Genomic DNA, 68,020 nt, shown 5'->3' with positions numbered 1-68,020 from the left:
GGCCGATGACACAGATCCCCAACATGACTGCAAAGAGGCCAACCAGCAGGGCAGCCATGGTCCCAATGGGAGAGAGGACCAGGTCTTTGCTCTCCTGTGGTAGCCGCCTATGTCTGCGCTGCCCTTGGGCTGGGCGTCACAGCTGGGGACCAGGGCACCTGCCTTCCCCAGAAGCCTGGCTGTGCTGCTGCTTCTCAAGGCTCCAGCAGTGACTCAATGCCTCTGACCCTCCAACTAGGAGTGGCCTGTAACCCCACCACTCAGGAGGCTGAGGCGGGAGGATACTGGAGAGTTCGAGGCCAGCCTGGGGTATATAGTGAGACCCTGTCTCAAAAAACTCCAAAATAGGGGCTGGGGACTTAGCTCAGTGGCACAGCACCTGCCTGGCAAGTGCAAGGTCGTGAGTTTGATTCCTGGTACCAGAAGAAAAACAAAAAACAAACAAACAAAAAAACCCCAAAATAAATAGGCAAAAAAAGGAATATCTTGGAGGCCCATTTGCTCCTCTGTAAAATGGGGCCAGAGGTGGGCCCACCTTTGTTTTCAGGGCTGCATTAAGGTCACAGGTAGAATGGCACGCAGAATCCCAGCACTTGGGAGGCCAAGGCAGGAGGGTCACCGAAAAAAAAAAAAAAGAAAAGAAAAGAAACTGCACTTACTGCTAAGGTAGTGAGGTTTGGTTAGAAGACCCATGCTAGATTTCAAAGGCTTAGTACAAGAAAAAGAATGTAAACAGTCACATTCGTATTTTTCACAAACATCTGTTTTTTTCTGGTGCTGGGGGTGGAGCCAGAGCTTGCAGTGATCTTCCTGCCTCAGTCTCTCGAGTGCTGGGAAGATAGGCATGTGCCATACACCAGGCCTATTATTTCTAATATTGATGAAATATTTAAAGAATAATATTTAAGGTCCATTGGATGGAATCACATTAATTATTCCAATAACTTCATCTCTCTCTCTCTCTCTCTCTCTATATATATATATTTTTTTTTTTCTTGAGACAGGGTCTCACTATGTAGTCCAGGCTAGTCTCAAACTACCATGGACCCTCCTGCCTCAGCTTCCTACACTGATGGAACTACAGGCATGACCCAGCTGAGCCGAAGCTCTAGAGAAGACCACCATGCGGAAGTTTGAACTTGGCCCAACAAGTGATGTCCACAGTCACGTCCCGCATTCCTTTTGAGAAAGCATTGTCCCAAGCGGCTGGGTTTTCTAGAACATTCCTTCACTCCACTGCTGTGTCAGCCCAGGGGCATTTTCCTGCGGGGGACCCTGAAATGTCCGCCTCATTGTTTCCTCCTTTGAAAGAAAACATGGTGAATTAGTGACCTGGAAGGTCTGGACAAAAACACTGTGGAGAACCGATTGTTCTGAGGCTCTTTCGGCCTCGGTTAACTCCCTCCGCCTGTCCGGTTTCATTTAGGCTAGAGGCGGTGAGAGCGAGGACCTGGGACTCCGAGAAGCCCGGTCTGCAGGAAATCTCTGGCAAATTAACTCCCTGAATGGGGCCTTTTGTGGCCTTCATTCCCAGGGTGCGGTGAGGCCCCAGAGCCCTTGAGGTGGGGGCGGGCGTGGGGGTTGGGTGTATGGAACCTGTCCCCTCCCCTGGGCAACTGGGGACAGCTGGCCTGGGCTAAATAAGTCTTCCTCTGTCAATTCCAAGGGGTCTGGAAATCTTCAGAGTTCAGCACAGAATGACCTGTGATCCAGTAACTCACTCCTAGGTCTGTCCTCAAGAGTCGAAGCTATAATCCTGGCACTCTGGGAGGCTGAGGCAGGAGGATGGGAAGTTTGAGCTCAGCCTGGGCAACTAGGGAGATCCTGTCTCAGTAAAAAATAAGCCGGATGTGGTGGCACACGCATGTGATCCCAGCACTTGGGAGGCTGAGGCAGGAGGATCGGTGCGAGTTCAAGACCAGCCTGGGCTACAAAGTGAGCTCAAGACCAGCCTGAACTGCATAGTGAGACCCTGTCTCAAAAAGACCACGCCCCCCCAACAAAGCAACAACAACAATAACAAAAAATCAAAATAAAAAATAAAGAGGGAGGGGTGTAGCTCTCAGTGTGAAGGTCCTGAGTTCAGCTCCCAGTACTAGCAAAAGAAATCCTGAAACCAGAATACCTGTACTCAGTAAACACGGATACACAGTTTTCCATAAGAACACTACTGTCAGCAGCGACAAGATGGAAATTTCCCGATGTGTACCAGCAGAGGAGCGCGCGAATCAAAGCGTGGCACACACTCGCTTTTCTTGGAGCCGGAGCCTGTTGTGTTGTCCAAGCCGGTCTCCAGCTCCCAGGCTGAAGGAATCCCCCGGCCTCAGTCTCCGAGTAGCTGGAGCTGCGGGTGTGCTTTATCATGCCCTTCAGCGCTCTAAAAGAGAAGCCACACGAGGCCGCTGTTTCCCACTGAACTTCTGTAGTGGGCCCCGGCCAACCGGGCAAAACAAAAGTCAAAACGGAATCCCTCGGGCTAACGTCCCAGGTTCCCAAGCTGAAACTGGACTGTTTAACTTAGTCAAGAAATCAGGATCCCCACTGCCCAAACAGGTCAGTTTCAATTTTTCTGTTATTCTGTGTCCCCGGCCCTAAGTTACAGGGAAAGTAACTTGGACATGACTAACCTGCTTTCTGTTTTTTGTTTCTGATTACTTTTTTTTTTGAGCAGGGTCTTGTTATGTAGCCCAGGCTGGCCTCAAACTCATGGTGATTCTCCTGCCTCAGCCTCCCGAGAGTGTTGGGATTTCAGGAGCGTGGTGGCACTGGGCTGTTTCTGATTTCTTCACCCTCCCCTTTTAGTCTATAAAATCAACCCCTTCTACTTGGCTCCCCAGAATATTTTATTTACTTCATTCCATGGAGTGGAGCAGCGCCCAATTCTTAGATGAATAGAAAGTCGGTTAAGAACTTTCAAGTTGTTGTCATTTCGGCCTTGGACGATACGTCCCGCAGCGGATTAACCAGCCAGAAAACCGAATCAACCACTGCCATGTCCCATGGGGGGGGTGCACCTTGAAAACCCTGTGCTCCGAGAAAGCGGCCAGACAGGGCCGTGGGGACTGTCCGCAGTGGCTGTGCTGTGTCCTGAGGCAGCGAGCTTGCTGGCCTCGCCCCCCGCAGGGCCAGCTTCCCCCCTCTCTTCGCTTTTGCCACTGCTTAAAAAAAAAAAGAAAAGGGAAAAAAAGAAAGAAGCCAGACAGAAAGGTCACCAAGGGTGTTGGAAACACACAGGAAAACTGTAAATCTTTTGCCCATGGGAGAGAAGGAGAAGGGGAAGGAGAGAATTGCGTGTGTTCTGTCCACGCACCGCTCCCCGCCAGGGATGCGGTCATTGTGTGCTGCAAACCTGTGCGAAGAAAAAGAAAAATCACCCGCCCGGCTCTGTGGCACACGCCTGTCATCCCAGCACCTGGGAGGCCGCGGCGGCAGGATCGCCCTGAGTTCGAAGCCAGCCTGGGCTCCATAGTGAGTTCAAGACCAGAATGAACTACGTAGCTAGAACCTGTCTCCAAAAGACAAAAATTAACAAATAAATAATAAATGAAGGGCTGGGGTGTAGCTCAGGGCGAAGGCCCTTTGGTGCAATCCCCAGTACCAGCACCAAAACAGAACAAAACAAAACTAGCTGGGTGTGGTGGCATATGCCTGTAATCCCAGCACTTGGGAGGCTGAGGCAGGAGGATCTTGTGAGTTCAAGACCAGCCTGAGCTACACAGTGAGCTCAAGGCCAGCCTGAACTGCATAGCGAGACCCTGCCTCAAAAAGAAAAACAAAAAACAAAAAACAAAAAACAAAAAACCAAAACCAAAAACCAAACCAAAGCCCGTTAACGTTCTGCTGTGCTAATTTCACCCCAGCAAAGCTTTGGTGGTGTGGAGAGTAGGACCCCGGCTAGACCCCAGTCGTGCTGCACCAGTGCTGCCTCCTCCCTTGCCCTAGTGGGGCGATTTTTCCTGCTTTCTCTGTGAACCAGTGCTTTTCGGGGTGAGCCTAGGGCTTCTCATAAATCTCAACACCCTCCCGGGCACCCCCCCCCACCCTGCCCAAGTACTGTCAGCTCGCTGCACCCCCATCACATGTTGCTGGCACAGGAGTTGGGGGTACTGGGAGTTGAACGAACCCAGAGCCTTTGCGCTGAGCTGATCTCCAGCCCTTTCTTACGTTTTAGTCTGAGATAAGGTTTCCCTAAACTGCCCAGGCTGGGCTCACATTTGCGGTCTTCCTGCCTCAGCCTTCTGGGTCACAGACATTCCTGGCTACACCGTGGGTTTTGCGGGAAACGAAAACTCCAACCTGGTCAGCATCGACCTGCACTCCCTCTTCTGACCACTGGGTGTCAGGCGCGCGCCACGCAGCTGCCGGGCGCAGGCGAGAGGCAAGGAGGGCCGGGGGTTTGGAGCCGGCGTTGAGGAGCCGGCGGGGGACAAGAGGAGCAGACACGCAGCCCTGGGCTCGGCGCGCTTCCCGGGATGCTTCAGAGGAGCCGCGGACGACTTAAGGCGGCGCACACTGTGGTCCATGCACGCCGGGAGGCTGAGGCAGGAGGATAGCAAGTCTGAGCCCAGCCTGGGCAATTTAGCAATTTAGCGAGACCTTGTCTCAAAATAAAAAAATAAAAAGTGGCTGGGGATATAGTTCAGCACGAAGGCTCTGAGTTCAATCCCCAGTACAATAAAAACAAAACGAAACAAAACACAAAACACAAGGCAGGGGAACCTGGCTGTGAACTCATCAACAATCACAATGTTGATAGAGTTTATTTTGTTTTACTTTTATTTGTTTATCAATTTTTGAGGTGGGATCTTGCTGTGCTGCCCAGGATGGTCTTGAACTTCTGGGCTCAAGTGATAGTCCTGCCTCAGCCTCCTGAGTAGCTACTAAGTAGTAAGAACTTATTATTTTTTATTAGGAAGGAAAATCGATGAGTTAAGTAGGTTCACTTTAACACTTCTGAGGACGCCAGGGTCTCTTACACCCACAGATGAGTCTGTCTGCCAGTTTTAAGTGTTTTTTTTTTTTTTTTCTTTCTTTTTTCAGGTTTTTTGAGACAGGATCTTGCTATTTGTTCAGGCTGGCCTCAGACTCACGGTGATTCTCCTGCCTCAGCCTCCCAAGCACTGCAATTATAGGTGTGTGACACCTTGTCCAGCTGTCCCAGAAATTTTGGAAATTGCTGCTGGTGTGTACTCCTGGCTGGGTGTGGCAGCCCTGAGGTTCCGGTGACCACCCTGCAGGGAGGGCTCGGCCCTCGGCACCTCCTGGCTCCTTCTCATCAGCCCTTGGCTCTGTGTCACTGTGGAGAGGCCACCGCCGGCAGCCCGCGTGACAGCTCGCCAGCCTGCCCCACTGCTGTGCTTCGCTTTCTTAAAATATTTGGCGTTCTCCGAAGTCATCATCTCCTCTTATTGCGGCAGGGATGAAATCCAGGGCCGAGCCACACCCCCAGCCCCTTTTATATTTTGAGATGGTCCTGCAGAGTTGCTAGGTGCCCAGGCTAGGCTTGACTTTGAGATCCTCTTGCCTCAGCCTCCCGAGTGGGAGGGTCACAGGCGTGTGCCACCATGGCTGGTGGAGGCTACTGCTGTTTTGCTTGTATATTTGTTTCCTCTTGAGTGAGCTGAGCGCAACCACTGCTTAGAGCTGGTGTGGTGGCGCACACCTGTGATCCCAGCACTTGGGAGGCTGAGGCAGGAGGATCCTTGGGAGTTTGAAGCCAGCCTGAACTGCATAGTAAGACCCTGTCTCAAAAAGAGAAAAAAAAAAAGTGCTTAGAAATGTGACTGGAACGTTGTCTACTTGTTGATGTATCCCTGAGGGCCACTTCCAGATGCCACCAGGTAGTCTCAAGGTGGTGGCCAGCGTCATATCAACTGCTCTGTGAAGACTCTGAGCACCTGAACTCTTGCATTCTGTTCTGTCATCCTTAGCATAGTGGCCCTTTCATGGTCACAAGATAGCTGCATGGCTCTGGGCATCACATCCGATTTTAGAGAGGAATGATGTTGCTAAGCTTTCTTGATCTCTGCCTGTATGTTTTTCTAAGAAAGAAAACAACAAAATAAAAACCCTGAAGCTAAAATTGGGTGACATGGCTTCTCTTGGCTTAAAGAGCAAAGTGGGACAATTTAGGCAGCTTTGGTTCCTGTCCCAGGTGAGCATGAGTTGGGAAGATTGATCACTGACAAAGATGACATTAGCTTAGCATGGTGGTGCACGCCTGTGAACCCAGCTACTGCGGAGGCTGAGGCAGGAGGATCTCAAATTCAAGATCAACCTGTGCAACTTATTGAGACCCTGCCCCCCCCAAAAAAAAATTTAAAATGGGTGTATATGTAGCTCAGTGGTAGAAAGAAAGAAGGAGAAAGAAGGAAAGAAAGAAAGAAGGAAAAAAAGAAAGAAAGAGAGAGAGAAAAAAAGAAAATGGTGACATTCATGTAAAGGACTAAAAATGTCTAAAAGATATCAGCTATAAAGAAAGAGCATTATTTCATGTATTTTACATGAATGGTGACATTCATGTAAAGGACTAAAAATGTCTAAAAGATATCAGCTATAAAGAAAGAGCATTATTTCATGTATTTATTCACTCTTGTTTTCCTTAGAATTTTTACTGTTTAAACTCACTAGAGGGGGCTGGGGATTTAGCTCAGCGGCAAAAGCGCCTGCCTGGCAAGCGCAAGGTCGTGAGTTCGGTTCCCGGTACCGGAGAAAAACCAAAAAAAATAAAAAAATAAACTCACTAGAGGTATTGATTTACAATTTTTATTTTTCCTGCCATCCTTGTTAGATTTTGGTCTCAAAGATACGGCAGCCAGCTGGACAGGGTTGCACACACCTGTGATCCCAGCCCTTGGGAGGCTGAGGCAGGAGGATTTCCACAAGTGCGGGGCCAGCCTGAGCTACCTAGAGAGATTGTGTCTCAGTAAGAAGAATAACAGATGCAGTCTCCTCAGAGAGGGAGCCGGGAGCGTGTGTTTTGGCAGTCGTGCCCGCGGGGTGATGGTAAACACGAGTCTCTGGCACCTGTGGGCGCGCTGTGACTGCCGGGCGCCCAGACGCTGCGTAGAGAGCACGTCCACAGCCTGTGGTTTGCCTGCCCTGTCTGGGCTGTGTTTTTAACAGTTTTTTAAAGTTTAGAATTATTTGTTTTTCCAGTGTGGGGGAAACGTGACGGTCTGACGTCATGGGCTGTGGTGGATCCTGTGTGTCCTTGGCCAGGGCCTCCGTGCCCTTCCAGGCGGAGCCCCGGCCCGGCGCTCTTCCAGGCCTCCCACAGGTGAGTGGGGCTGTGGACATTGGATTAAGTTCTCAAACAAATGCACAGAGTTTTTCATGATTAATCCTCTCTGTTGTGGCAATTTAGACACAGTGTGAAATTCACATTCAGAGCCATTCTTTTCTGTTTGTTTGTTTTTTGAGACAGGGTCTCCCTAGGTAGCCCATGCTGACCTTGAACTTGCAGCAATCCTCCTGCCTCAGCCTCCCACGACAGCGGGGATGGCAGGCGTGTGCCACCACACCCGGTCGGTTGGAGTTTATGTAGGACGGGGCCGAGCACAGAACTCACCTGTCAGAATGAGTCATCAGTGAGAGAGCCGGACGCCCAGGCGAAACGCAGCAGCAGCCATCCGCTCAGCCGGAACAGCCCTCCCACTGTCCCTCTGTCCCTGCTGTCCCCTCTGTCCCCGCTGCTCTCGTTGTCCTGTGTTTCGGCTGGCCTGTGTGACGCGTGTCACTGCGTCCCTGGGCTGAGTCTGACTTCCCGGTGTGAGCCTTGCCCTGGGCTGGCAGGGAGTGGGGGGAATGGGCACCCCCTCCTCCCCCCGCACGGGGCGGCAGTGCCACCTTGTTGCTGTCTCCCACCGGGGCCAGGACAAGGCCTGGTGTGGGCCTGGGCTGCGGAGGCGGGAGACTGTGTGTGCAGAGCCACACACACGCGCACACACACACGTGCACACACGCGCGCAAGCACGCACAGCGGGAACAAACGCACCTCACAGGGAGGAGGAAGGAGCTGGTGGAAAATTTTAAGGTCAAAGGAGACAATGAATCAGATGTTAGGCCACCAGCTTGACGTCCTTGGTCCTGCACCGGTCACGTCACCGGAAGGAAGCCACCCCGGGGCAGGAGCCCTGGCTTCGGTAACTTGTCCTCATCCCCAGGTGTCAGTCCCCATCCCAGCTGAGCTGCTCCTTTAGTAACTTTTTTTTTTTTAGACAGGATCTCACTATGTAGCCCAGGCTGGCCTCAAACTTGCAGCCATCCTCCTGCCTCAGCTTCCTGCATGCTGGGATAACAGGCGTGCGCCACCTTGCCTGAGGTCCTTATTAATTGAAATGACCCCTCAGAGCTGGCCGAGTGGGTTTTGCGCAACCTGGGTGCAGCCTCTGCTGAATGGCCAGGCAGCAGGGCGTCTGCTGGGGACCCGAAACACCAGCCCCAGACAGCAGAAGCCCTTGAGAGCCCTGAGGGGAGCGCTGGGCTTGGGGGACCCTTGTTCTGCCTGCTCCTGCCTTAGAGCAACTGCTCCTGGCTCCCCACCGCCGACACCGGGTGCCCAGCTCGGCCCCGGCGCCCTGCTCTGTCACCCCGAGACCTTTCCGCTTTGTTCCCTCTGCAGCGCCTGCCTCAGTTTCCCCAAGGAGATTCCCTGGGAAAACATCCAGCGTCCCGTTTGCTGCCTGGCTTGTCTGACTGTCCACGGTGAGGCAGGACCGTGGGGTCCACACCGCCGTCCCTCCTGCAGGGCCCCCTGTGGGTCCCGGATCTCCGCCCACATGGAAAGTTCCCCAAGCTCCGCGACCATTTGTACCTGTCCCCTTGGTGGCGAAGCCGTCACTCCCTTGTCGGCACAGCGAGCGGCTCTCCTGCTGAGCCCCGGGGGGTGGCGGGGAAGGACGGACCGAGGCACATGGCGATGGGACAACCAGCTGGGCAGAGCCACGTCAGGAGCACGCTTCTGCTTCAGCTCCCTTGCTCTTGACCTCAACGCCTTTGAGACTGTTTCAGCCTGTGAACTACATGGGCCTAAGTACCCCTACCCAGGCTGGCCTTGAACTTGCAGAGATCCTCCTGCCTCATCCTCCTGAGCGCTAGGGTTACAGGTGTACGTCACCATGCTGGGCTTTCGGGCGGATCTTTGCCGCAGCAGCTGCCCCTGGTACCCCTTGTGACAGGGACAGGGAGTCCCTGAAACACCGCGAGTGCCCTTGCCCTTGCCCTTCCTGCCCGGCTCTGTTTGCCAGCGCAGGCCAGGCCCGGGCCTCGCAGTGGTGTGGTGAGTGCCCGGGGGAACTCTGCCTGCCCTTTGCCCTGCAGGAAGGGCACGGCTGAGGCTGCCCTCTGTGTGAGTGCCCATGCTCCCCTCAGTGGCCGGGCGGACACACAGGATCGGGCGGCCCAGCAGCAGGTGGCCAGGTGGCAGACCGGTCAGAACGAAGCCGGGGACCTCCTCCCCCACCCACGCCGTGGCCTTGGCCAGGGGCGTCTCCTGCCCGGGGCTCTGAGGTCAGCCCGCGTCCTCCTCCGGCTGGGACCCCATTGTCCTGGCCAGACGTGGTGCCAGCCCATTTTTCCAGGTGCTGGCCGTGGCTCCGAGACAGGCAGGAAATGCCAGCGGGGATTCGGCGGGGCGTGCAGCCCGTGATGCCCCACGCGGCCTGGCAGAAAGGGCAGAGGAAGCGTGTGGCCCGGGAGCCCTGCTTCCTGCCGCCGCCGCCCCTTCCCCCGGGTCCCCTCCACAATGGCCCTCTGTGTGGCCTCGGGCCCCCGTGAGGTCCCAGGAGGGCCCTGACAGCAGACACCACTAATTGGACGGGGCACGCCTGGCACACGGCACGCACTGAGAGGGCCATTGTGGGGAGGTATTATTGTTCCGTGGGTGCGGGGCAGGGCGGCTCAGCCAGCTGGACGGGGTGTAAATTGTTATTTACAGTTTCTGAGCTTTTAAAAGCAGAGCTGTCCTGGTGCCTGTACTGCTCCAGACCTGCAGCACCATGGCGACCCTGGCGACTCTGGTGTCCCTGCTCCTCCTGGGGGTCCAGACCCAGGTCAGGTCCGAATGGACCTACTCAGGTAAGCAGCACCCCATGGGGCTCCTAGGTGCCCACGTCTGTGTGGCGCCTCAGCTGGGGCTGGCTGTGGGTTCAGATGCTAGCTCTTCTCCGTTTTTAATGTTTAAATTTGCACAGCATTCTGGAGGCTGAGGCAGGAGGATTGCAATGAGTTGGAACCCAGCCTGTGCGACATAGCGAGTTCAAAACAGACAAAAATTGCAGTCACGGGGATGGAACCCAGGGCCTCCACACCGAGCTCCATCACCAGCCTTTTTAATTTTCTTCAGACACAGGATCTCGCTAAGACCCTAGGGTGCCCAGGCTGGGCTCAAACTTATAATCCTCCTGCCTCAGCCTCCCAGAGCACTGGGATGACAGGAGTATGCCCTGTGTCCGGGCAGATGCTACCTTTTCCATCTCTCTGAATGAATGAAGAATGAACTGAGCTCAAACTCCCATGCAGGAGAAGAGGACGTCGCTCCCGCTTCCCAAGCCCCAGATTCACGCAGGCTCCGCGCTTTAAACCTTTTCCACCCGCAGTGTTGGCGGCTTTTGAGCCAAAAACCATTTGCTTTCTTGGTCTGTGTAAGGAGAAAGTGCAATTCTTAGAGGGGACCCCTTGTCCTCCCAATGGGTGTTATAAGATTCCCCCTGGAGGGGCTGGGGATTTAGCTCAGCGGCACGGCGCCTGCCTGGCAAGTGCAAGGTCCTGAGTTCGATTCCCGGTACCAGAGAAAAACAAAAAACAAAACAAAAAGAAGATTCCTTCCTGGAGATGCCCCCAAGCACAGTTTATGCAGAGCCTCTTTTATTTCCTATTTTTTGTTTTGTGAGACAGGATCTCCCTAGGTAGCTCAGGCTGACCTCAAGCTCAAAGTGATCCTCCTGCCTCAGCCTCCTGAGTGCTGGGAGTATAGGCGTGTGCCACCACACCCTGCTTTGCCCGGAGCTCCTGGACTTGACAGGAGCCCATTTGCCTTCAGATGGCCCCCGGCCGCCAAGCAGAGTTCTGCAATGTGACCGTTAAAGTCCTGGCATTTGGCTCGGGCTCTGGCTCCAGGGTGAGCTGAAGACAGGACACTGGGTGTTGCCGCATGTGGTCACAGGGGCATCCGCTGCCCCATCTCTGTTCTGCACTGGGCCATGGGACGGGCAGTGCAGTCGCAGGGGACTGAGCCCACCCTGCATGGCCCCGGCTCAGGCACCTGGGGACACCCGCCCCAGGTGGGCACAGTGGGTCCCGCCGAGACAAGGGCAGTAGAGTCAGGGACATCCAGGGGGCTTTGGGTCCAGCGTCACAGCGTCCCCCATGAGCCCCGTTGTGCCACGGGACAGGAGTGCCACTAGCTGCCAGGGACGTCCAGGGCGCTGGCTCCATCTGGCTGATGCCCTGTGGTGGCTCCAGGCTGCAGGGAGAGGGAGGGTCCCGGGGACGAAGGACCCATCCTCCCCGCATGGCCCAGCTCCGAGGACAGGGGCGCAGGGACCGGGCGGGTGTTCTTCCAGGGCCTTCCAGGAGCACCGGGCAGCTACCCCTGTGAATGGGCCCTGGGCCACGGTGTCAGACCCCGGGGAGGAGGGAAGTTTAAAGCCGGGTTGGGGTATTAAGTGAGAAGAGACAGGCAGCGAAATAGAGAACCGAGGTTTCCACTGATTGAAAAGGAGCTGTGCAAGGCCAACGTGGAAACTCCATTCAAAACAGCGCCCCCAGAAGGCTTGGTGGGGATTCGCAATTGCATACGCAGGAAGCCACAGCTTGTCGGCTCTCCCCGGGGCTGAATTATCCGTGAGGGCAGCTGGCCTCATTACTCTGGCCCCTGGGATCATGAACCCTGTCCAAAAAGATAAACTTCCTTACTCAGATATTTTTACTTGACCTCTTCTTTTCTTTTTGAGACTAGATCTCATTTCTGGGCTCAAGGGATCCTCCTGCCTCAGCCTCCAGAGTAGCTGGGACTATTGGTGTACTGACTGTACCCAGATTTTCAATTTAAAAAGAGTCATTCCTGATGCCCCTTCAGTGGCCCTGACCCCGTGGCTGTAGCCCTGTGGTCTTCGCCACCCAGGGGCCCTGACAAAGGGGCTGCAAGAGAGAAGGTGCGAGCCGGGTTCCTGCAGCGTGGAGGTGGGGTGCTGCCGGGGGCTGGGAAGGAGCACAGTGTCCTCCGTCCCTGGAGGACAGGAGGAAAAGCCCTCCACCCAGCCCACAGCACCCAGCCGCTGTTCCCAAGCACCAGTACGTGGTCCCAGGGTGCTGGGAAGGTTCCAAGTCAGCACCAAAGCCCCTGAAACGCGGCCCTCGGAGCTGGCTCGGGTTTCCCGGCCCTCCCGGGGATCCTGGGACCCCTCTGTGTGGGCGCTGGCCTGGGGGGGCCCCTGACCTGTGCCCGCCGACTCCGTCGCAGAGGGGGACCTGGATGAGGAGCACTGGCCGCTGGAGTACCCGGCGTGCGGGGGCAGGCGACAGTCACCCATCAACCTGCAGCGGCAGAAGGTGCGCTTCAACCCGGCGCTGACGGCGCTCCACCTCACGGGCTACGGGGACGACCAGGCCGGCCAGTTCTCCATGACCAACAACGGCCACACGGGTAAGGGTGCCCGCGGAGGCAGGTGACTCGCACGGGATGGGAGCACAGAGACCCGAGGAGCAGTGTGCCCGCTGGCCTTCTAGGGCGGGGCAGCGACCTCTGGAGATGAAGGCCTGCCAGCTCCCCCAGCCCGGGCATCCTCTCATCGAGCTCACGGGGCCCAGAAGCAGGCCATGCGGGTGACAGTCACACGCCTCGTGTCCTGTGCCCCTCTTTCTCTATTTCTGTACCGAGTCTGAAACCATAAAATGCCCACTTACTTTTGCAAAACACCCCCTGGTTTGCCAGCAGACTCCCGAGCCTCCTGCCAGCCTGGGAGGAGGCATTCCTGGGCGGGGACCCTCGAGGAGCGCAGATGGCTGGTGCCCCGGCCGTGTCCTTCCCGGACACCCGGCGCCCGTATTCCGCCTGGGCCCTGGGCTGGGCCGTTTGTGCCTACGCACAGGTGCATATTGCACAACTGAGAAAAGCCGGTGACAGCAGTAAACAGAGGGCAGAGTCACAGCTGCAAATGCCACGGGTTTATGCGGCTGAGGTCACTGCACTCTACAGATAATCAATGAAACGCCCTCCGCTGCAGGGACAGGCCTTGCACGTGCTATGCCGTTGAGCTACATTCTCTCCTCCTTCTCTACCTTTATCTCTCTCTCCCTCTCTCTAAAACAGGGCCTAAGCTATGCCGCCCAGGCTGGCTTCTAGCTCCTGGGCTCACATGATCTCCTGCCTTAGCCCCCCAAGTAGCTGGGACCGTAGGAACCCCCCACTACCCCCTACAGCCCTTACATATTTTGATGTACAGTATTTTGCTTATTTTGGGGGTACCAGGATCCAGCTCAGGGCCTTGCGCTTGCTAAGCAGGCACTGTGCCGCTGAGCTACATCTCCAGCCCTGATGTACAATCTTTTGAATGGTTTTTATTTTTTTTATTTTTTTATTTTTATTTTTTTATTTTTGGTTTTTCTCTGGTACTGGGAACCGAACTCACGACCTTGCGATTGCCAGGCAGGCGCTTTTGCCGCTGAGCTAAATCCCCAGCCCCTATAGATGATCTTTTGAAATCATTTGGCTATACGCATTATAGTCAGCTGTAAGTTTTCAATAACTCTGAGCACATTTAGGCATTCTACGGAGGGAAACAGCAACTAATATACAAAGAAAACTCCAATGAAACATCGATGAGACTGTTTTTTAGCCCCCAACGCTCAGGTTCAGCACAGAGAGGTGCCTTTGTTAGAACCGACGGCCCGCGTCGACCCTGACCAGCACCAGTCTGCAGTTTACGTTCGGACCCTGTGGAATTCAGCAGACTTCTAATGAAACGCATCCCAGATACTTTCAGGGCCCCCTAAACCTGTGCTTCTTCTGCTCACCCCTCTGTCCCAAGGCCTAGCAATCCATGATCTTTCCTGTCTCCCAAGCTCTGCGTTCTCTGAGGTCCACCGTGGAAGCCTGCAGGGGGTGGCTCTGCAGAAGGCGCTCTTTCACCGGGGACCCGAGCCTGAGTTTCTTCTGTGGGACTTTCTGGGTGAACAGCCCATTTCTTTTCAGCATGGTCAGGATGGACCCCAGCTTTTGTTTATCCATTTACCTGTTGAAAGTCACCTTAGTTGTTCTCAAATCTCAGCGATTATTACAAAAGAAAGCTGCTGTAGCTGGGCATAGTGGCACACACCTGTAATCCCAGCACTTGGGAGGCTGAGGCAGGAGGATCGTTGTGAGTTTGAGACCAGCCTGGGCTACAAAGCAAGCTCAAGACCAGCCTGAACTGCCTAGCGAGACCCTGTCTCAAAAAGGCAAAAAAAACCCAAGCAAACAAACCAAAAAACCAAAAAACAGAAAAAACCAGGTAAATCTGTGTGCAGGTGCCCGTTGTGTAGCTTTCAACTCCTGAGCCAGTACCCAGGCAGGCGACTGCTGGGTCGTGTGGGAAGGGTGTGCTTCGCTGTGGTGGACGCTGCCTTCCAACGTAGCGACCGTGCTCTTCTGCCCGGGCAGCGGGTGCCATCGTGTCCACGTGGGGGCTCTGGCTGGGCTGCTCTGGGCAGTGTGCCCCGGGGAGCCTTGTGGCTGAGTTTGCGCCTGACTCCGACTCCTGATCCGTGTGTTCATCTTCCTCCGCGTATCTCCTTGGCAGAGGCTCTGCCCGTCCTCTGCCCATTTTCCGAGCAGCCTGCTTTTGCTTTCTGTTGTTGAGTTTTGGGCGTTATTGGACGTTTTGGGTAGCGGGCAGTTAGCAGCTGTGTTGTCAGGGAACATTTCCTTCCGGGCTTGCCTTCTCTCTCTCCGGCAGAGCTTTACCCTGGGCAGTTTTTAGTTTTCATGAAATCCAGCTTCTCCATAATTTTATTCATGGGTTGTGTCTTCGGGGTATGCAAATGTCCCTGCAGGGCTTGGGGTGCAACTCAGGGGTACAGCACTTGCCTGGCATGTGTGATGTCTTGGATTCTACATCAGCACTACACACACACACACACATGCACACACAGGCACACACATAATGCAATGCACACAACACCGCCAGGATTATCAATAGTTTTGCATTTTTGTAGGTCTGTGGACCGTTGGAGTTGTTTTGGGGAAGGATGCCAGGACCTCATGCCTGCTCCACGCTGACCCCAGGGGCGGCGAAGCTTTTAGAGCCCGGGTGCCCAAACTGCACCCGAAAACCCACTTACTTATTGCAGAGCGCCACCACTGCTAGTAACCCTGAACGCTGAGGGGTTTTAGTTTAGAAAAAATGCACACATCAACATCTTTTGTCTTCAAAGAAAAGCACAGTTACAGAGATCTGAATGAGCTAGTTCTTACTGAAAGGTCAAGGTGTGCACTTGACAGGCTTTTGCACAGTTGTGATCTTGGCTGTTGTGCGTGTGACGATCATGGTCAAAGCCGGGTCTGTGCTTCGCCTGACAGCAGGGCGTGCAGCACTCGGGTCTCTGCTCACCTGTTGCCCGAGTCAGGTGTGATTAATTCAAAGCTGAAATCGGCTGCTCACAAGCCAAAGTCCCGGGGGCCACCTGCCTCGCCTGCCAGCAGAGAGGGCTCTGCGTGCCCGCTGTGGCACACATGCCATAGGTTCTAAAACCACTGCCCCGCCCTGCCCCTATGAACAGGTTTTGATCTTTGGAGGCTGGGTGTGGCTTTTTTTTTTTTTTTTTTTTTGAGACAGGGTCTTGCTATGCAGACCTTGCACTTGCCAGGCAGGCGCTTTTGCCGCTGAGCTAAATCCCCAGCCCCCCTTCTGTTTTCTGAGATGGGGTCTCACTGTGTAGTTCAGCCTGGCCTTGAACTCACTATGTAGCCCAGGCTGTCCTCGAACTTGCAGTGAGCCTCCTGCCTCAGCCTCCCAAGTGCTGGGACTACTGGGGTTCACCACCGTGCCTGGCTCTGGGCTCTTATCTTCTGAAGATGAGTCAAGTCTTGGGGATGTGAGGTTGGCAGTGGGGGGCTTGGTGCTGGGTCGGCCCAGCTCTGAGTGGGTTCCCCTCTCCGGTCAGCCTTCTGTCCCCCGCCCCACGGACCCGCAGAGCCAGCAGGGGGCGCCCTCGCACCCGAGCCCTGCGGGCGGGCGGGCAGCCGTGGGGCCAAGCCCAGGACACACGTGGGTCAGGGCTGTAACACAGCACCCTCACCTCACCTCACCGCTCCGCCCGGGTGTAAACTGAGTAAGCTGATCGGCGCGGTCTCAGGGCCGTCACGCCCCAGTCCGCGTGGTGGGCCGTCCCCGCCTTGGCCGGGGTGGGGAAGGGAATTTTGGAGTGGCACGCAGCGGCCGCGCTCTTGCAGGGCTCCCCTTGCGGAGGACCGGCCTGCTGGACCGGCCCCCGCCCAGCCCTGCACCCCGCGCGCGGAGCCCCGCAGCCCTGGCTCGCTCTGGGCGGGGCCGAGGGGCGACCCGGAGCCCCGGGCCGGAGGTCTGAGCGCCCGCCGTCTCCTCCAGTGCAGATCAGCCTGCCCTCCAGCATGCGCCTGGCGGCGCCCGACGGCGCGGAGTACGCGGCCGTGCAGATGCACTACCACTGGGGCGGCGCCTCCGCCGAGCTCAGCGGCTCCGAGCACACGGTGGACGGGATGCGCCGGGTCATCGAGGTGCGTGAGGGCGCCGCGGCCCGCTCCCTCCCCTCTGCGGGGCAGGGTCTTGCCCTGTCGCCCCGGCTGGCCTCGAGCTCGTGGTGCTGCTCCTTGCCCGCCCTGTCCCCAGCCCCCGGGGACCTGGGGGGCCCAGGGCTCTTGGGGCACCCCTGGCGCCCCTGGCATGTGGCAACACCCCCGCAGGCATCTCCCCGGCTTGGCTCCGGGTCTTGGTGGCGGAGCACAGAGGGGGGCGCTGCGGGTGCGGGGCACAGGCCGCCGGCTGTCCTCTTTCCTCCGCAGCCAGCGGGGCCTGTGTGAGCTGCCCCCGACCACCGGGTGCCTCTCTCGTTCCCGCAGATTCACGTGGTTCACTACAACGTGAAATACGAGAGCTACGATGTAGCCAAAGACGCCCCGGATGGCCTGGCGGTGCTGGCCGCCTTTGTGGAGGTAGGTGGTGTAGACTGATGTCCGTCTGCCTGCGGTGTAGACGGCACAGTGTCGGGTGTAGACCATGATCTTCCTCGAGTCTCTCCTGTCCTTTCCCTGCTCCGGCCCTGGGGAAGCTGACTCAGTGGGGGACCGACCCCTCCTCCGGGCCCTGCTCCCCCTCTGGGCTGGGAACCTTGGGGGGCGCGGATAACCGGGTCAAGATGAAGCGGGAGGCCTGGAGCCACAGCGGCTTCACCTGACACAGACAGGAGGAAAGGCGGGGCCCACCTCTCACCCAGGGGACAGAGAAAGCAGCTGTTTCTATGGGCTGCGGAGGGCGGGATTAGGTCTGGGTGGCTATAAGTGCTTGGGAGCTGAATTGCCAAAAGGTAGGTATTAAGCTCGGTAAAAGTATAAAAAACTTTTTCCCCCCACAACACCACAAAAAACAAAAACAAGAGCAAAACCCCAATCATTTCGGTGCGCTGGAGAGGCCAAGGCGAACAACAAATTAAGACATTCACTCATGCGAGTGGTTATCATTGAAATAAGAACACGCGTGTGCGTGGGCCTCACCTGGCTCTTCCATCCACTGGAGCACGGTCAGCGGGCGGCTTTATCAGGCCGGGCCAGCCAGGAGCGGGGCTGACCTGGCGTCAGACCCGGGTGCCCACCCGGCAGCAGCCATGCCGCCAGCAAAGGCAGGAACAGGGCAGGAGAGATGGCAGAGCCACAGGGGCAGCTTGCGGCTCTGAGGTCCGGGGCCTGGTCATGGCGTTGTCCTCAGGGTTTGCAAGGGAACAGATTTAACACGGGACACAGAATTTACAGGATAATTTTATAACAGTCACCCAAAAAGTCAAAACGGAAGAGTGCAAGAGAGCTGTCCATGTGCTAGAAACTTAAAGAATGCAGCTGAGGGCCTGGGTCCCACAGCAGTGTCCTCCATGAGTCCAGCTGGAGGCCTAGAGCCCAGGACAATGTCTCCGGCAAGTCTGTGTCAGGGGTCTGCACTGGGGAGGCCCAAAGGTCAGTGGCAGAAGCTAGAAAGTCTGCGCCAGAGGGAGGAAGGATCTGGCCAGGAGGCTGAGGGATCTGCACGGGAGCCAGGAAGCGACACCCAAGGTGAGGGCCAGAAATTCCCCTGAAGAGAACCACAGCCATCCTCAGCGACAGCGAGGACCGGAGCTCCTCCGTGGATGAGAACAGCTGAGTTCCTATCAGGAAAACCAGCGCAACAAGCTTCTCCCGGAGGATCAACAGCGCCCCTTCTCCCCTCCTGTTCTCCTTTTATGCTGTTGGCAACAATCCTCAGGTGGAACATTTGAGGGCCCCCACCTTTGGCCAGGCCCCGCCTCTTCGGAAGGCCCCATACCCTGGCAAGCGCATCTCTGCCCATTTGCTAGGGAGGCACACAGCTGCGTCTTCCTGCTCCAGCTAATGGCTCCTTTCTCCTCCAGGTCGAGGACTACGCTGAAAACACGTACTACAGCAGCTTCATCTCCCACCTGGCCAACATCAAGCACCCAGGTAGGACGCCAGGGAGGAGACGAGCGATGCGTGAGGTGGAGCAGGGTGCGGGGATGCTGCTAAGGATCTGAGGAGCTGCCTGGGGACTCCGAGGAACCTGCTCACGAGCACTACGAGCTGTGTGACAAAGTAAAAACTGTGTTGCAGTAGAAGATGTGGCCAGTATCCCCCTCAACGCCCTCCCTTGCTCCCAGCCACTCGAATGTGTTGCTCTTGCCACTTTCTGAAGCATCCTGGAAGTCCCTTTCCATGTCTTTCTTTCTTTCTTTTTTTTTTTTTTTGAGACATGGTCTCGCTATGCAGTCCAGGCTGGCCTTGAGCTCACTTTGTAGCCCAGGCTGGTCTCGAACTTGCAGCAATCCTCCTGCCTCAGCCTCCCCAGTGCTGGGATTATAGGCGTGCGCCACCACGCCTGGTCGGTTTCATTCTTTAATTACTTGTTTCCATGTCTTTAGTTACCCTTGTGGCTGCCCCAGTGTCCCGGATCTATGTGAAATGTTTATTGTTCATCCTTATTTTGACTTTGGGGTAGAGCCAGTAGTTGCATGATGCCAGGTCCTGCGAGTCAGGCGGGTGAGGACACATGATGTTTTTACAGCCTGCCTTTCTGGGTGGCACAGGGAGCGGCATTCACCATATTTTTGATCACACCTGTGCAGACACTCACGAAAGCGGACTTCCAGAACTGCTTCTGAACGCGGCGAGAGCAGTGGGCTATGTGCTGTCTCTAATGTCCCTCTACCTCCCGCCCTCCCTGTCAGGACAAAGCACGGTGCTCAGCGACCTCACTGTCCTGGACATGCTGCCCGAGGACCTCGTCCACTACTACAGCTACTGGGGCTCCCTCACCACCCCGCCCTGCACGGAGAACGTGCGCTGGTTCGTGCTGGAGGACTCCGTCAAGCTCTCCAGGGCGCAGGTAATGCCAGCTGGCATCGCCTGCTCCAGCCCGGGCTGCTGGGGCACCGAGAGGGCTCCCGGCCTCCCTAGGGCTGACACCTGGGGCTCCGTGGCATCTGTCTCATGCAAGTCTGCTGCGCCTCCCACGTGACTGTGGGTGTCCTCACCAGGGCCGTGGCAGAGACTGGTAACCCAGGCATCTACGGACTCTGTTCACTGCTATGCGGTCAGTGAGGCCGGTTATCTTCTCACGCACATCTAGAACGTTTTTCCACATGGTGGGAAGTCAGTCAGGGTCCAGTTACCCAGAGTCAGTCTGGAATTCAAGAGTCACTCCTGTAGGTTTGATATTAATGCAAAAGAACTTTTTACAAATATAATAAAAAAAAAGTGCTGGGCGTGGTGGCACACACCTGCCATCCCAGCACTTGGGAGGCTGAGGCAGGAAGTTCGTAGTGTTTGAGTCCAGCCAGGACTACATAGCAAGATTCTGTCTCAAAACCAAAACAAAACAAAACCAACTCCTCCAAAAAAACACCCCAAGCCCACAACTTTACACTAAACACATCCCAGTGAAACCCCAAAACATAAAAGACTAAGAGAAGGTTTGAAAATCCAAATGGAGCGCTGGGGATATAGCTCAGCGGCACAAGCACCTGCCTGGCAAGCTCAAGGTCCTGAGTTTGATTCCCGGTACCAAAAAAAAAAGAAAGAAAGAGAAAGCAGGCAAGCAGTTGTAAAGAAAACCGTGGGCCTGAGAGCTGATCTGACCCAGGCGCAGCAAGGGCGGGAGGGGCTGGGTCCTGCTTCCCAGCGAGCGAAAGCGAGGCCAACTCCGATTCGACTCACAGCCAGGACACCTGGGCAGGTGTGCACAAAGCCCACAGGCGGTTCAGCAAGACAGAAAGCAAGCGCACCGCGGAGATCTTTCTGTTGGCTTCTTTCTCTCTGTGCAGTAGCAAAATGCTCATAGGAAAAGAGATTAGAAGAGAGTGCAGGCTGGAAGAACGAGCAGATGGACGAATTCTTTAGCTTGCCTGGCAAGCGCGAGGTTGTGAGTTCGATTCCCGGTACCGGAAAAAAACAAAAAAACGAAAGACACATCGCCATGAGTCCCCCTCACAATCCTCTCCCTCCATTCAAACACACGGGTCCCATTTTTCTTGCTACTCTCTGTAGCAGCTCCGGAGTCCTCTTTCCTCGGTGTCTTGAGTTGGCAGTTATGGCTGCCTTGATGTCCTGAAAGGATTCAAAGCCTTCACCTTTCATGGTCATCTTAACTTTGGGGAGGAGCTGGGGGTGACACAGTGGCAGATCCAGTGAATAAGGTGGATGAGGACACAGCGTCATGTTTTATTTGACAGAAATTTCCATAAACATTTCGAACTGATTCAGGACGTGAGACAGCCATGAAAAGATACTCTCGAAAGAACACTTCCAGAAGAGCTTTGGAAAGTGGCGAGAAAGATGGATTAGTGTGTCCAAAGTGAAGGAGAGTATTTTGAGGGAGAATAACAACAACGTGTCATTTATTTGTTTATGGGCTTTTTGAGACAGAGGCTTACTATGTAGCCCAGGCTGGCCTCCAACCCATGGCAATCCTCCTGCCTCAGCCTCCAGAGTGCTGGGATTACAGGCACGTGCCACCACACCAGGCCAACATTCACCATATTTTTGGATCATACCTCAGCATGCCTGGCACAGAATACCTAGACTCTCCCCTGGACTTGAGCTCTTACAAGTGCTGGCCTGGCCGCTGACTGAGCTCTTGGCAGTGATTCCCTCTGTGTGGCCCGCAGGTCTGGAAGATCGAGAACTCTCTGCTGACGCATCACAACAGGACGCTGCACAACGGCTACCGCAAGGCCCAGCCGCTGCACGGCAGGGTGGTGGAGGCCAACTTCTACCACTTCCCCAGCCAGCGTGAGTGTGCCGCGCCTGCCCCTGTGCCCCTCCCGGCTCCTGCCCCTCCAGCTCCCGGTGGCCACAGAGGGCAGGAGCTGAGGTGCAGGACAGGGCCTGGGGTGGGGGTGGTGGTGCTGCCAGTCCAGACAGGAGGGACAGTGAGGGGACAACAGCGCTGTCACCGCTGGTTTTGACGGTAGGAGAAGCAGGGGCGGGTGACAGACAAGTGGAGTTCACATTGAGGGCACCGGGCTGGACCCCAGTAGCCCCCTTCGGGCGCTGTCTTCCTCCATGAGACCAAAGATTATTTCCTGGACGTGCTTGGGGGTCAAGCACAGGCCCCAGGTGCTGGGGGCGGCAGGAGCTGTCCCGCCTCTCCTGACCCTGCTGGTGCCTCAGGTCAGGTTCCAGCTGGCATCTCAGCTGGTCTCATCGTGGTGGTGGCAAGAACGCAAATATTGCTGGGCGTGGTGTCACATGTCCATCATCTTTGTAGTCAGGAGGCTGAGGCAGGAGGATTGCTGTGAGTCTGAGGCCAACCTGGGCTACAGAGTGAGCGCAAGGCCACCCTGAGCTACATAGCGGGACCTGTCTCAGAAAACAAATTTTTATTTTGAAAAAATTTTGAGACAGGATCTTCCTAAGTGAGACACCTCATACTCTGTTTTCCCTTCAGATCGTATAAATCTTTTGCCTTTTACTAAGTGAGACACCTCCTTCCCAAAGGGTGGTGGCCTGCTACACAGGCCTAGCTTCTCCTAGGCTTTGCAGAGGGACTGCAGACCGGTGGACCTGTTTCCTGGTTAGAGACTTCTCCAGGTTTTTTTTTTTTTTTTTTTTTTTTGAAAAGGTTTTGTTATTCTTGCAACAGTTGCGGACAGACTGTACAGTGTCCTATGTGGCACACTGCACGAGCATTTCCCGCCAGGGGTTCCCCCAGTTTACTCAAATGAGGGACCTCAGATATTCTGTCCCCATGCTGGACGGAAGTGCTCATGTTGTCCTTGGCTTGCAGCTGACTCTGTGGCTCTCCCTGCCAAGACTGCTGGTTTTTTTTTTTGTTGTTTATTTATTTATTTATTTTAAACTTTAAAAGAATTCTTTTTTTTTTTTTTTTCTCCAGTACCGGGAACCGAACTCACGACCTTGCGCTTGCCAGGCAGGCGCTTTTGCCGCTGAGCTAAATCCCCAGCCCCAAGAATTCTTTTTATTTTAAAGTTTTTTGTTTTTTTAGATAGGGTCTCACTCTGTAGCCCGGGCTGGCCTTGAACTCACAGCGATCCTCTTGCCTCAGCCTCCTGAGTGCGGGGATTGCAGGCGTGCGCCACCAGCATGCCTAATGGACCTCCCAAGGTTCGGCCTTGCCAAACTAATTTTTTTTTTTTTTCTTTTACTGAATATGTTTTAGGCTCAGAGGTCGAGTTTTTACTACACAGGATCGAGAACAACATCCAGTACTTGGTTAAGGCTCTGGCGCCCAAGAAGGCTAAGAAGCAGTACTAAGGGGGGCGGCACCGCGGACGCGCACGGGAGAGGGCGGCCGGGCGCGGAGAGTCCCGGGACGGGCGCCCTGCACACCGACTGGGCTTCTGATTAGGACGGGAAACCATCACCCGGGACAAGACGGGACTCGGGGCCGACGTCGCCTATGGAAATTGATGGGCGCAGAAATGGCGCGGCCCCTGGGCTCTAACTCACCCGCTGGGGCTCCGGGGGCGGCTGGGGCGAGCACTTGCCTGACACGCGCGAGGCCCTGGGTTCCCTCCCGGGCACCGCAGAAATCATCCCTCACTTGGCATAATAATAAATCAGCACGTGGAAGCAACGGTGCAAGACGCAGATGCACGCAGAGCCGCCCCGCTCGGGTCAGAAGGACACAGGGGCGCTTCTGCGGGGGCAGAAATAGTCTGGGTCTTGACGTGGCTGCACGATGACCCGCACTCGCTCACCTGCACGCGACAATATTTCTTGAATGAATGTATCACGCTGTACATAAATTACTCATAAATTATTAAGTACCATTCGCTTGGGAAAAAAGAAAAAAAAAATCAGCCTGATTCCCTTTAGCGTTTAGATGTAATAAAATAATTTTGGAAATTTGTTTTAAGATTCCTTGTTTCTATTCCTTTGTACCTCTTGGGATACAGCCCCTGCGGAGGCGCACAGGGCACAGGGGAGGGCGGGACGAAGTGGGCGTGGAGGGGAGGAGTTCCAGGGCTAAGATTCGGAAAATGGAGGGCGATTCTTCCGCAACCCTGTAGGCCGGAGAGTGACAAATCATCGCAGACACCAGCAGTCACATCAAAAACACTGGGGCCGTCTTGAGAGGACTCGGGGATGTTGGCTCCATCCCAAAACACAAGACCAGGTGGCCGGGCGTGGTGGTACAGGCCTGAGAGCCCAGCACTTGGGAGGCAGAGGCAGGAGGGTCGCCTGGAGTTCGAGGCCAGACGGGTGCATAGCAAGACCCTATCTCAATAAAAGAAGAGAAAGGCTTGGGAGGGCGGCTGACACAGACAATGTGTGTGGCTGGGGCATGGCCGGGCGCGGAGGCTGCCGGGAAGCTTTATCACCTGTGAGCACAGAGGGAACGTGTGAAGCCGTCAGGCATCTGTCCTGTCTTTCCCGTGCAGCCTGAGTCTCAGAGGCCTCTCAGAGTCGCCTGTCTGTGTCGCCTGGCTGCAGGAACGAGGGATGGAGCGACCGCCCTGATCACACTTGCAGAGCCTCTTTCAATGAGGCCGCAGTGGGGTCCACGCTACCGTGTCCTTTGTGGCCACCTTCGGCCATCACAGGGGGCCAGGCTGAGCTCCAAGCCGGGCCGGGCAGCCAGCTCAGGAGCTGTTGGTCTGCAGACTGCACGGCCCGACAGAACCCGGCAGAGCCGCCGCGGGCCCCGGACACCCACGAGAGGCGAGGGGCGGGTTGCTGTGTGGGTTGATGCCGCCAGACACCACCGAGGTGTGTGACCCTCCCAAACCCCGGGCCAGCTCGCGTCACGGGCCTCGGACGACTGGGGCCGCGGAGGGGTGTCATTCCGCACAGACTCCTCGGGGACAGGAGTTTTGTCTCCTTCCTTTTCACAGCAAACTGAGGAACAGAAGGAGCCGTGATCATCTGGCTCCAGAGCGGCTCGCTGAAAATGGCTGAATGAATGAACTAGGGCTAGATAAAGAGACCCACAGGAAAAGGGTGAAGAATCAGAGAGAAAACTCAGAGAAGGAGAGGAAGCCACCAGGACTTACAAGAGAAAAGGAGAAGCAGGAATGACCAATAAATCCTAGAAGCTGGGTGTGGTGGGGCACACCTGTGATCTCAGCACTCAGGAGGCTGAAGCAGGAGGATCGCCACAAGTTTGAGGCCAGCCTCGGTACATAGTGAGACCCTGTTTCAAACAAAGCAAAACAAGGCACAGAGAAAGAAGAGAGGCAGAGGAAGGGAGCCCAGGACGCGTGGTGTGTCTGTAATGACTTCTTGGGAAGGTGGGTGGTGGACTGAAGGATAGTCATTACTCTTTATTACTGTTTATTCCCTTAAAACACAAACCGAGCCCTGCCCTTCGTCTGAACAAGCCCTCCTGTGGTTTCCATCACAGTGAATAAATCCAAAGCCCTAATTGTGGGCTGCACCCCTGCCCAGGGCTACTCTCTGCACACGCACTCTCCCACCTCCTTGTCATTCCATGGTGTTCTTTGGCTGTGCCTCACACAGCCTGGCCACAGGCCCTTTGCACATACTCCTCTTGGGCTGGATGGATGGTGTGGGCCTCCACTCCTTGTTTTGCTTTTCTGTACCACGGAGGCCACCAGCCCATCTTCTCTCTTGCCCCAGAGGTGGACAATGAGCTTGAGGGGACCCTGAGTGTCTTGGCAGACACCCTGAGTGGGGGTGGGATGAGGCCCTTAATCACTGGGGCAACCAGGAAAGCAATTAGACCAGCTATGAAACACGTGAAGGCAAAAAGTGTTCTGTTTTTAAAGTTTTCTCAAAAGAGGGTGTGTGTGGCTGGGCGTGGTGGCGCACACCTGTCATCCCAGCACTCGGGAGGCTGAGGCAGGAGGATCATTGAGAGTTCGAGGCCAGCCTGGGCTATAAAGTGAGCTCAAAGCCAGCCTGAACTGCATGCATAGTGAGACCCTGTCTCAGAAAGACAAAAAAAGAAAAAAAGAGGGGTGGTGTGGCTCAGTGGTAAGCGTCTGCCTAGCGTGTATGAGACCCTGGGTTCTATCCCAGCACTGCTAAGAAAAGGAAAGGAAGAAAAGTTCCTGGTGGCTTAATTCTTAAACTGAGCATCGTGGCACAGGCCCATAGTTCCAGCTCTTTGGGAGGCTGAGGCAGGAGGATGGCAGGCTTGAGCCCAGCCTGGGCAACTTGTGACTTTGGGAGACCCTGTCTCAACATCAAAAGGGCTGGGGATATAGCTTAGGGCAAAGGCCCTGGGTTCTATCCCCAGGAACAGAAGAAAAAAAGTGGTTTTTTTTTGGAGACAGGGTCTCCTTTATGTAGCCCAGGCTGGCCTTGAACTCATGGAGATCTTCCTGCCTCAGCTTCCCAAGTGCTAGGATTACAGGCATGTGCCACCATACCAGCTCGAAAAAAAGTGTTCTTAAAGTTTTTCATAAAATTCAGCTAATTAAGCTTGCTTAGTTTTGAAGTTAGCAAGCAGTAGAACGGATCGAGGATTTGTTTGGAGCCGAGGCCGGGCGGAAATGTGCATGTGTTGTTGGGCGAATGTGAAGGGGGGCGTCCGCAGCAGGGATTTGACTCACAGGGTTGGTTAGGTCAGGATGAACAGCGCTGCTGCTATGGTAATAAAAAAGATGCAGCCGGCATGGCGGTGCACGCCTGTGATCCCAGCACTTGGGAGGCTGAGGCAGGATGGTGGCCGTCAGTTTGAGGCCAGCCTGGGCTGATAGCAAGACCCTCTCTCCAAAAAGAACCAAAAAGAAAGTCTAGAATTTTCCAGCATTTAAACCTGTCACCTTCTTTTTTAGGCAGTTATATTCGTTCTGCCTTCACTTCACTGAGAGGAAGAAAATGAAAGTTTGCAGTCGTCGCCGCCGTTTTCGTGACTTGATGGAAGCTGTGAAGGTCCTGGATTAACTGTGACTACTGTTAACTTCCATTTCAGTCCTACAAGCCGCACCGAGGCGGAGCTTACCTGATTCTCACCTGAAACCTGGAAAACCCAGACATCAACTCAAGAGAAAGTGGAAAGGTTTCTAGTGATAAGAGGTTTGTGTTTTTGTTTTTGTACTGGGGGTTGAACGCTGGGCCTTTTCACGGAGGTACATCCCCGACCCTTTTCCATTTATTTATTTATTTATTTGTCTTTTTGAGACAGGGTCTTGCTATGCAGTTCAGGCTGGACTTGAGCTCACTCTGTAGCCCAGGCTGACCTCAAACTCACAACCATCCTCCTGCCTCAACCTCCTGAGTGCTGGGATTACAGGCATGTGCTACCACACCTGGCTTTCATTTTTCATTTTTTATTTTTTATTTTTTTATTTTTTTTGGTTTTTCTCCGGTACCGGGAACCGAACTCATGACCTTGTACTTGCCAGGCAGGTGCTTTGCCGCTGAGCTAAATCCCCAGCCCCTCATTTTTTATTTTGAGACAGGGTCTCCTTGAATTGTCCAGGCGGAACTCAAACTTGGAATCCTCCTGTCTCAGCCTCCCGGAGTGGGATTACGACCTCCACCACTATACCTGGCTTAATGCTTGCTGTTTTTTTTTTTTTTTTTTTTTTGTCTTTTGGAGACAGGGTCTCAATATGCAGCTCAGGCGGGCCTTGAGCTCACTTTGTAGCCCAGGCTGATCTCGAACTCGCAACGATCCTCCTGCCTCAGCCTCTGGAGCGCTGGGATTGCAGGGGTGCGCCACCACGCCCGGCCAATGCTCACTTTCTATATTACATTCCTGCAGAGCAGAGCGCTCAGCATCCCTCTCCAGCAAGGAGAGCCGCCCGCTCCTGCTGGGAACGTGCTGCCCTCCAGTGGCCACGGTGAGGACCGCAGGGCCAGTGCCCGGGGGACTTGGAAGTGCTTCTCTTCTGTCTCTCCCATTTTCATATTGGTAAACTGAGGCCCAGAGACCTATAATTGTCCCGTGGAAAGATCCACAGACATCAAGGACAAGTGCAGGTCCCTGGATGGTGCTGGGGAGCGGCGGGGGTTGCCCTCGGCAGCAGCTGGTCCTTGAATTTCAAAGCACCTTCACATCTGTGTCTGTAATTCCAGGACTCTGGGAGGCTGAGGCAGGAAGACCCCAAATTGGAGGCCAGCCTGGGCAGTTTAGTGAGACTCTTCCAGTTTAAGGAGACCCTGTCTCAAAATAAAAATGTAAAAAAGAGTTAGGGAAGGGGCTTAGTGTCACCACCCAGGTTCAACTCTTAGTACAGAAAAAAAAAAAAAAAAAAAGCGCTGCAGAACACGTGCGGACTGATTCTGTTATAACAACCCCGAAAGGTAAATGCTGACACTACTATCACCCCACTCTTCAGAGTGGAAAATGAGGCCGAGAAAGCAAGGAATGTGCTCCAGGGCAGAGCCAGGGCGCACAGTCCATGCTGTGAGGCGGTGGCTCGGCAGGGGGTGAGCTGCCTGTCCACCGAGGCGTTCAAGCCCGGGCCTGGGGGGAGCCTGGGGTGGCTGGAACGCGGCTCCTCCTGGAGACAGACGGGCAGCACAGGCCGGTGTCGGAGTCAGGGTCTCACAGAGGCGGGGAGTATCAGCCAAGCTGGGGCTCTCGGTCGGGACGGGAGGGGTCCCTGGAAGAGACGCCCGGGGAGTGAGCCCTGGGAGACTCTGGGTGCATCCGCAGAGCTCCGCTGGGTGCCCGGGCCGCAGCCGGACTTGCAGCCGGGCTTTCCGAGTGTCCGCGAGGGGGACTCGGGCCTCACGCGCTCCCCAGGCTGCCTCGTCCCCGCCAGTGCACAGCTCATCCCAGCCCAAACCTCGGGAGCCCTGCATCCAGCCAGCCCCGAGGCCCCGGGGTGCGGGGTCCCCAGAGCACACGGCCGGCCGCACCCCCACCCCGGGCTCAGGCTCCTGCGCTTATCGGGGTGGTGGCGAATTTGCCTTCCAGTTTTCTCCACTACCCAGAGAACGGACTTCGGGCCGGAGGTCCTCTGCGGCACGCACAGCCGCGCTTTGGGGAGGCGGCTCTCATTCTGCAGCACCCTCCTGCCCCAGCTCCGCCGGGGCGCAGGTTCCCGCCGAGAGCCGACCGCACCGCAGAGCGCGCGGCTGTGTCCGACTTGGGTCGGACTCCCGATTGTTGGGGTCACAGCGGCCCCCACGGGCACATTGCCCAGAGATGCGGGGGTCCCTGACTGACAGAATTTAAAAAAATTTTTTTTATCACTTGCATCTCTTTCCTTTTATTTTTATTTTCTGAGGCAAGGTCTCACTATGTACTTCAGGCTGGCCTTGAACTCACAATTATCTTGTCGGGGTTACAGGCATGTGCCGCCGCGGCTAGTTTAATTGCTTCTCTTATTTAAAATGTACAATTTCATTGGTGACTTACATACACATGCAGTTATCACCACACTCAAGACAATGAGAGTGTCCACAGGGTGTGCTGGTGCGTGCCTGCCTGTAATCTCAGCACAGCGGGAGGCTGAGGCAGGAGGACTGCAAGTTCAAACTCTGCCTGGGCAATTTAGTGACTTAGTGGGAACTTGTCTCAAAAATTATAAAAGCACAGTGTGTGTGTGTGGCGGGGGTAGGGACGCAGCTCAAAAAATGATGAACGTACTTCCATCACCCCAAAGGCCGCCCCAGGGAATTGCTAGTCTCCTTTCTGTCACTGCAGGTTAATTTGCATCTTTAAGAATTTGATATAATTGAGATAATATAGGATATACTTACTTTTTGGTCTGACTTCTTTTATTTATTTATTTATTTTGGTATTGGAAATCAAACTCAGGACCTTGCACTTGCCAGGCAGGCACTTGTGTCTCTGAGCTATATCCTCAGTCCTGTTTCTTTCATTTTTGTTTGTTTATTTTGTTTTTTGAACCAGGTCTCACTCTGTAGCCCAGGCTGTCCTCAAACTCATGGCAGTCCTCCTGCCTCAGCCTCCCGAGTGCTGGGATTCCAGGTGTGCCTCCCAACACCAGGCGTGACCTGGTTTCTTTTAACTGTGTTGCTCTGTGAGTCGGTGGTGCACATCTGTCCAGGGCTGAGCGCAGGTCTAGCAATGTTCCATGTGTCCCGCGCCCTTTGACGCCGCTTCCCACTTTCTGGTTCTTATACACGAGGCTGCGGTGGACATGCTCGTCCGTGCTGGAGACGCCTGTGCCGACGTCTCTGGGTAAACCCAGGCTGGTGTGCTGGACCCTAGTTGCGTTCCCAGCATTCCCTGGGGCTGTCGCTGTTTCTGAAAGGGTCGCATGACGCCCCACCCCACGCTCACCCACAGCCGGGCAGCGCCGGACTTTGCCTCCGCCCGCCGCTGCTCAGACTTGCTGTGGCTTCCCCCATCTCCACCCAGAGGACGGCTGCGGCCTCAACTTCTGCCTCTCAAACAAGCCTGCTGGGCTCCATCCGAACTGTGCTCCGTCTGCAGAGCAAGTTTGGAGGGCTCAAGCCAGCCCTGCTTCCCTGCGGTGAAGCCCTAGGGTCAGGACGCGCCCATATCCTTGCAGATAACCCCGATGCTGCTCTCTCAACGCGGGCCGATCCTCTTCGCCTGGGAGTGCAGGCCGGTGCTGGGTTGTGGCTTGGTTTGTGCGTCTGAGTGACACCGGCTTTGTAGAATGAGCTAAGCAGTTTCCCTTCTTCAGATTTCTGGAAGAGTTTGTGTTGAATTGGTATTATTCTTTCCTGGACTTTAATAGAATTCAATGGCTTCACTGAAGTCATTTTTTCCCTGGCATTTTTTTTCTTTTGTGGGAATATATATATATATATATATAATTTTTTAAGAAAAATTCAATTTCTTAGCTGAGTGTGGTGGATCCATACCTGCAATCCCAGCTATTCCAGAGGCTGAGGCAGGAGGATCAGATGTTTGTGGCCAGCCTAGGCACTTAGCAAGACCCTGTCTCAAAATTAAGCAATTTTTAAAAAGGGCTGGGGCCTGGTATGGTGAAACACGCTTGTAATCCTAGAACTCTGGGAGGCTGAGGCAGGAGGATTACAAGTCTGAGTCCAGGGGGTTGGGGATTTAGCTCAGCGGCATAGTGCCTGCCTGGCAAGCGTGAGGTCGTGAGTTTGATTCCCAGTACTGGAAAACAAATAAACAAACAAACAAAAAACAAAAGACAAGCCTGAGGCCAGAATGGGCAATTTGGTGATTTAGTGAGACTGTGTCTCAGCCACATTTCTTTTTTTTTTTTGGTGGAACTGGGGATTGAACTCAGGGCCTCGTGAATGCTTGGCAAATGCTCTGCCACTGAGCTGCACCTCCAGCCCCTTGACACTGTCTCGGAATAAAAAATAAAAATTAAAAAAAAAAAGGGCTGGAGTTGTACTTCAGAGCGAAGACCTTGGTTCAATCCCTGGTACTGAATTAGAAACCAAAACTGGCTGGGGATGCAGCTCAGTGGTAGAGTCCCCCTGGGTTAGATCCCCAGTTCCACAAAAAGCAGAACAAAACAAACAATAAAAATAGAAACTCAGTTTCTTAACTCACTCAGGATACTGAGCGTAGCTCTCTGGGTGGGCGCTGGCGCTCCCTGTGTTCAGGGCTTGTGCAGTTCAGCTACACGGTCAACACCGTCAGGAAACTGTGCACGACCCTCGCCCCCGAATGTGCCATGCTGTGCTGGGGCCTGCGGAGACGTGTGCCAGCTTTCCCCAGGCCCAGAAGGACCCCAAGGCCACCAGGTCACTTTCTTCAGGGACCCTGGGGACATCTGGTGGCCAGGCTTGGAACAGGGCATGAACCCAGGAGGATCCCTCATCTGGGAAGGTCATGCACTCCCAGACCCCTGAGGGCTATGCCGGTGCTGTGCTTGGACCCGATGTCCCCACGGCCCGCAGGTCCAAGGTCTGGTCCCACCGGCAACTCAAGTGAGGGGGGTGGAGTCTTTAAGGGGCGGAGCCTGGTGGGAGGAAGTGATGTCATGGGCATGGTCTCCAAGGGGACAGTGGGATGGCAGCGTTGGGGTGTCCTTAGGATATTGGAGTTGTCCTGGAGGGGATGTGGGACCCAGGCTCTGGGTCTCTCTCTGCTTCCTGGCCTGTCCCTTGCCAGAAGCTCAAAGGTATTGGTCACCTGATTTTAGATTAGAACTGTAGCACTATGAAGCCAAACCAAGCTTTTCCATTATGAGTGAATCCCCTTGGGTGTTTTGTTACCATAACATAAAGCTGATGAATGCATTGAACTTCACAAGTTTTACTTTGAGAGAGTGTGTTCATACGTCTTTAAGTTCTGGTACCAATGCAGAATCAAGGTATCTCTGTTTTTGCTTGTTCTACTGGGGATTGAACCCAGGGCTTTCATACTGAGCTATACCTCCTCTCCTTTTTATTCTACTTTGAGACAGGGTCTTTTTAAATTGCCCAGGTTGGCCTCAAACTGGTGATCCTCCTGCCTCAGCCTCCCAAGTAGCTGGGATTATAGATGTGCACCACCAGGCCTGGCAAGGAATTGAGTCTTATCAACACACGCACCCACCACCCCATTACTCCCCCCCAGACTCTGTGTTCCTTGGAGTACAATGGTCTCGCTGCTGTCACCCTGCCTAGGAGCCTGGGGCCCGGGTCCCTTTCTCAGGAAAGGCCGCCTGGAACTGGCCCGTGGGTGACACACCTGCCACTACAGGGCAGTCTCCTTGGCGGGCGCGGTGGGCGGGCAATGCCCCACTCCAGCGACTTCCTCTTTCTCCTCTGGAATCTCCACTCCGTTCCTCTTCGCAAAAATGCGGTTGACCTCCAGAAGGTCTTGCCCTTGGTCTCGGGGATGACCACGTAGATGTAGGCAGCGGTGAGCACGCAGAGCCCGGCAAAGACGATGAAGCAGTAGGAACCCAGGCCGGCCTAGAGGGCGCGTGACAGGGACGCCTCAGGGGAACCGGGTCCCGGGACATCAGAGCACAGCCAAGTCTCCTGGGCCTGCTTCCTGGGTCGGGGACGAGGGCCGGGGTGCTCAGCTCAGGAGAGAAGGAGTGACAGGGGCAGGGGCAGGGGCAGGGGCAGGGGCAGGGGCAGGGGCAGGGGCAGGGGCAGGGGCAGAGGAGTGTGCTGCCCTAACCCCACTTGCTTTCTGACGTCTTTGGGTTTCATAGCCCGCAGCCGTTCGTATGCAGTGAGGCCAACCCCCTTCCGTAGGGGGGACCGGCTCATCTCAAGAGCTGGGCCACAGCTGGGCGTGGCAGCACACGCCTGTAATCCCAGCACTCTGAGGCTGAGGCAGGAGGATCGTGGTGAGTTCAAGGCCAGCCTGGGATACAAAGTGAGACTCTGTCTCAAAAACAAAAAAGCAGTAGTGCTGGCGGTGTCTCGTGTGAGCACGGCTGAACTGGCAGCCGTCCTGCTGAGAGGGGGATCTGTCGCTCAGCCCCTGGGCAGGGCAGCGTGACACGGGCACGGGGGGAAGGGCGGCTCACCTGGATAGACGGGAACACCAAGCCTACGATGAAGTTGGTGAGCCAGTGCACAACCCCATCCACCGCGAAGGCGGCCGGCCACCAGGACTGCAGGAAGAGCTCGGTCCTCACCACCGAGGGCACGGGACCTGGAGGGCACAGGGCACAGGGCCAGTGGGGGGCAGCTTGGGACACGGCCTGCCTTGCCTGGGCCTGAGGCTCGCCTGCTGGGGGGCAGGTGGCCAGGGAGCAGCGAGGAACCCGCAGCAGGACGGCGAAAGGGTTCTGCACAGTGTCTGCTTGGGGAGCCGAGTGTGAGCGCCACGGCTGATTTCCCCGCAGCCTGCTGTGCCCGGGAGGGTCTGCAGAGGGCGACGTGGGCAGCGGAGCTTGGCTAGCCTGTGCGAGGCCCCGGCTTCCACCCAGCTCTGCACAAAAAAAGGAAAAGAAAGCAAGCGGGGGATGGACAGCTCCCCAGGAGCAGTGACCCGAGGATGGGTCGCTGTCCCCTCAGAGGCACAGAGGGGGTCATTTGAAATTCTGCGCCCCGCAGCTCCCGGGCTGAGGCAGCGCTGCCCCCTGTGGGGGGAGTGGGGAACTGCGGCTCCTGTTTGTCCCTCCCCTTGGGGCCTGCTGGTGACTGTCCCAGGAACGCAAAGCCATCACTCTCCCTCCTCGCCACTCCCATGAAAATTTAACACCGAAGACCCCCTGTACAGGGAGTGATCTAAAAATAGGGGGAATGTTTAAATAGACTTTAAAACAGTAACAGACACACAGCCACGAATCCCCTTCAAAACCCTCCCCCTCGCTTTGACCACACTCTTCCTACGGTTCCTGCTACTTTCTGAAGCAGCTCTGGAAGTGCTCTTTCGTGAGGGTCTTTGTGAGATGTGGTCCAAAAATATGGTGAATGCCACCGCCGAGCGCCGTCCAACAGCAAGGCAGCTCCTAAAAACACGACGACGCTGTGTCCTCCGCCACCTTAGCCATCAGATCTGAAACTGCGTGACTTCTGCTCTTCCCCCAAGTGAAAATGACTGTAAAAGGGGGACGTTTTGAATCAAGGCAGCCAGGACAGCATGGCTAACGCTATTCAGGGCAGGACTCCAGAGCTGCTGCAGAAAGCAGCAGGGATGCTGGGGTGAGCGTGTTCAAGGCCAAGGGAGTGCTCTGAGCGGGGTTCATGGCAGTGTGTCCTTTCATGTAACACGTTTTTTAAAGCGTTGGACATTCACAACATTCACTGTACTTTTCGCTGGTCCCTGTGTATCCGGTCTCCTCTTGCACGTACGCCTGTGGTTTGTACATTCAGAGTACGTTCTTCCCTCCCCGGCTCCTTCCGCATCTCCAGGTGGAGAGTCTGGGCAACACTGGGGACACAGATTAGTGAGGCACTGGCCTAACTGCACCACTGGTTGGCACTGGAGGTGTTTGTTGAATGAATAAATGTGACCCAGAATGGCTAGCAGGGCAAAGGTCAACTAACTGGGCAAGATCAGAGGACAAGCTTTTGGAGGGTGGGCCTGGCCGCATCAGGGATGTTGTGAACCCCAACCATCAGGTTGTCAGCGCCTACCGGCACCTGCATGCACCAGGCCTGCAGCCTGGCAGGGCGCAGAACTCACTTGGCCCGATGGAGTGTCCCGCGATGTACGCCAGGACGCAGACGACGCCTAGGCAGGACAGCTCAGGGACTGCGTCCTGTGGGGACAGACGAGGCTCAGACCTCACTGCTGTACCCAGCTTCCGGCCACGGGAGGAGCCACGCCTGCAGGCCTGAACTTTGCAGGGGCCTCTGGGGCTCTGTGGGCATGGGGAGGACAAGGACAAGGTCAAGAAGGACAGTGCTGTGGTGGTGGCTGCCATGACCCTTTCCCTGGTCAGGGGTACGGTGAGCAGGGGCGCTGCCCTCTGCACCACACAAAATCCACGCATTTCCCCTTGCTGTGGCCAGCTGAGCGAGCACGTTAAGGCCTCAGGCCTACAAAGGTGGACTTCGAGCCAGAGGACCCTGACCACGGGGACCTCGGGCCCCTCGGCCCCAGCACAGTCAGGCTGTGATCTTGGGTCCCCACTCACTCCCTGGGATCCAGAGAGCATCCTTCTAGGAGCCCCCAGGCCAGGATGCCCTGCAGACCACCTGGGCTTCCAATTCATAGTGAATCTCCTGCCTCAGCCTCCTGAGTGCCACCCTGCCCAGCACGTCCTCCTGCCTTAGGTCAGGGGATCCCATCGAGCCGTTTGCATGTGGGTGTAGGTGACACCATGGGCTCCGAGGAGAGAGCTGAGCGTCAACCCCGTGGTCGGGCTGGGTTGGGTCTATGGGGTCCCCCGCCCCCATCTCCCACTGGGCAGGGGAGGCAGCGAGACCTGGAAGAGCGGCGCCAGGCTCAGCACCAGGCATGCGCAACTGCAGACGCCGGAGCCGAGCAGCAGGAGGAGGCGCCGCCCCAGCCGCTCCACCGTGAAGGCCTGCGGGGACGCGCACTGAGCACCGGAGGGCACCGCGCTCCGCCCTTCCTGTCCGGCACCGCAAACCCTGGGGCCGCTGCCCCAGCCCCCGGCTGGGCCGGAAGTGGTGTTGGAAGAAGCAAAGAAGGAAGAAAAGAAGGAAGGAAGGAAGGGAGGGAGGAAAAGAAAAATCGAGCGCGCGGAGCTGGGTGTTAGGAGGTAAGCTCCGAATGACCCGCGTCACATCCGGGTGCGGGGTCACTGTGAGGACATCACACGTTTGCACAGACTGCATCTGAACGAACGCTGGGCTGCCCGGCCTAAGCCACGCAGGGGTCAGCGGGTGACCCCGGCCGTGGGGCTCCTGTTGCCTCCGGGGGCCACTCACCGAGACGAGGGTCACCACTATGTCGACCACACCAGCACCCACGGTCACGTACTGGGACTGCGCGGGGTCCACGCCGGCCGACACGCAGATGGTGTCTGCGTAGTAACTGACCTAAAACCCAAACCCGGGCTGTGAGGAAAGGCCGGAGACGCGGCCACGGGCTTCCTGTCTTCCCCTCCAGCAACACGCAGGCAGGGAGCCTGAGCTGGGGACCAGGGGGACATGGGGGAGCGAGGCAGCGGATGCCGGTGGAGTTAGGAGTTAGGACAGCGGGGACCAGTGCCTGGACCTTCAGGGCCAGGGCTCTGTGACCATGAGCCTTAGGTTCCGCATCTGTAGAGTGGGAGTCACCACTGCTCTGGGAGGCTGAGGCAGGAGGATCCCAAGTTGGATCCCTGCCTGGGCAACAGTAAGATGCTGTTTCTAAATAATCATAATAAAAAGTCTGTAGATGTAGCATAGTGTGAGTGCCCTGAGTCCTGATTCAATCCCAGTACCCTGCCCCAGCTCCCTTATGCTGGATTATTCTGTGAGAGCAGAATAAAAGGGTCTCATAGGACTTCTTTTATGTTGTTGTTTTGTCTTTTTGAGACACGGTCTTGATATGCAGTTCAGGCTGGCCTCCAACTCACTGTGTAGCTCAGGATGGCCTCGAACTCGCAGTAACCCTCCTGCTTCAGCCTCCCTAGTGCTGGGTTGACAGGCGTGGGTTTTTTAGAACTTCTTTCCTCTCACTTTTTTTTTGAGACAGGGTCTCGCTATGCAGTTCAGGCTGGCCTTGAGCTCACTTTGTAGCCCACGCTGATCTTGAACTCGAAACGATCCTGCTGCCTCAGCCTCCCAAGTGCCACCACGCCCGGTCTTTCCTCTCATTTTAGGCCCAGTAGACCGGTCTTCTGCTCGTGAACAGCGGGTTCACAAGCCTGGCACGCTGGTTCCCGCTGCTGGCTCCCACCCAGGGTGCCAACTTCTCCTGTAAACACTCTGTAAACACTGTGGACCTGAAGGCCCAGGGCCACCACCTCCTGATTACCCACGGGGCTGCCCGGCTGGCCACCAGGGCTCCACACACGTCCTCATGCTTGTCTCTTCGGGTCTGTGCCTTACTCTGCTCACCATGGAGCTACCACAGATGCAGCGTGGCCACGGAGGCTCTGCAGCTAGGGCACTACCTGGGCATCCAAGGCCCGTCCACACCCAGGCCAGGCCAGCCCCTGCCCTCCCTGGAGCTGGACGTGGGCCCAGGCTCCGGCTGCTGTGTGCCAGTCTGGAGCATAAGGGGGACAGAGCTGTTGGCAGGCTCCATGGGGGCTGGGAAGCAAAGAAGGACACTGTAGCTGGGGAGGCTGAGGCAGGAGGGTGGCAACTTTGAGGCCAGTCTGAGTAAGTTAGTGAGGCCCTGTCTCAAAATAAAACATTAAAAACTCTGGGATGTAGCGCAGCGATGCAGCTGCGCCTGGATTCTACACCCAGTACCAAGTGGATAAATGAACATAGCAAGACAAGAAGGAAGCGGCCCTCTGCGGGCTGGAGTTTGGAGGCAGAGAGAGAGGGTCTGTGACTTCTGCTTTCGGTCCAGTCCTCAGCCCCTCTGGGCTGGGTGCTCTGTCTTCCTCCGGAGCTGTCTGTGTGTCAGAGAAGTCTGATTTCCCTTTTCTTTCCAGTGGGTTTTTATTTATTTGGCCCGAGGATTAAACGACTGGACTCAGGGCCTCTGCCCCGAGTTACACCGCCACCGTTTTTATTTTTTATTTTGAGACAGGGTCTGGCTAAACTGGCCAGGTTGGCCTCCAATCCGACATGCTCCTGCCTCAGCCTCCTGAGTAGCTGGGATTAGGTTTGCATCTTGACACTTGGCTTCTAACGGGGTCTCTTTCCCTGCAGAAGCGCCCCGCGTGTCCCTCCCGAGGGGCGCAGATCCCGCCGCACCCCGCCACCCGGGGCACCGAGGCATGCACCGCGTTGATCCCCGACAGCTACTGGCCGGCCATGGGCGCGACCACGGACACGAGCTGCCAGCGCAGCGCCCGCTGGGCCACCAGGTGGCGCAGGGACGCGGGGCCGGCGGCGCGCTCCGCCCGCTCCTCGGTGTGCATGTCTCGCAGCTCGGCCTCCGCGTCGCCGCCGCGCCTCAGCCTGCGCGGGTCTGGGGAGGAGTTCACGCTGCCTCGGCGTCCGGCCGTGCGCTCCCCTTGGCCCTCCGTGCCCCTGCTGGGTGCCATCCCCACTGCAGACCCTCTCAGGGGCTGAGATGGAACCCAGGGCCTTGGCACTGAGCGGAAGCCCCAGCTCTGTTTAATTTTTGAGTCAGGGTCTCGCTAAGCTGCCCAGGCTGGGCTCCAATTTGTGGTCCTCCTGCCTCAGCCTCCTAGAGTGCTGGGATGACAGGTGTGCATCACCCCGCTGGGCTGTGGGAAGCTCTGGGGGTGAGTGGGTGGGAGGAGGGGCCCCGGAGGAGCCCCTGGCTTCCTCCTGTGGGGAGCAGGGTTAGGGTGAGGGTGAGTGTTAGGGTCAGTATCTCGCAGGGTGGCCTCTTCATCTCCTTTCTGAATCAGGGTGTAGCGGGGGCTCTAGGGGAAGACGGGCAGCGATAGCAGCTGCAGAAGCGCAGGGACCCCGGTGACAGCCAAGAGCACTGGCCAGCCTGAGGACGGATGCGAGGGAGGACTTGAGCCGCAACAACAGAGGTGGGGGAGGGGACCCGCTTCCTGGCGGGCCTGGCTCTGCCTCTGGCTGGGTGCGGGTCCTCCCCACCGAGGACAGGGACAGCGGAACCCGCCCAGGGCTTGAACGTGGAGAGAACGACTGTGATCAACTGCACAGCCAGGAGTGGAAAGTGTGGGCCTGGGAGGAGGGAACCAGGCCTGCGTCCTGGGCCCAGGGCCGGAGCTGGCCGCCTCGCCACCCTTGGAGGAGGGCAGGCTGCGCCCAGGTCCTTCTAGACATCGGCTGTGGTGGGGGGTTGTCTGAGCTGTCTGAACCTGTTTCCCACGTGGGAATACAGACGGTGACAGAATAATCAAAAATGGTGGCAAGGGAGTGTCTCAGGGTGCAAGGAGCCGGGCAGCACCTGCGCACGTGCCCTGGGGTGGAGCCTCCCTAATGTTGACGTCCAGCTCCCCAGTCACTACCTGTGCCCTTTCTCGGGCCTCCCGCCTCTGGTCTCTCAGTGCCTTCCAGGTACTGTGGAATAGCTGGGTGGGGGGTGGCCACACCTGTAATCCCAGCTACTCGGGAGGCTGAGGCAGGAGGATTGAAAATTGGAGGCCAGTTTGGGCAACTTAGCAAGATTATCTGAAAATAAAAAAATTGAAAAAGAAGTGGGGATGTAGCTTAGTAGTAGAGTGTTTGATTAGCATTGGAAGGATGTGGGTTTGACCATAAGAGAGAGGGAGAGAGAGAAAGAAGGAAGGAAGGAAGGGAGAAAGAAAGGAAGTAAGGAAAGAAGGAAGGAGGAAGAGGAACAAGAGAGAAAGGAAGGAGGGAGGGAGGAAGGGAAAGAAAGACAGGGTGGAGATAAAGCAAGAGCAGACAGCTACAGACACCCGGGAGCTGCGTGGATGGGGCCGTGGCCCAGGGTGCGAGGCACTGGGTTCATCCTCACCCCACCCTCGGGCATAGGCCTTGCTCCTGGCTCACCTAGGAAACTGGAGCCCCCAGAAGACCCCATGCGCCCTCACCACAGCCGCGGCGGCTGCACCTGCTGCCTGCCCCTGTGGCCCCCGCCACGGCCTGGCTCCTGGAGCAGCTAAAGGAGCCAGCACTTTCCCGCTTGAGGGGACGGCCCTGGCCAAGGTCACCTGCGTCTCCAAGCTGCACACGGCCCAGCCCCAGCGCCCGTGACCTGGCCCCTGAGCAAGGGCCCTGCGTCCCCTGGCCCCACGTCCAGCTCCCCCGCAGTGACTTCTGTGCCTGCATTACCTGTGGCGTTGCCCAGGATGGCCTGCAGACTGAGGACCTGCGCCAGGAGGATTCCGAAGATGACGAACACCTCAGTCATCATCCCCCGTGCCCCTCGCAGGTCCTTGGGGGCCAGCTCGCCCAGGTACACGGGGAGGGCGCTGTAGGCCACGCCTGGGGCAGCGGAGGGAAAGGAGGGCTGGCCGAGCGCTGCAGGAGCCAGTGCCTACGGATTCAGTGCCAGTCCCAAGCCCAGCTTCTCGGGGTGTCAGCCCCTCTGTGGCTGAGCGAAGTGGGTTGTTCTCGACCCTTTAGGTGGGACTTGTACCGAACGCCCCGTGGGGACATGGCCGGGGTGGGACGAGAATACCTTTCCTTCCTAGCGGCTGGCCTGGATATCTGCCGGGGAGGACTCCGGACTTCTCTGCGTCCCCAGGGCTTAAAGCAGGAGCTAGCCTTGGGGGGGCCTTAGAGTTATCGCTTTGACTTTCTGATGTTTCTAAACATGGGTAACTTATATAGCTTTTTTTCCTTTTGCAGGGGCCGGGGGGCGGAGGGCAGGGTCTCACTATGTAGTGCAGCCTGGCCTTGAACTCACTATGCATCCTAGGTTGGCCTCATACTCACAGCAATCCTCCTGCCTCAGCCTCGAGTGTGCTGGGATTACAGGCGTGCTGCACCAAGGGGTGTGCACCTGGCTAGCTATTTTTGTGTTGTTTTTTAAATAGAAGGAACCACAAAAAAGCTCTGCTCACCTGCTGACCAAGACCCAAATTCTGTATTGCTTTTGCCCAAAGCTCCTAATTCTCAGTCTAAATGCTACAGCCTCCTCAGAAGATGCCTGGTAAAACCTTACGGGTTTTCTGTACCTAACAGTAAAAGTGTGTTTGTGAAGAGATTTCTTTAGATGAAGGGAAGGGGCTAGAAAGGACGAGGTTTTCAAGGCCCCAGGACAGATTGAGGAGGAGGAGAAGAAATCGGCAGGCAGAGACCTAGCGCTCTCAGAGCCCTGGGCATCCGGGCACTGAGGCAGGCGGAGCTTCTGCGGCCCCAGGTACCCGCACAGATTCCCGCCAGCACCCGGGAGATGATGATCAGCTCAAAAGCCCGGGCCACGCTGCTGACGCCCATCAGGATGGCGGGACGATGGCGAAGACGTTGTTGACCAGCAGGGCTCTCTTTCTGCGAGACATCGGCGGGGGCGGCGTGTGTGTGTGTGTGTGTGTGTGTGTATGTGTGAAGTGGAGCTCAGCAGCGAGAAGGAGGCTCCCCCTCCTGCCCCAGCTCCGGACCCCGCGCGCCTCAAGCGCCCCCGACCCAGCGCCCCTGCGCCCGGCCTCCGCCCGGACCGTGGCCGCGCCAGCGCGCAAAGTCCGGGCCTGAGCCCGGTACGGGCGCAGCGTTCCCGCCCCCAGCCAGCCGCACCGCAGAGGGTGCGGCTGTGTCCGACTTGGGTCGGACTACGATTGTCGGGGTCACAGCGGCCCCCACGGGCACCATTGCCCAGACATGTGGGGGTCCCTGACAGTTGAGCAGCACTGGAATTACCTGCCGCAGCGATCCACCAGCAGGCCGACCCCCAGGGACCCCAGCAGGCCGCCCGGGGGGACATGGACACCGTGCAGGACCACAGCAGCAGCAGCGAGGTCCCATCCAGGGGTGCTCCGTGGCGCTTGAAGTAGGTTTGGTTGTAAAATGACTTTAAGACCTAGAAAGCACAGCCCCACCCACAGCCTGGACTCTTCTGGGACTCTAGGGCCGGTGACGCAGTCATTGCGTGGACAGATGCTTCTGCTGCAGCCACAGGACGCAGTTGAACCCGCCGATTCTCTGCTGGTACCCGAGGATGCAATAATCTACTCTGTGGTAGCGGAGAGGGAAAACCAGACTGCCCAAGAAATTGTAAAAATTCATTAATGCAGGGGTGTGCCTGTAGCCCCAGCACGCTGGGAGGCTGAGGCAGAAGGATTCAAAAGTTTAGCCTGGGTGATTTAGCAATTTAGCTATTGCTGATCTCTCAGAGGGGAGAGGGGCTGGGGATGTAGCTCAGTGAAATGGCCCTGGGTTCATCCCCCAGGACCACAAACAAATGCAAAATAAAAAATTAACATCCAATGTAAAAATTCATTTTTGGAGCCTTACTCTGCCAAAGGTAACATAGGAAATGTTCATACTAACTGTGTGACTTTGATTTTTTTTGTTTTTTTTTTTTTAATTTTTTGAGACAGGGTCTTGCTATGTAGTTCAGGCTGGCATTGCACTCACTGTGTATCTCAGGCTGGCCTGGAACTCGCAGCAGTCCTCCTGCCTCAGCCTCCCAAGTGCTGGGACTACAGGTGTGCACCACCATGCCCAGCCTAACTGTGCAGCTCTGGGGAAATTACATAACTTTTCAAAGTCAGTTCTGGAAAGCGTACAGGTCTCATGGGGAATCTGGGCGCTGTGGGTGCGATGGAGTCAGGGTACATTGCTTGACTTAGAATCGACGTCCCAGGGAGTGGCACCGCCCAGGGGTCCGTGCTGGCCTGGGCTGTGTGAGGCTGTGGGTTAGGTCTCCAGCACCACCAAGCAAAGCAGACCACAGGCAAAACCAAAAGCTGCTCCAGACAGGGCAGTGCTTCCGAGTGTGCAGATACACGTGATTGGTGTGCACGTGTGGGTGTGCACATGTTAGTGTAGGTATGTAAGCATATGAATACATGCCAGGAACAATGTTACAGCCCCTCCTGCAAAGCGTTGTGTGTAATTTAACCCTACCAATTATCTTTGAGATCGGGTCTCACTAGACTGGCCTTGACCTCACCATCCTCCTGCCTCAGCCTCTTGAGTAGCTGAGATTATAGGTACATTGCATTCTTTTTTTTTCACTGTATCAGGAACTGAGCCCAGGGCCTTCACACTGCCCTACACTCCCAGCCCTTATTTATTTATTTATTTATTTATTTATTTATTTATTTATTCATTCATTCATTCATTCATTCATTCATCTTTTAGTTTTTTGAGACAAGTTCTTGCTGTGTAGTCTGGGGTGATCTTGAACTCACTATATAGTTCAGGCTAGCCTCGAACTCATAGCAGTCCTCCTGCCTTAGCTTCCCAAGTGCTGGGATTACAGGCCTGTGCCACCACACTTGCATTATTTATATATTTTTGAGGCAAAGTCTCATTAAGTCTTTAAGTGCCCCAGGCTGGACTTACACCTGCAGTCTTCCTGCCTCAGCCTCCCAGGGTGCTGGAATACAGGTGTACACCACTACACCACTGATTTTCTTTTTGGTATCTGGAATCGAACTCAGCACCTTGTGCTTGCCAGGTAGGTGTTTGTGCTACTGAGCTGTATCCCTGGCCCTGGCTATTGATTTTAAAAATCAATCCTGCAGAGCTCACATCCTGGTGAATGGTGACTCTACCTGCTCTGCCCACGTGTGGGCTTCTGTCCCTTTGTCTCCTCAAGGACCTCTTTCCTGCATCTGTCTGTCTGTCTGTCTGAGTCATTGGTCTTCCCCTCTCTGCCCATCCCTCATCAGTATGCAGTATGCTTCGCCTCCTCCTTGAGGCTTCACTGCCTAGTTTTCCAGGACAACAGAATCCTTCAAAAATGTGTCTGCCTCTCGGTCTCTGCTCTTCTCTTGCTTTTTTTTTTTTTTTAAATTTTTTGAGACAGGGTCTTACTTATGGAGGCCAGGTTGGCCTCAAACTTGTAGCAATCCTCCTGCCTCAGCCTCCTGAGTTCTGGGATTACGGGCAAGAGCCACCACGCCATTCTCTCTAGTGCCCAATCAAACTTTCATCTCCTGCTCTCGGCTGGACTTACACTTGCAGTCTTCCTGCCTCAGCCTCCCAGGGTGGCAAGGGTGGTCACGCCCTCCACAAGGGACCACAGCTCAGTGTCCACTGCTTCCCCTCACCCCAATCTCACTCCCAAGTCTCCTTGGGGTTCCACCTTGGGCCCCTTCTCTCTGCCATCAGCAGGTGGCCGTGTCCAGCTGAGGTCACGGGCTTGAACCCCAAAGAGCCAGGCAGTGAGTGCAGGCCCCTGGTCTCCACGTGGGCCCCGGGGAAGCGGGCAGCCCCTCCCATGGCCCACCGTGCCCACCTGGTGTGGTGTGTTCACCACGGAGATGTTGTAGCCGTACTGGAAGGCGGAGCCCGGGCCCGCACTCAGGATGGCCAGCGCCAGGGTAGGCGTGAGCTGCAGCGGAGAGGGCAGGGCTGGGGCTCTGTGGGGTCACCAGGCCTCCACCTCCTGCCCCCTCCGGAAGTGTGCTGCCAGGAAAGGCGGAGGGAAGTGGCCGGGCTGGGCCACCAGGGCGCGCCGGGGCCTCGTTCCCAGCCTCCTGGTGCTTTTCCCTCTTGGGAACGTATTTGAGCGACTGCGCCCTGCCCTGCACTAGGCCTGGGGTGACGCGGGCGGTGGCGGGCGCTTTAGGGACACAAAGTGGACACACAGACGTGTAACCCCAACAGTGGCAGTGCCTGGAGACAGGGTGACAGGCGATGGACAGAAGCCAGCAGGGTTGAGGGTCCTTGTCAGCGGGGGATAGCAGGCGGCTTGGGAAGGACCCGTCCGGACAGAGCCCTGGCTCCTGAGCCATTCTGAGGAACCGGGGCCAGGTTTCCACGGCTGTCCCGACACCCCGAGTGGCTCAGGGGCAAAGCCTGAGGTGCGGTAGTGGGCAGGCTGTGGGTGCCTCCCAGAGGGCCCCCCGAGGCCAGCTGTCTGCCCTCACCTCCACCCCACCCCACTGTGCCCGGAGCAATGCCCACAGCCTGAGCCCAGGGCCAGCCGGAGAGAGGGGACAGGATGTGGATGTTCTTCAGAGGACACCTCCCTGTCACCCTCCAGGGCCTTGGGAAGGTGAGGGGCGCACGCCCAGCGCCAGGGGTCTCCCCAGCCATCACAGGGAGGAGCGGGATGGCTCTTCCCCTCTGCGCCCCGGGGCAGGTGGCCCAGTCCCACTCCGTGGAACTAACCCTGGGCCTGCAGGCCCCACGCAGGGAGGGAAAGGGGCCCTGGCAGGCCCTGCCTCTTAGAGGGGCGCTTACCCGCTCCCTGGGAGGGCTGGCCCCAGGGGTCCCCGTCCTGCTGTCCTCCACCATCCTGCGGGAGCGCCTGCTCCCCGATGCCAGCGCGGGCTGCAGCAGTGCCTGGCGATCCTGCTGGGTCTCCCCGCCCGCTTGCCCTATGGACCGAGCCGGCTCTCAGGCTGATAAGATACGGGTGATGTTCAGCAGTGCCACTCACGCACCGCGTGAATTTTATCTTTGCATCCACCAAGCCCCTGGCCAGAAGCTCCACAGTCACTGCCGCTGGTCCCATAAATGAAGAGCTCCGGCAACCCAGGCGGGACGTGGCCTGGACCCGGGATGGTTCCCTTGTGTTATCACTCTGTGCGGTTTCCTCGAATGCCCTGGGGCTGATTGTCCATTCGTGTGTCTGATACTGGGCCTTGAACTCTGGAGCGCTCTACCCCTGAACTCCACACCCAGCCCTTTGTATTTTTTATTCTGAGACAGTGTCTCACTAAGTATAGAGAGCCCTTCCCAGTCCTCATGGAGGCCCCGGAAGTTTGTATTTGTAATCCCATGAAAAGTTACTGGAATTCTAGTGAGTTGATTCCAGTCTACCATTTCCAGTGCAACCCATGGTGAGAATAAAGTCACTAAGGCATGTTTGTAGTTGTAGGGAGTTAAGGGGTCCTAAGTCCAGCCCCAACGATGGCCATCTGGAACAAAGGCCTCGATCCAGGGCTGAACACGGGTTTTATTTATTCATGAAGAAGGGAGCGGCTTGAGGATGAGTGACTGCGAGAACCCTGGGAAGGTGAGTGCCAGGAGCGGGGCTAGGTAGGAGGCCTGCAATCACCTTTGCAATGCAGAGAGAAGGATATGCAGAAGAGTAATCTGCATAACACAACTGAGATAATAGCTAATGTTCTGGGGTCAGTGTTTCAGCTGTGATGTGTAATGTTTGAAGCCCCAGGAAGTCATAGCCTCTATCTAAAGGCTGGGTCCCAGCCCACAGCGTGGAGCACCGGCTCACACATCCTGCCTCATCCTGGCTTACTTGTGGGAACAACAGGGGTCCGGGGAAACACGCCTGCCATCTCCAAAGACTACCATCAGCACCTAGGCTAAACTGGTATGCATTGCTTAAAGCCAATCGAGGGGATAAGGAAAAGTCCTAGCCCTCTCTGTATATAGCTATACATGGAAATAGGGTCAGGCTCAGCCAAAATGGAGGCAATTGCTCCTCTTCCAAGGAGAGTCGCCTAGGTGGTCCTCTGCAACTAAGTTTCCCAGGCAGGACTTGAAATCCTCCTGCCTCAGCTTCCAGAGTGCTGGGATCATAGGCATACACCACTGGTACCTGGCTTGAAACACTTTTTTAAAGAAGGCAACTTTATTACTGTTCATCACACCCCACAGTGTGGCTGTGGCTTGGCGCTGTGGTGTTGCCCAGCGGCCCGTGTGTTCAGAGCTTTGGTGCTGGTGCAAGGGGCTTTGCACCTTTAGGAGGTGGCCCAGTGGGAGGTTTCCCGCCACTGGGGTGTGGTTGAGGAGGGCAGAGGGACACTGGCCTCTTCCTTTTTTTGGGAGGTGAATGGGCCTCCTCTGTCACATGCTGCGCTCTGCTGGGCTGTCCCTGCACAGGCTTCAGAGCAGCAGGGCCCACCTACCATGGACTGGAGTCTCCGTAACCGTGAGCCAAAGTCAACCTTTTCTCTTGTTTCATTAATTAGCTCAGGTATGTTGTTACAATAAGGAAAACTGATACAAATATTAAATAAGTCAATAAGTTATTGAACAAAGACACCCCTGTTAGAATCACCCAGTCTGGAAAACAGAGCAGGAAACGGCTGAATAGTCATGATGTGCCAGGTGCTGCTTCATAGGATCACTGTGAAAATTATGAGCTGTGATCAAAATGCGGTAAATGCTTAAAAAATTTAAACTGGTCATGGTGGTGCACACACCTGTAATCCCAGTCCTTGGGAGGCTGAGGCAGGAAGATTCACAGGAGCTCAAACTAGCCTGGGCTACATAGAGAGTTCAAGACCAGCCTGAATTACATAGTGAGACCCTGTCCCAAAGAAACCGAAAAAGGTTTTGTTATTGCAGTAAAGAACACATAGCCACGAGTCCCTGTCAAAATCCACCTGCTTCAGAAACCCTTATCCCATCTTTCTTGCCACTTTCTGATGCAGCTCTGGAAGTGCTCTTTCCTGAGTGTCTTTCTTTAGTTGTGTTGTTATGGCTGCCACCAGGTCCTGAATCAACTCCAAGCGTTTCCCTTCTGCAGTCATTTTGACTTTGGGGAAGGGCCAGAAGTCACACTGTGCCAGATCCATGAATGAGGTGGATGAGGACGCGGCGTGATATCTTTACAACCCGGCCTTTCCTTCGGATGGTGCCTGGCAGCAGCGTGCCCTGTATTTTTTTTATCACACCTCGTAGAGATACTTGCATGTGGAAAAAATGGAAACAACTCCCCTGTCCATCATGAATGAATAAATAAAACGATAACGTGTCTAAGAAATTTAAACACCCACGCTACGTTTTGATTATACTATGTCCGTACCACCCCAAAAGCGCCCGATCTCGTCTGATCTCAGAAGCTGAGCAAGGTTGAGCCTGGTCACTACTTGGGTGGGAGACATCCAGGCTGTATTTTGATCACACTGCCTACGCCCAGGTTCCAGGGCTTAGACTCAGGCACCTTTGAAAAGCCGTTATTCTACTGACCACAGTCACCTGTGCGTTTGTTACTAGAGAAGCTCAGATGTGGGTCGCTGATGACCAGCCAGTTCTGTGTCTTTGGGCTGGGTCGAAGCGCCGTGCCTAGCGCCTGGACGGACACCACGTGTCCCCTACCTTTCCGAGTCCCCACAACGGTCCAGGTGACGGGGAGACCATGCTCCTTCCTGTGGCTGTTTCTGCTTAGCACATCCTTGTCCCGGGTCTCAGGTCCTTTGAGATCCCAGCGGGGCTGTCGCCCCCGAAGCCAGTGCACTGGGGCTTGGCGGATGGGAGCTACAGGTGCAGCACAGGCCCTGGGTCCTCCAGCTCCGGGGAGCTCTGTGCAGTCAGTGCGGGTTACAGACCCGAGGAGGGCTTATTAGGGAGATTAGCTCGTGCAGCTGCGGGGGCTGAGAAGTCCCATCACAGGCCACCTGCAAGGCGAGGCTCCCGGGCTCCCGGGAATGCCCCTCAGTCCAAGTGTAAAGGCGCCAGGCTCCTGGAAGCTGCCGGTGTAAGCGCTGGGGTGCCAGGGCCGAGAGTCTGGAGTTATGACAGTCATGAGGAGTGTGTCTGTGTCACGGGCCCGGCAGCGGAGGGGAGGAGAGCGGCTGGGGCAACTCCTTTGCTGTCCGCTCCATCCGGGCCCCCAGCTGGCGGAAGGGTCCCGCCCACACTGAGGACACGCTGTCCCCAGATCACGGGCCCACGCGTGTTCCTGACCGTGGAGCCGCTGCTCGGCGCCAGTGGCGCTGGCTGTGATGTTCACGGCTGCCTGAGCGCACCTCCTGACTCTCCGAGCGCCTTCCTGCCTGTGCCCCGCTTCTCGTGCCCGCCCTGGGTGCCCTGACTCAGCGCCCGCAGCCTCTGTGTCCTGACCCGCGCGCTGGCTGGCTACCCTCCTGGCATACGTGGGTAGAGGTCACTCGCTGTGTTTTACGTGTGGGTTTATTTGTCTTCCAGGCGAATGCTCGTTCCCAAGCACCTATGAATGGCTAAGAGTACTTAACACATAGTGCTGTCGGTTCTCACCACGGCGCTGGGGGCGTGGCTCAGGCACAGAACAGCTAAGTGACCTGTCCATGTTGCACAGCTGAGAGGTGAGTGGCGGAAGCCAGGTCTGCATCCCGGGGTGGACAGCGAGACACTAGAATCCCGTCCCGAGTGTGCCCTGAGATCTGGGTGCTCCCATTAATGTGAGCGGCACCACGGCCCCCTGGCCCAGGAGTGGGACCTTGCTGCTCCTCAGCGTGGGAGCCCCCTTCCCAGCTGTTCTGGCCGCTGCCGCCCTAACCTCTCGGAGAAGCGGGCACATCCTGCCGCAGACATCTGCAGCTTCCTCCTCCAGGCCTCCAGGCTTTGCCATTGCTGTACATGTCCTCTTTTTTGGGTGTTTTTTAAGATAGGGTCTCGCTATGTATTGAACTAACTATGTAGCTCAGGCTGGTCTCAAGCTCAAGGTGATCCTCCTGCCTCAGCCTGAGATGACAAGTGTGTGCCACCACATCCCGCTGTGCCTGCCCGCTTCACCCATGCTCCCTGCAGTGCTCATACGCACACGCCCCTTTCCTCTGATCTCTGCCATATTGAACACAGGGGCCTGTCCCCCAACCCTGGCCTTGCTGCTGGGACCCTTGATGTTCTCCACCCCATGATACCCGTGCCCTGCGACCTTGCAGGTGCCAGCTTTGCAGGACTCTGTGCTCCCTCTCTGCCTTCCTCTCTCAGGGAGGGCCGCGTGTATCTCGGAGCAGGGCTGCCCCTCCCACCCCAGCCGCTCAACAGCCCCGTGTGTCTCCGCCAACGTGGTCAGATCCGTTTTATTGACTTACAGACACAGCTCCATTTCCACTCAGCTCAGGCGCTATCTCCCGGGCACTGGTCCCCAGCTTTCTCTGTGCCATATTCCTGGCACCCCACTTTCCCAGACGGGCATTTCCACAATGGGGCTCGGGTCAAAGCCTGAATTTAACTCTGACCAAAAGCCAGGGCCCCAAGGGGCCCCAGGAGGCTCACAGGGGCCACAGAGAAGGGCCGGTTTCTCTGGTGAAGTTGAATTCCTCCCCTCTGGCCCTGCGGTAGCTGCTTTGGTTAGAAAATCTGTCCCCGGCTGCCCCATCAAAGCGGCTGTCCTGGGCTCCGGGCTGGCGGCTGGCCAGGCTGCAGGGCACAGCGGGCACCGAGGGCAGCACAGAAGCTGGCCACACAGGCCCCGCTGGGCAGGGCGGTCGGCCACGCAGCCTGCATCCCAGCCCACGCACATCTCTGGTCTGGCTGTCACAGAAAACCGGAAGTCAGGAAGCGAATCCCAGGAAAAATCGTGGGCCGACCAGGAACCAGGCTCCTCCCGGGCTCCGTCACTGCATGGAGGCGGCCGGCGGGAGGTCGGCCAGCTCCGCCTTGTCGTCGTGGAAGTTGGACACCTTGTTCATCTTGGCGAAGGTGTGGTTGATCTCGACGAAGGTCCTGTTCTTGGTCTCGGGGATGACCAGGAAGATGTAGATGGTGGTGAGCAGGCAGATCACCGCGAAGATGATGAAGCTGTAGGGCCCGAGGCCCTCCTGCGGGGCGGGGAGCGGCGGTGAGCGCGGCCCCGCGGCCGGGGACAGAGCGGAGAAGCCTCGGGCTGGGCCCCGCTCACCTGGATGAAGGGGAAGATGAGGCCCACGGCGAAGTTGGACAGCCAGTGCACGGTGCCTCCGACCATGAAGGCGGCCGCCCGCGAGGACTGCAGGAAGATCTCGGTGACGAGCAGCGCGGGGATGGGGCCTGCGGGGAGGAGCGGGGAGCGGTTGGTGACTCCCTGCGGGTGGCCAGGCCAGGTCCTCCGGCTGTGCACCTCAGTGACCAGGGGGATCGGGGTGCAGGGGCTGGCGGAAGGGCAGTGGCAGTTCTTGGGGATGTCTGGGGGTGTGGGGCATCTGTCTAGCACAGTGGCTGCCGTCCTGTCACCCTGCCCATCCCTCAGCTGGCAGGCTCCAGTCCACATGGCGTATTTCCTGTTTGCACTAATTATGCCCCTCCTGGCCCTGGTGCAAGCGGGGGGAGGGGACAGGCCACCGCAAGGACGTGTGTTCCTCCCCAGAGCCAGCACAGGCCGCTGAAACGCTGAAGCCAGCCCCGGGTCACGCACTGGGCCCGATGGCATGTCCTATGACGTAGACGATGATGCATGCGATGCTGAGGTAGGGCATCCAGGACAGCTGGTCCTGTGGGGTCGGGGGGAAGCAGCTGTCAGCACCTCGCAAAGAAAGACAAGGTAGGAAGCCAGGTGTGGTGGCGTACGCTTGTGACCCCAGCAAACTGGGGGCTGAGGCAGGAGAATCGAGTGTGACCCAATTGCTTGTGGCCCCAGCAAACCGGAGTTCGAGGTCAGCCTGAACTACATAGCAGGACGTTGTCTCAAAAAAAACAACAACAAAAAAACACAAAAGCCAGCAGGAGTGGGGACTTCAGGAGCCTCGGTCCCCGGAGGGCCAGGTGCTGTGCCAGAAGCAGGGCCTGGCTCCTGCTCCCCAATCATGGGTACCACTTCCACCAGCCCTGGGGAGGCATCTGAGAGGGGGCTGTGGGCCACTAGGTGGGAGAGGATGGAACCAGGGTCCCCACTCATCGGATAGGTTGCATCTGTGCTGTTGTGCCCTGTCCTCTCCATACGTGAGGGTGGCCTGGGGTCCCTTGCAGGTGGGGCCGCCTGGCTCCTGTCGCTCCTCACCTGCAGTGCCAGGGCCACCGTGAGCACCACGCAGGCCAAGAGGCAGCTGGAGAAGCCGAGGAGCAGCAGCAGGCGCCGGCCTAAGAGCTCCACCACGAACACCTGGGCGATGAGGAGGCGGGGAGGAGGCAGAGGAGGAGGACGGGCGGGGGGATCACACAGGGCTCAGGAGCCAGCGTCCGGGGCCCGCAGGGGCCACAGTGCCTGGCCTGGGCATTCGCATCAAGGCAGAGCCCCACCCTCTGAGGGTCCTGAGGGCCATGTGTCTACCCATGGGTGTGCATGAGAATGCACGCTCATTGCACACTTGTGCACAAACCACGCAGCATTCCAGGACTCCAGCTGCCCACGCTTGAATGAAATTAGGGCTCTCTAACCCTGTAGCCCTAAACCTAAGGGTTCCCAGAGCACTGCACGCAGATACCCGGATGCTCTGGGCCTCCCCACACGGAGGGCTGGCTCCCATCGGAGCTCTAGGCAGTGTCCCCGGGACTCCCACGCCCAGGGTCCCCTCAGTCCCGGCCTTCGAGGCCTGGTACAGCTCGGCAGCCCGGTGCTGAGGTCAGAGCAGAGCCACCTCACAGGGTGAGGCCCGGGCTGCCATCCCCAGGGGACCACAGGTGCTCCCCACTGGCTGCAGAGCTGGGAGGCTGGGGTGTGAGGGTCCTCGCCAGGCGTTGCCACCTCAGATCCCGGGCCCGGCGGGCCGGGGCACTCACGGTGCAGATGGTCATGAACACATTGACGGCCCCCGTGCCGACCGTCGCATACTGGACGTCGTCGGCCTTGACTCCAGCGCTCAGGTAGATCTGGTCTGCGTAGTAGTAGATCTGGGAAGCAATCGCCAGGGCTGGCAGAGGGCTCAGGGACAGAGAGGGGACTGTCCCCCGCACAGGGCCGCCGCGGGCCACCCCGTACCGCGTTCACTCCCGACAGCTGCTGGCCGCCCATGAGGACCACGATGGAGATGAGTTGCCAACGCAGGGAGCGCAGTTGGAACAGCTTCCGCACGGAGATGGAGCCGGCCGCCTTCTCGGCCTGGTCCTCCTGCCGGATCTCCTCCATGTCCTCCGTTACATTGTCCCAGCCACGCAGCCTCTGCAGTGCTGCGGGGGCCATGAGTGAGCAGAGGGCATCGGCCCGGGCTGTGGGGGAGCAAGGAGCCAGGGCCACCACCTCCCCGGGCCAGCGCACCTTTCCTGGCAGCGTCTTCATCCCGCTTCTGAATCAGCAGGTACCTCGGGCTCTCAGGGAAGAAGGGCAGCAGGAGCAGCTCCAGTGCCGCGGGGACCCCGGTCAGCCCCAGGAGGATGGGCCAGCCTGCAAGCAAGGGGGTGTCACAGAGGCCACCACCAGCCCGGCCCAGGACACAGGCCCCAGGAGGGCTGAGACTGCTCTCAGCGGTTATTTAGCTAAGGGGTGACAGGCCAGGGGACACCTACTGACCGGCAAAAGGAAAAAGCCCATGAGAACGTAGAAACAAGGGAGGCCTCCACCTGTCGCCCAGGGTCCTCAGGGCACAGCTGGCAGGAGCCAGCGAGCCGGCACACTCCGGCTAACCTGGCCGCCCCACCCCAAGCGCATGCTCAGAGAAGCTTGTGCCTGGGCTATCAGGACAGCTGAGATGGAAACAGTCAGAACGTCCTTAACGTCCTGCGCGGGGTGGACACACCGGCTGTGGCGTGTGCAGGAAGGGGAATTCCACACTGCGATGTCAGCGAGGGCAGCTGCCACACCGGCAGACGCGTCTGCATCTCCCCAGTCTCCTCCGGGTCGGGATCAGGGAGATGTTACATTAACCCCATCGTCACCAAGGTGGGGAAACCAAGGCACAAGCCAGGACGCGGTGGCTGTGGATGTCACAGAGTGGCGCCTCGGGGAGGGGAGGGCGTGGCTGAGGGCTCACGGCTGGCTGTGGGGGTGCAGAGGGCTCTTTCTGGACAGGCCGTGGTCACGGCGGGGGGGGGGGAGGGTGGTGCTTCTGTTTCCCTTTTTGTGCCTTTCTCCTCCTCCTGCTTCTCTCCCGTGTGTGTCTGTTGTGGAGCACACCCGCCATGGTTCGCGATGCAAACGGCCACATCAGCGAGGAGCAGTTAGGGCCCCTTCTCGGGGGGCCGTGTCCACAGCTCACCTGCCTTTCGTCCTGGGCCCACAGCACATGGCCCTCATGGGCATCTCTGTGCCAGCCACTGCCCCGGCTGACCATCAGGGATCCACTCTCTTCCCAGCATCCTTAGCGCGAGGGATGGAGCGTGCTCAGCGCCGCTTTACCCACGGAGACAGGGTGGCGCGGTGCGGGGATTCGGTCCCTCCTGAGCCCGCTTGGTCATTTGGGAGCAAAGCTGAGACTCAGGCCCAGACAGACTGAGCCGAATGCTCCTAACTGTGTGACCCACCCGCTTTGCCTCCAAGTTAAGGCGGTCAGGCCTGCCCCAAGCGCCGAAGATGCTTCTGGTCTCTGACAGCAGGTCCCACCTACTGGAGTGCCCTTGTTTAGACGCTGTGATGGTTTAGAGTTCCCCAAAGCCTCCTGTGCCGGGGATTTGGGGACGTGGCAGGGTTATGGGCTTCGGCCGGCTTGCTGATAGGGGGTGGGTCTGTCCCCTCCCCGCCTTCGCCCTTCTCTCCCTGTCTCTCCTCTGCCCAGGCCCCGGCCAGCACTGTCCTCTGTGTGTCTGTCACTCACGTCCTGCTGGCTGGGAGCCCTGTGCATGGGCTCTGGGTCCCACGCCCGAGGCGGCTGGGATCCTGTGGGCGTGGTCAGCCCCAGGCCCACACTGCTGGATTTAGATCCTAAGTCGACCTTGGACACAGTGCCCAGCTTCGGTCTCTGCACTGGCAAAATGGGAGTAAGGGCAGCAGGAGCTTTTCCGGACAGTCTGAGGAGTAAAGACTGCTACAGAGGACTGTGCTCCTGGATGCTGGAAGCACGTTCTTGGCTCTGACTGGATTGATGCTGGTGTCCCTTTCAGAGGTTTGAGACTCACGGCGGAGAAGGCAGGTGGCACAGAAACAATGCCAGTCACAGGTTCCCGTACCCCGCCCGTGGGCCGGGTCGTCCTGACTCAGCCCCCGTCTCCGGTCTGTGAAATGGGACTATCACAGAGCGCCGGGCGGCAGCACCGCTGGGGAGCCCTGACCCAGTGAAGGCACACAGGTGCCCGAGGACAGACACAGCAGCCCAGGGGAAGTCGGTCCTGCCTGGCACTTGAGCCCATCAATCTGTCACCACGCTCTGATTCGGGGCCTGGGGTGGGCCAAACAGCACCCCAACACTGCGGCTTGCATCACACTGGGGCTCCAGGACAGCCAGGGGCCAGAGAGAAAAGACCAGCCCCAGGGCCGGGCTGGGGAGACCTGGGGGTGCCGAGGGTCCACGACTCACCATTCTCGGTCGCCAGGGCACTCCGAAGACCAAGCAGCTGGGCCACCAGGATGCCGATGGTGATGAACAGCTGGGGCACCACCCCGATGGCCCCTCGCAGGTGTTTCGGGGCCAGCTCCCCTAAGTACATGGGGACCACATTGGAAGACACACCTGTGGGGGGACGCAGTGAGCAAGGTCAGTGTGGAGGGGGGAAGTCTTCAAAGAATCGCTCGGCAATCACCTCATTTGAGTCAGAACTTCCTCCAAAAGTAAGTGGAGAAAGAAAATGCCTTTTTAATTTTTTGAGAGAGGGCCGCACTATGTGGTTCAGTTTGGCTTTCTTGCCTTGAACTCACTATGTAGCCCAGGCTGGCCTCACACTCTTGGTGATCCTCCTGCCTCAGCCTGCTCAGTGCTAGGATTCCAGGCATGCACCGCTTTTAATTCTTAGTCCCTTAGACTTTAAGGAGAGAGAAATCAGACCAGGGAAGCTTCTGACTGGGAGCTCTTGTTCCTCCCTGGAGTTGCCTGGGGCACAGTTCCCGTCAGATGTCTGGGTCCAAGAGAGGCCACATGTAGCTGGACACTCCTGTGTTTGGGAGTGGTGCATCCCCGGATCCACGGTGTCAGAGACCACAGCCTCAAGCCGCCGTTATCGGTCCACACTAACACTCACTCTGGCAGGGCAGATGTTGCGGATCATCTGCATTTTGTGGGGCACCTGCGCTACTTCTGCGCCCCCTCTCTCGGGACGCTCCAACTTCCCCCTGCAGGACAGAGGGGTCTAAGGACAGGCTTGGGGAGCACCTGGAAGCGCAGCTCACCGTGGAGCCCAGGCTGGCCTCCAGCTCTGCCCCTCAGCAGCTGCACACACAGGAATTCGAAAGCCATCGGAAAGCACAGGGCTGGCAGCGGGATTTATTCTTGTATTAGCTCGTTTCTCAAACATTATGAGCGTAACTCATAGAGAAAACTATAGAAATACAGGCAGCGCCAAAACCTGGTTCTCCTGCGCTTGCTCCGATACATGACTGAAGCAAAAGTTTCAAGAGACAGTCCTGTCACCAGCCACTAATTGGTCCTGACCTGTACTTCAGGAAAGACTGATATTGAGATAAAGGATCGGATCAGACAGACCCTTCTGAGCTCCAGATTCTGCATCTGTGTGTTTCCAAGAACAGCTTCTTGGCTGGGTGTGGTGGTGCATGCCTGTAATCTCAGCACTGGGGAAGCTGAGGCAGGAGGATCATCTTGAGTCCAAGGCCAGTTTGGGCTACCCGGTGAGTTCAAGGCCCGCCTGAACTACATAGTAAGACCCTGTCTCAAAAAACAAACAAAGAAAATCAGCTTTCTTGGCCTGGGGTGCAGCTCCTAGCATGTGCAAGACCATAGCGAAGGTGCCCACTCCCTACCTGCGGGGACCCCACAGGGGCTCAAGCGCCTTTTCCAGGGAAGAGGTGCAGGGTGATCTTGAATGTGCTTATTATGCCAGACAGCCCGGGCTTGCTGGACCCGGGAGCTGGTCCTCCCTCCTTCTTGAGGGTCCCAAGTAGCCAACTGGCAAGGCCTGGGGGCGTCACCTACCTGCACAGATGCCCACCAGGAGTCTGGAAATTATGATGAGCTCGAAGGACTTGGCAACCTTGCTGCACCCCATCAAGATCGCGGGCACAATGGAAAAGATGTTGTTGAACAGCAGGGCGCCTTTCCTGTCCAGAAAAACAGTAAGTGGTTTGGCTTAAGAATTCACTCACTCACTCATTCATTCATTCACTCAACAAACGCTCCCTGGTGTCTACACTGTGGCTTCACCCCAGTGACAGCTGTCTGGGCCCAGAGACTGGTAGAGGTGACGGGCACACCCCCCGGGTGAGGAGGTTCTCAGTGTAGCAGCACCATGCAGGGCCATCGGGGTGATGACGGGGAAAGGCCCCTTATTAAAATATGGTAAAGGGCTTTTAAAATCATGTGTGACCACAGTGTAACCTTGGACCCCAAACTGAGTAAGGGTATTAGAAGAAAAGTACAGGCTGCCCTCACTGTTATCAACACAGCTGCAAAAATCCTAAGTGAGCCGGACGTGGTGGCGCACGCCTGTAATCCCAGTACTCGGGAGGCTGAGGCAGGAGGAGCGTTGCAAGTTCGAGACCAGCCTAGGCTACCAAGTGAGCTCAAGGCCAGCCTGAACTGCATAGTGAGACCCTGTCTCAAAAAGACATAAAAAAAAAAAAAAAAAAAAAATCCTAAGTGAAATAGCAGGAGGTTGGATTCAACATGATACATAAAATCATTAATGTATTTATCATGTTCAAGTTTATTTTGGGGGGAACCAAATGTGGTGCTGCACCCCTGCAAACCCAGCAACTTGCAAGGCTGAGGCAGGAGGATTGTAAATTGGAGTCCAGCCTGAGCAACGTAGCGAGACTCTGCCTCAAAATAAAAATTAAAAAATAAGTAAGTAGAAAGGGCTGGGGATGTAGCTCAGGGGTCGAGTGCTCGCCTAGCTTGTGTGAGGTCCTGGGTTCAACCCCCGGGGCTATAAAACAAATGAACGAACCCGGACAATGGGGGGTCTATGAATTCCTGGGTTGAAACCCCCCTCCATTACCTGCCGAGTTTATTCACCAAGGGCCCGACCAGGAGGGACCCGAGGAAGCCCCCGAAGGGGAACATGGACACCGTCAGGGACCACAGCAGGGTGAGGGAGATGGGCTTCATGAACTCCCCGGTGCGGTTGTAGTGGGTTTCATTGTAAAACTGCTGCATGAACTGGGGACAGAGAACACAGGGCCAGAATCACCCCCTCTGGCTTTGCAGAAGGAACGAGGGAAGCCGGTGGGACACCGTGTGTGTGTGTGTGTGTGTGTGTGTGTGTGTGTGTGTGTGTGTGTTCCCGCGCACAGAGGTGGTGACATCAGGAAGCGGGATGGGGCTGGGACACCGGGTCCCGGGCAGCGCACTTGCGGTGGTACCGGGCTCTGGGCTGTGGGATGCCACTGCCCACACTGCAGTGACTGGGGCCTCCTGGAGGGCGGGAGGGCCCGGCTCCTGCGTGTCCCCCCGAAGCGGAGACTGGGGACCTGGGCGCCCCGCCCGTGCCTGTGCCCCCTGGTCTGTGCCACGCGCATCAGGGGCCCGTCCGCTCCCGAGCCAGACCTACCTGGGAGGGCGAGTTGACCGCGGACACGTTGTACCCATACTGGAAGGACGAGCCAAAGGCGGCGACCAGCGTGGCCAGGGCGAGCACGAGCGTCAGCCTCTGCGGGGGAGGGCGCAGGTCGGGGGCAGCAGGGTGCCGGCCCGGCCTCAGTTCCCCTGGAGCAGCGACGCCCTGGCCTCGGCTCTGCGGGCCCTCAGCCTGTACCGGCCCCGAACGCGCTTTACCCGCCCAGGTGATAATCGCGGCTTCTGGGCGCTTTGGGCCCTGGTAATCCTCGCGCCAGGGCCCGTCCCGTGCACGTGGGTCGTGGACAGCACCCCGGCTCTCCGCTCTTTAGATGCGGGGCACCCTCTTCCCAACTGCGATGCCCAGAGGTCTCCAGGCCCCTGGGTGGGGTGTGGAGCTGCCCCCCTGTGAGAACCACCGGGCCAGAAAGAAACCAAATCCAGCACCCCATGGAGCACGCGTTGATGGGCTCGGGCGCTGTCCAAGACAAACCCCCAAATTCAAAGGGAAAGACGGGAAACGGTCTTACTATATAATTCAGGCTGGCCTTGAACTCGCTATGTAGCCAGGCTGCCCTGGAACTCCCAGCAATCTTCCTGCCTCAGCCTCCCAAGTGCTGGGGCACCAAATTTTGGATTATCCTGCCTTGGCTGCCCAACTGCTGGGATCACAGACAAATGCCACTTGCCCTTTCTCTTCCTTCCTTCCTTCCTCCTTTCTTCCCTCCCTCGGTCTCTCCCTCCCTTCCTTCCTTTCTGCATACAAGGATTTTCTAGGCAAACATTCAAAGCACACACAAGAGGAATAGAGTGCAAGGCTGGGTGTGGTGGCACATACCTGTAACCCCAGCACTTGGGAGGCTGAGGCAGGAAGATTGCTGGGAGTTCCAGGGCAGCCTGGCTACATATGAGTTCAAGGCCAGCCTGAATTATTTCTGGCCTGGCCCCACCCTTTGCTTTCCAGGAAACCTGTGGACACCCAAGAACCCTGGTCGCCACCACTGGTGCCCAGGAGGTGCCTGGCTGCGGGAGGGAAGTGGTGGCTTTGGTTGCTGCCATCTTTCCGGGAAGGGGATTCGAAGGGGGCTTGGATCAATGGTTTCATCCTTCCTCCTTCCCTCCCTCCCCTCTTTCCAAACAAAGTGAAGCAGGAGAACTGAGTCCTCAGCACTTAAACACCATGCAGCTCACTGTGCTGAATGAGTGGATAGGTGGACGGGCGGACAGACGGATGGATGGATGGACGGATGCCCAAAGCCAGCCAGATGGGCAGTGCTGAGCCAGAGGTCCCGCGCATGTGAGTGCACGGAGGTGCCAGGACCCGACCTTCCCCGCACACTGTCACCTGCGCCTCCTGTCCCCGGCGGCCCCAGGGTGGTGTGCGGCTGGCAGGGCTTCTCCGTACCCGCCAGCCTTCCCTGCCAGAGGACCCTGCTGCATGAGCCCCGCTGTAGCTTGCGGAGAGCAGTGAGTGAGTTTCCACCGTCCTCCCATTTGGTGAAACAAGAGTGTCTCAGTCAAATGAGAAGGGTTGAGTTTTACTTGGTTTCTTTTTTTTTTTCCTTCTTTTCCTTCCCCTTCTTCCATCCCTTCCTTCTTCCTTCCCTCCCTCCCTCCCTCCCTTCCTGCCTATTTTTTATGGCATTGGCTTTGAACCCCGGCTTCCCACATACTAGGCAAATGCTCCCACGCTGAACTACATCCCGGTCCTTTGTAATGTTTAAATTTTGAGATAGGCCTATGGGCACCAAAGTTTGGATTATCCTGCCTCGGCTGCCCAGCTGCTGGGGTCACAGACAAGTGCCACTTGCCCTTTCTCTTCCTTCCTTCCTTCTTTCTTCCCTCCCTCGGTCTCTGCCTCCCTTCCTTCCTTTCTGCATACAAGGATTTTCTAGGCAGACATTCAAAGCACACACAAGAGGAATAGAGTGCAAGGCTGGGTGTGGTGGCGCATACCTGTAACCCACACACGGCAGCGCTCCTGCCTCAGCCTCCAGAGTGCTGGGATGACAGGCATGCGCCACCATGCCTGGTTTAGGATAGTTTCAATTTACAATGGATTTATCAGGGTGCAACCTTATCTTTTTTTTTTTTTGTACTGGAAATCTAACGCGGGACCTTGCGCTTGCCAGGCAGGTGCTCGTGCTGCTGAGCTATATCCCCGGCCCGCAACCTCATCCTAAACTGAGATGCCTCTGTCTGGAAGGCCTTCGCTCGCCCACGCACAGGTGTGGGCAGGCCGGAGGATCCACGCTGCACAGCAGCACATGTCAAGAGCCTGAGACGGAGTCATTAACCACGGCTGAGCACCCCAGACAGGACTGCTGGTCAGTCCAGCGCAGGGGAAACTTTGCACCCTCCCCGCACTCTCCCTCTCCCTGGGCCCTGGCAACAGCTGCTCTGTTCTGCTTCCCTGAGTTCGGCTTTTTTTAGATTCCACAAACAAGGGAAATTATGCAACACGACTGTTTTTGTTGTTGTTGAGACAGGGTCTCGGTGTGTAGCTCGGGCTGGCCTTGAACTCCCTATGGAGCCCAGGCTGCCTGGGAGCTCTCAGTGATCCTCCTGCCTCAGCCTCCCAAGTGCTGGGGTGACAGGCGTGTGCCACCACACCTGGCACTGATACTTTCTTGTGAAATCCAAACAACATAATCCCAGCGGAGGTGTTTGGTGAACTCTAAACACAGTGACTTGAAAGGCTAGGCGTTTCCTGCCCTCTAGGGGACATTAGGAGCTTGTCATATGTGGGAGAAGATGCAGGAGGGTCTTGTGGCCTGGGACTGCGGCTCCACTAAGCACCCTGTGACACAGGACAGCCCTGCCACGGGGAACTACCCCTCAGGGCCACGGTGGTCGTGCTGGAAGGCTGCAGTCACTTAGGGGAGTGTTCAGCGTGTGCTGGGCACTTTACATGCACTGTCCTCTTAGTCAGTCGTCCCAGTGCCCAGGAGGTGGAGGGTGATCAATTATTCCCATTCTACAGGCCAGACAGCCAAGGTGCGGGACAGCTAAACAACTTGCGCACGTCTCAGAGCAGAGGTGCCTGCGGGAGAGCAAACAGCAGGTGCTTCTCCCTCGGTACCCGCCCTAGGTTCCCATGATACCGAGGAGGTCTCAGCCCCCACAGCAAGCAGCTCACACCTGCGCCTGAACACAGAATCTCCTGCACAAATGTGTGCTCCAAGCAGGGCGAGGTGGTGCACGCCTGTCATCCCAGCACTTGGGAGGCTGAGGCAGGAGGGATGGCTCTGAGTTTGAGGCCAGCCGGGGCTGCATAGTGAGTTCAAGGCCAGCCTGGACTACGCAGAAAGACTCTGTCTTGAAAAACAAACAAACAAACAAAAAGAAAAAATGTGTACTCCAAGCAGATGCTATTGTGGTGAATAAAATGCAATTCTTTGAGTGTTAATTCTTTTTTTTTTTTGGGGGGGGGAGATGTTTTCTTACTGTGTCGCCAGGCTGGCCTTGAACTTGTGGTCCTCCTGCCTCAGCCTCCCTAAATGCTGGGATGGCAGTGTGCCCCACCCAGCCCTGCTGACGGGCGCCTTCAACAGCTGTTCCGGTAGAATGATTCTCAAAGACACCTGTGAGAAACCTCACCTCTGCGGCCCGGCCCAGGGGCCAGGTGGCCCGAGGGGCAGGTCCCTGGGTCCTTCCCAGCCCTGAGCAGGCTCTGCCACTCCTAGGAGGCCCCAAGGGCACTCACCCCTTTCCTCTTCTGCGGGTCCGCGGGCTGCTCCATCGTTGTCCTGCTCCTCTAAGTAGCGTCAACTGCACAGGGAGGAAGACGAGCGGTGCACTTTGGCCACCGGCGCACAGCCAATTGCATTTTTATGGCCAGTCCGAGTCTGAATAACCCCTTCCGCACCCGAGCTGCCTCAATTTCACTTCTGCTTTTAAAGGGAGCTTCCTGGGGCTGGGGACATAGCTCAGCTGCACAGCGCCTGCCTGGCAAGCACAAGGTCCTGAGTTTGATTTTCGGTACTCCCCAAAAAACAAAAACAAAAAAATGATGCGTCCTGCCTGCCTGTCTGTGGTGTGCTCTTCGCCCCCTGGTCCCACAGGGCAGGCCCCGGGCGGCGACTGCCAGGGTATTTCAGGCAGGAGCGCTCGTACAGCAGCCGCTGTCCTGACCCCACAGGACAGCAGGGACTGGGGACCTGCCAGGAGGTGCCCCTGATTCTCTTGAGTGTGGACTCAGTTTTTCCCCCTTTTTCGGTGCTGGGGATTGAACTCGGGGCCTTGAACATGCTAAGTACCTGCTCTAACACTGACCTACACCCCCAGGCCCAGGGAAGAGACCTGGGGCAGAGTTTCTTATTTTCTTTTGCAGTACTGGGGATTGAACTCAGGACCACTGCACTGAGCTACATCCCCAGCCGTATTAATTTCCTCTCTTTCTTTTTTTTTTTTTTTTTAAATTTTGAGATACGGTGTTGCTAAGTTGCTAATTGCCCTGGCTGCCCTCGAATGGGGAACCCTCCTGCCTCAGCCAGCCAGACTGCTGAGCTTACAGGTGGATGCCACTGTACCTGGCTGGCAGTTAGTACTAATTTTCTTATTAAAGCACAACATGCCCACGCTGAAGTACTGTGGAGATTACGGGGCATTTTCCTGCCTGAGGAACTCGGCGGCCTCGAGATAGATTTTCTGTGTGTGCACTGATTTGGGGAAGCGCAACTCCCGGAATCCCTTTGCGAGCAGGACAGGGAGAGCAGTCCCCGTGGGGGACGCGTGCTCGGCTGCCCTGAGCCACCACAGCCAAGTGGCCGCATGCGGAGCAAAGTCCCCTTGCCCTGGCTTCTGTCTTTAAGGTGCCCCGCCGGCGTGAATCGCCCTGGCGCAGGCCAGCGCCTGAGTCCTTTCCGCCCGCCCACCCGGCAGAGCGGCTGCCGGCTGGGGACGGGGACTGTGAGGACGCAGCGCGCGGCGACTGTCCCTGCTCCTGGAGGCCTGGGCGTCCATCCACCAGCGTCACTCACTGCCTGTCTTCTCCTGTCCTGGCCCTAACGTGAGGGTCTCCGGCTAAGGAGCCGCAAGACTAGAGGCTGCAGATGAGTTCACAGCATCGGGGAAATTCTCCGAAGGGAAATCACCGTCACGGGGGCGGGGCCGCCGACTGGGGGTGAGAGGAAGGAAAGGCGCCAGTTTCAACAAAGAGCTGTCAGAGCCTGACCTGCGGGCGCGTCTGTAATCCCAGCACTCTGCGAGGCTGAAGCAGGAGGATCAGGATCGCAAGTTTGAGCCCAGCGTGGGCAACTCAGGAACTTAGGGAAACGTCGTCTGGAAATTAAAACAGAAAAAAGAAGTCCGAGGTTGGCTTCTTGGCTCACGTCTCGCGCTTCCTGCGCCCCGCGTCGTGAGCTGAGCCCCCGCCCCCCGGCCCTGCCTCGACTTCCCCAGCTGGGACCTGGGACGCGGAGGACTAGGGTCCCGTCTCAGGCGCGCAGCAGTACCTGCTTCCTGCTGTCCCGGGACCGCGGGCACTAACGCCACCAACGCCCAGGAGCGCGCGCGGGGGGCAGGGCGGGGGCGGGGCGGGCTGTGCCGGTTGCTGCGGGGTCCCCTCTGCCGGGCTGCGTCCCAACTGGGTTCCAGGAGGGGCGGCGAGGACCTTTCGTTCCTGATTCCGGGTCGGGCCGTGACCCTCGGGTTTCCCAGAGTCCTTGACCCTCCCGGCTCGGCCCTGCCGCGGGACAATGATGTCCACTCTGACCCCTGCAGCCTCTTCTCGCTTTGGGATTTAAAAGGACACTAACGCTGGGATTTTAGTCCCAGCATGTGGGAGGCTGAAGCAGGAGGATCGCTGCGAGTTCGAGGCCAGCCTGAATTACACAGCGAGAAAAAAAAGAAAAAAAAAAGAAAAGAAAAAGATAAAAGATAAAGGGACAATCATGATGCTATCAGTGGCTGGGGATATAGCTCAATGGCTTAAGTGCCTGCCTGGCAAGCCTGAGGTCATGAGTTCGATTCCTGGTACCAAAACCAAAAAAAAAAAATAACCTGGAATCTGGACATGATGCTATCAGTGATCAACCCAGGAGTGTTTGGCTAACTGTAGGTTGCAGACTGAGGGGTGTGGAAAGAACACAGTAAAGTTTCCAAGAAAACCGCCTTGGTAAGCACCTTGACTTGTGCTTAAATCCACGTCTGAGGGCCAGGGAGGCAGCTCACCGGCACACACCTCCCTGGCAAGTTCGAGGCCCTGAGTTCGATTCTTGGTATCGGGAAAAAAAAAGGTATAAAACCACCTCTGATAAGAGCCTATGGGTGGGTCTAAGAAGAAAGAGGTTCTTTTCAGGCCTACCTGGGTGCCGCTTCCCGACCCTGCTCCACCCCGCTGCCTGGAGTGTGGGGCCGCCAGCCTGAGCCCCACAGGACGGGGCGCGGGGACAGGAGGAGCAGCGCCCGGTCCCCCACAGCCCCCCCGCCCATCTCCTGCCTGACTTGGAGGAGAGTGAGTTCTCCTCCACCTGGCTTTTATTCTTCCTCCTCCTCTTCCTCCTCCTCTTCCTCCTCCTCTTCCTCCTCCTCCTGCTCCTTCTTTCTCTTCTTGTGATACTGGGGATGGAACCGGGGCCTTCACGGTGAGCTACAGCCTCAGCTCCCTCTCTCCCTCTTTCCTTGTGAAAGGTTCTTGCTAAGTTGCCCAGGCTGGGCTTGAATTTGTAATCCTCCTGCCTCAGCCTCCATTAACATGCAAATGGAAAGTCTGTGGGGACAGGAAACGGGGTGCCAACAGCAAAGTTTCCCGTTGTATAAATGGGGCCACTTGCTCTGCTGGGTGCTGGGCATCGCCCGTGTGTGGCAAGGTTGCTGGTGTGCAGCTGGCGTGGGGCGGCTGTGGGCATGTGTGTGTGTCCATGTGCTCGCCTGCACGGGCTCCTGGCCCTGTGGGGGGCTCGAGGAAGCGGGGAGCACAGACGAGGCCCCGGGAGATGACCTGACACAGGCCGGCGGGGAGCAGACGACACAGGCTCGCTTGGTGATGCGGTCTGAGTCAGACTGTCTGGTCTTGGGGCTGGGGACTGAGCCCGAGGCCGGCACACGCGAAGCACAGCTCTGCCTTGAGGGGCACCCAGGCCCTGTCCTGCAGATCCGGTGACACAGCTACACCCTGAAAGCCAACTGCCCTGGGAGCCTTGCTTGAGACTTGGGGTACCAGCTCTGTGCTGCCCATGCAGCTGCCTGTGGGGTTTTACTCGGGCTTCAGTTTTGATGTTTGGTTTTTGAAATTTTTTCTCTTGTTTTCTTTTTTGAGGTAGCATCTTGCTATAGTCCAGGTTGGCCTTGAATTTGTGGAGATCCTCCTGCCTCAGCCTCCTTAGCACTGGTGTGCACCACCACACCTCAGCAGATTTTATCAGAGCTGCAGTTGGTTTCATTTGCGTTCAGATTACAAAGCCGCCTAAGATCCACCAATCCTTCTCCTGAAGCTGGTCTTTCTCTGTGCCACATGGCAGGAGACGAGTTCCTTTAGGAGGTGTGTTTTCCAGGAGAGCAGAAAGCCCTGCATGTGCCCGGCGGCTATGGCAGTGGCTGGCTCAGCTGGCAGGAAGGGCAGGGGGCAGGATGCCGCAGGGCCACTTCCATTCTGGATTCGATAAGGGCCGTCATTAACAGCGTCATGGACAGGGCGCCGCCTCTGCCTGCTTGGCACTCCTCACTGGGGAGTGGGGAGGGGAGGCAGACACAGCCCTCTGGAAGCCCGATGCCCACTGAGGGTGCCCCCTCTGCCCGTGCCCACCCACACCCGCCAGGTGCCACCTGCCCCAGAGCTGCTGCAGGTGCACGGGCGGCTGCGTCTACGCTCGCTTTCAATCCCATTCTGGGCCCTGGCGCCTCGGGGCTCTTTTTTTTTTGGTACCAGGAATCAAACTCAGGACCTTGCACTTGCCAGGCAGGCACTTGTGCTGCTGAGCTGTATCCCCGGCCCGCCTCGGGGCTCTTGTCCACGCTTCTGCCGAGTGTGCCCGAGGCGGGGAGGCCCTGGCCTCGCTGGGACACACCTGGCGTGTGACCTCCAGAGACCCGAGCTCGTCATCTTGTTTTCCCTTCCCAAGAGCAGAATTTGACCCTGCCTATCAGTGAGTCCAAGGGCATGGGGAGGAGACAAGAGTTCCTGGGGACCCACGGACCAAAAGCGTGGCCGTCGGGCGCAGGAAGTCTCCTCTGTACCCCGCTGGCTTCTGCTGATTATGCCTTACCCTGGGTAGGACCTCTGTCTCGGTTTGGTTTGTTTCAGCAGGGCTGTGGATTGAACCCTGGGCCTTTGCACTGAGCTGCGTCCCCAACACTTTCTTATATTTTATTTGGAGACAGGATCTTGCTAAGTCACTAAATTGCACCATGCTGGAATTTAAGATCCTCCTGCCTCAGCCTCCCAGAGCATGGGAATTATAGTCATGTGTCGCCACGCTCAGCTCACTTGTTTGTTTTCAAACTTCATTACTTTCAAAATTGTGGTCATAGAACACATGCTGTAAAACTTACACCACCAGGGACATGTTAGCGTGCACGGCTCGGGCTGGGCGGAGCTCCGTGGTAGCGCTTGCCTGGAAAGCCCGAGGCCCTTGGGTCTACCCTGGCAGGTGGCGGGGCGTTGGGGTGCGGACTCTGGCCCCACTCCAGCTGCTGAGTCTGCACGTCAGCCCGTGCCCGAGGTTCCACTGACGCTGTGGCTTGGGACACATCACTTGCCCTGGCAGACGCTGCTGGGCAGCTGCATGCACCGCGGGCAGGCTCGGCCCAGGGCTTTGCTGGGTGCTCTGGGCACCAGTAGGGCAAGAGCAGCTTTGCACCCTTGCGGACAGGGAGACGCTCTGGAATCTACCCTTGCAGGCCTGGCTGAGAAACCCAGCGGCCGCATCACTCGCGTCACCAGGCCCGTTCAGATCAGACTGCCAGGCACTGTGAGCGTGGTGCCTGGAGTCCCCTGCCTCAGGCGTCCGATCCAGGAGGACGGCTGGAGCCCAGGAGTTTGGGACCAGCCTGGGCGACACAGTGAGACCCTGTCTCTCAAAAAATAAAAACTAGATCGAGCCTATTGTGGTGGTGCATGCCTGTAATCCCAGCACTCAGGAGGCAGAGGCACGCGGATTGTGAGTTCAAGGCCGGCCTGGGCTACCTATCAGGACTTCCCTCCAAAAATCCAACATTTGAGCAAACAGACTCATAGGCTGGGGTGTAGCTCGGTGGTGGAGGACTCTCTTAGCTCGTCCCATTCCCAATACCATGAAAATAAAGATTTAAGAAATGAAGAAGGGCTGAAGAACGTATTCCTAATAGATATTTTCCAAACATAATTTTTACAAGCTAATTTCTGCCGCTGACGATCCCCCTGCTATCCCTGGCCGCCCTCCAGACCGACCACAAGCCTCCCCTGGGCTCAAGCGCCGGATCCTGCGGGTGATGGTGACTCGCCTGCCCCCTCCCTGAAGGTGTACACGCGGGCATCACTTCTCCGTCAGTCCGGTGCCCACTGAGTCCCCTCTGCTCCCTGCCCGGATGCAGGGCCTGATGAGCCCAGGACTCCAGTGTCCGCCAGGGGCAAGAAAAACAACAGACAGCGCCGGAGGGAGGGAGGGAGGGAGGGTTGGCTTCCCTCCTGGGACCCCGGGAGCAGTGGCCGCGAAGTTGTGTGGAGACTAAGTCTTCCTTCCCAGGGATGTGGTTGACCTCAGAGGCTGTGCCCGGGAACCCTGAATCAGGGTGAGGCTCTCTGTGGGGGTGAGCGGGAGCAGGAGCTCCAGATTCCCTCCAATGACCGGAGACAAAGGACGTCCCGGGTCAAGGCAGCGTGTGAAGCTTGGTCTCATGCAGGCTCGTTAGTGAGCCGGTGCAGGGGACACGGAGGCTGAGAGGGCCACAGGACTGGCCCAGCGGCCTGGGTCACAGATGCCAGGGCCCTGCTGGAGTCCCAGGCCACAAACCAGGTCGCTCTCTCCTCCGGGAATTACATCGGTCCCTTGCCAGCCTGTCCACCGTGACCTGCTGCCCCCTGCCTCGCTCCCGTTCTCTCAGGGGACAGGCAAGGCCTCCGCCACGGAGCTACACTGCCAGCCCCTAAACCACACACTGGCATCTTAAAAAATACGGGTAGGGCTGGGGCGATGTTCAGTGGTGGAACATGGAGAAAAGCCCTGGGTTAGATGCCCAGCCCTGAATGAATGAAAGACTATCCTATTGCCTCCCTTCCCACTCTGAGAGCCCGCTGAGGCCCCCTTGTGGTCACGCTGTCTCTCACACTGCTGAGCCGCAC

The 68,020-nt window shown here is 56.9% G+C and overlaps 3 protein-coding genes across 4 annotated transcripts; 1 reads left to right on the top strand and 2 right to left on the bottom strand.

Moving 5' to 3' along the window:
• Positions 1–8,848: 8,848 nt before the first annotated feature.
• Positions 8,849–23,582, top strand: Ca6 (carbonic anhydrase VI). The gene is made up of 8 exons (XM_005404045.2): positions 8,849–10,077; positions 12,464–12,646; positions 16,587–16,735; positions 17,078–17,170; positions 18,613–18,682; positions 19,444–19,601; positions 21,382–21,505; positions 22,896–23,582. Exons 1-8 carry the CDS (start codon positions 9,999–10,001, stop codon positions 22,988–22,990), a joined length of 951 nt encoding a protein of 316 aa, XP_005404102.1. The 5' UTR covers positions 8,849–9,998; the 3' UTR covers positions 22,991–23,582.
• Positions 23,583–32,261: 8,679 nt separating this feature from the next.
• On the bottom strand, positions 32,262–48,878 carry LOC102022929 (solute carrier family 2, facilitated glucose transporter member 7). The gene is given in 18 exon segments (XM_013504142.1): positions 32,262–32,380; positions 32,383–32,482; positions 33,052–33,179; positions 34,659–34,734; positions 35,404–35,505; positions 35,873–35,983; positions 37,831–38,015; positions 38,385–38,516; positions 39,794–39,946; positions 40,831–40,917; positions 40,920–40,954; positions 41,321–41,375; positions 41,378–41,480; positions 43,869–43,964; positions 44,819–44,955; positions 47,528–47,806; positions 47,874–48,033; positions 48,807–48,878. Coding segments are annotated over 18 exon segments (2,130 nt in total).
• Positions 48,879–49,306: 428 nt separating this feature from the next.
• Slc2a5 (solute carrier family 2 (facilitated glucose/fructose transporter), member 5) lies at positions 49,307–63,307 on the bottom strand. Of its 2 annotated transcripts, none has more exons than XM_013504322.1 (14): positions 63,216–63,307; positions 62,936–63,042; positions 61,466–61,530; positions 57,755–57,853; positions 57,203–57,363; positions 56,179–56,303; positions 54,613–54,765; positions 52,422–52,547; positions 52,146–52,333; positions 51,947–52,057; positions 51,228–51,329; positions 50,646–50,721; positions 50,154–50,281; positions 49,307–50,073 (listed from the first exon to the last, which is right to left on the bottom strand). In XM_013504322.1, exons 3-14 carry the CDS (start codon positions 61,499–61,501, stop codon positions 49,870–49,872), a joined length of 1,509 nt encoding a protein of 502 aa, XP_013359776.1. In that variant the 5' UTR covers positions 61,502–61,530; positions 62,936–63,042; positions 63,216–63,307; the 3' UTR covers positions 49,307–49,869. The 2 variants fall into 2 exon arrangements, with proteins under 2 accessions (XP_013359776.1, XP_005404101.1); XM_005404044.2 differs by having other exon boundaries at positions 63,170–63,254.
• Between the last annotated feature and the right edge of the window lie 4,713 nt (positions 63,308–68,020).

The sequence above is a fragment of the Chinchilla lanigera genome, unplaced genomic scaffold (assembly GCF_000276665.1).
Source record: "Chinchilla lanigera isolate Chin_1 unplaced genomic scaffold, ChiLan1.0 scaffold00085, whole genome shotgun sequence".
NCBI lineage: Eukaryota > Metazoa > Chordata > Mammalia > Rodentia > Chinchillidae > Chinchilla > Chinchilla lanigera.
This window is presented reverse-complemented; position numbering and strand designations above follow the sequence as displayed.

Excerpts from the sequence above, each read along its gene's own strand:
- Ca6 (XM_005404045.2), top strand. The coding sequence starts at position 9,999 with ATGGCGACCCTGGCGACTCTGGTGTCCCTGCTCCTCCTGGGGGTCCAG. Across the intron at positions 17,171-18,612 it reads TGCTGGCCGCCTTTGTGGAG|GTCGAGGACTACGCTGAAAA; the intron begins GTAGGTGGTGTA and ends TTTCTCCTCCAG. Across the intron at positions 19,602-21,381 it reads TCAAGCTCTCCAGGGCGCAG|GTCTGGAAGATCGAGAACTC; the intron begins GTAATGCCAGCT and ends TGTGGCCCGCAG.
- Slc2a5 (XM_013504322.1), bottom strand. The coding sequence starts at position 61,501 with ATGGAGCAGCCCGCGGACCCGCAGAAGAGGAAAGGG. Across the intron at positions 50,722-51,227 it reads CGGTGGCCCTGGCACTGCAG|GACCAGCTGTCCTGGATGCC; the intron begins GTGAGGAGCGAC and ends CCGACCCCACAG. Across the intron at positions 50,074-50,153 it reads TCATCTTCCCCTTCATCCAG|GAGGGCCTCGGGCCCTACAG; the intron begins GTGAGCGGGGCC and ends CCCGCCCCGCAG.